Source organism: Phaseolus vulgaris, chromosome 8 (assembly GCF_051622355.1).
Source record: "Phaseolus vulgaris cultivar YP4 chromosome 8, ASM5162235v1, whole genome shotgun sequence".
In the NCBI taxonomy this organism is placed as follows: Eukaryota; Viridiplantae; Streptophyta; class Magnoliopsida; order Fabales; family Fabaceae; genus Phaseolus; species Phaseolus vulgaris.
In genome coordinates, this window is record NC_143505.1 from 31,706,946 (window position 1) to 31,779,034 (window position 72,089).

A 72,089-nucleotide genomic window follows, 5' to 3' on the forward strand; every position below is an offset into this window, starting at 1 on the left:
CACAAGATTTGCAATGAATTTTGTATTCATCATTGCCATGATTGAAAGGAAAGTTCTTTTCTATGTGAAACTATTTGATCATTTTCTAACTGAATACTCGTCCATTTGAGCTTAAATTTGTCGCGTTTCGTCCCAAATTTTGATGAGATTCTTCCATAAGATTTCAACAGGAATTCTTTTTGGAAAATTTTCCTAAAAGTTCTTGCACTCCATGGCGCTCCTCTTTCCAAATTTACAAAATTTTTCCCTAGTTTTTGAAATTTTATAATGAGTTAATATTGCGCTGAAAAGTTAAGAAAACACTTACACAAGTACTTTCATATGTTGTTTGTATCCAGTCAAGGAGGCACGTCCAAAAAGAACACAAAGACAAAGATATATGGAAGAAAATGCAGAACGTTCTATTTCGGAAAACAAGTTTTCTAGTTTTGTTTGCTCTCGGTCTAGGACTTATTACACCTTCTTCCTTGGGTGTTTTGATTTGATATTTTTACCAGACATTCCTTATTGTGTGTATTGAGTTTTGGCTGAGGTGTGAGCCTCAAATTCGTTCCACAAGATTTGCAATAAATTTTTTATTCATCATTGCCACGACTAAAAGGAAGGTTCGTTTCTCTACTAAACTTTTTTATCATTTTATAATTGAATACTCGTCCGTTTGAGCTGAAATTTTTCGCATTTCGTCCCAAATTCTTTTGGGGTTCTTCCATACGATTTAACCAAGAATTCTTTTTGGAAAATGATCTAGAAAATTCTTGCACTCAAAGGCGCTCCTCTTTCCATATTTGCGAAATTTTTTCCCTGGTTTATGCAATTTTATTGTGATTCATATTGCATTGAAAACTTTCGGAAACACTTACACAAGTACTTTCATATGCCGTTTGTATCCAGTCAAGGAAGCACGTCCAAAAAGAAAACACAGAAAAAGATATAAGGAAGAAAAGCAAGGACGTTTTGTTTTCGGAAAAACAAGTTTTCCAGTTTTGTTTGTTATCGGAGCGGGACTTATTATGCCTTATTCCTTGGTGTTTTGATTTGAAATTTTTACCAGACATTCCTTATTGTGTGTATTGAGTTGTGGCTGAGATTTAAGCCTAAAATTCGTTCCACAAAATTTGCAATTAATTTTTTATTCATCATTGCCACGACTGAAAGGAAGATTCGTTTCTGTATGAAACTGTTTGACCATTTTCTCACTGTATAGTCGTCCATTTGAGTTGAAATTTGTTGCGTTTCGTCCCAAATTCTATTGGGATTCTTCCATAAGATTTCAACAAGAAATTCTTTTTGTAAAATGTTCCAGAAATTTTTGCACTCCAAGGCGCTCCTCTTTCCAGATTTGCGAAATTTTCGCCTTGTTTCTGCAATTTTATTCTGAGTTCATATTGTGCTGAAAAGTTTCAAAAACACTTACAAAAGTACTTTCATACTTCGTTTGTATACATTCAAGGAGGTACGTCCAAAATGAAAACACAGAAAAAGATATAAGGAAGAAAAGCCAAGACATTTTGTTTTCTGAAAAATAAGTTTTCCTGTTTTGTTTACTCTCGGTCTGGGACTTATTACGTCTTATTCATTGGGTGTTTTGATTTGAAGTTTTCTCCAAACATTTCGTATTGTGTGTATTGAGTTGTGGTTGACATTTAAGCTTGAAATGCCTTCCACAATATTTGCAATGATTTTTTTATTCATCATCGCCACGACTGAAAGGAAGGTTTGTTTCTGTGTAAAACTTTTTTATCATTTTCTTACTGAATATTCGTCCGATTGAACTGAAACTTGTCGCGTTTCGTTCCAAATTCTTTTGGGAGTCTTCCATAAGATTTCAACAAGAATTTCTTTTTGGAAAATGTTCCTGAAACTTCTTTCACTCCAAGGCTCTTCTCTTTCCAGATTTACAACATTTTTTCGTAGTTTCTGCATTTTTATTCTGAGTTCATATTGCGCTGAAAAGTTCTGACACTTACACAAGTACTTTCATATGTCATTTGTATCATGACAAGGAGGCACGTTCAAAATGAAAACACAGAAAAAAGATATAAGGGGAGAAAAGCCAGAACGTTCTGTTTTCGAAAAAACAAGTTTTCCAGTTTTGTTTGTTATCGGTCTGATTGTTATTACGCCTTATTCCTTGGGTGTTTTGATTTGAATTTTTTACCAGACATTTCTTATTGTGTGTATTGCGTTGTGGCTGAGATTTTAGGCTCACATACGTTCCAAAAGATTTGCCACGAATTTTTTATTCATCATTGCCACGAATGAAAGAAAGTTTCGTTTTTGTGTGAAATTGTTTGATCACTATCTAATTGAATACTCCTTAAATTTGTCGCACTTCGTCCCAAAAATTGTTGGGATTTTTCCATAAGATTTCAAAAAGAAATTCTTTTTGGAAATGTTCTAGAAACTTCTTGCACTCCAAGCCTTTCCTCTTTCCATATTTGCTAAATTTTGCCCTAGTTTCAATAATTTTATTCTTAGTTCATATTGTGCTGAAAAGTTCTGAAAACACTTACACCAGTACTTTCATATGTCGGTTGTATGCAGTCAAGTAGGCATGTTCAAAAAGAAAACACAAAAAAAGATAAAAGGAAGAAAAGCCAGAACGTTATGTTTTCGTCAAAACAAGTTTTCCAGTTTTGTTTCCTATCTGTTCGAGAGTTATTACGCCTAATTCCTTGGGTGTTTGGATTTGAAATTTTTACCAAACATTCCTTATTGTGTGTATTGAGTTGTGGCTCAGATTTTAACCTCAAATTCATTCCACAAGATTTGCCACGAATTTTTTATTCAACATTGCAACGAATCAAAGAAATTTCGTTTTTGTGTGAAACTGTTTGATCACTTTCTAACTGAATACTCGTCATTTTTAGCTGAAATTTGTCGCGCTTTGTCCCAAAATAAGTTGGGATTCTTCCATAAGATTTCAACAAGAAATTCATTTTGGAAATGTTCTATAAACCTCTTGCACTCCAAGCCGTTCCTCTTTCCAGATTTGTGAAATTTTGCCCTAGTTTCAACAATTTTATTCTGAGTTCATATTGCGCTGTAAAGTTCCAAAAACAGTTACACAAGTTCTTTCATATGTCTTTTGTATCCAGTCAAGGAGGCACGTCCAAAAAGAGAACACGGAAAAATATATAAGGAAGAAAAGCCAGGACGTTCTATTTTCGGAAAAACAAGTTTTCCAGTTTTGTTTCCCCTCGGTCCAGGACTTATTACGCGTTATTCCTTTGGTGTTTTGATTTGATATTTTTACCAGACATTCTTTATTGTGTGTATTAAGTTGTGGCTCAGGTTTGAGCCTCAAATTCGTTCCACAAGATTTGCAATGAATTTTGTATTCATCATTGCCATGATCGAAAGGAAGGTTTTTTTCTTGTGAAACTATTTGATCATTTTCTAACTGAATACTCGTCCATTTGAGCTTAAATTTGTCGTGTTTCGTCCCAAATTTTGATGAGATTCTTCCATAAGATTTCAACCAGAATTCTTTTTGGAAAATTTTCCAGAAACTTCTTGCACTCCAAGGCGCACCTCTTTCCAAATTTACAAAAATTTTCCCTAGTTTTGAAATTTTATAAAGAGTTAATATTGCGTTGAAAAGTTAAGAAAACACTTACACAAGTACTTTCATATGTTGTTTGTATCCAGTCAAGGAGGCATGTCCAAAAAGAACACAAAGACAAAGATATATGGAAGAAAATGCAGAACATTCTATTTCGGAAAACAAGTTTTCTAGTTTTGTTTGCTCTCGGTCTGGGACTTATTAAACCTTCTTCCTTGGTGTTTTGATTTGATATTTTTACCAGACATTCCTTATTGTGAGTATTGAGTTGTGGCTGAGGTGTGAGCCTCAAATTCGTTCCACAAGATTTGCAATGAATTTTTTATTCATCATTACCACAACTAAAAGGAAGGTTTGTTTCTCTACTAAACTTTTTTATCATTTTCTAATTGAATACTCGTTCGTTTGAGCTGAAATTTTTCGCGCTTCGTCCCAAATTCTGTTGTGGTTCTTCCATAAGATTTAACCAAGAATAATTTTTGTAAAATGTTCTCGAAACCTCTTGCTCTCAAAGGCGCTCTTCTTTCCATATTTGCGGAATTTTACCCTAGTTTATGCAATTTTATTGTGATTTCATATTGCGCTGAAAAGTTCTGAAAACACTAACTCAAGTACTTTCATATGTCGTTTGTATTCAGTCAAGGAGGCACGTCCAAAAAGAAAACACAGAAAAAGATATAAGGAAGAAAAAGCCAGGACGTTCTGTTTTCGAGAAAACAAGTATTCCAGTTTTGTTTGCTATTGGTCCGAGAGTTATTACGCCTTATTCCTTGGGTGTTTTGATTTGAAATGTTTACCAGACATTCCTTATTGTGTTTATTGAGTTGTGGCTGAGATTTGAGCCTCAAATTCAGTCCACGAGATTTTCAATGAATATTTTATTCATCATTGCCACAACTGAAAGGAAGGTTCGATTCTGTGTGAAACTATTTGATCATTTTCAAACTGAATACATGTAAATTTCTGCTGAAATTTGCCGCGTTTTGTCCCAAATTCTATTCAAATTCTTTCATAAGATTTCAACAAGAAATTATTTTTGGAAAATGAGTTCTTGCACTCCAAGGCATTCCTCTTTCCAGTTGCGAAATTTTGCCCTAGTTTCAACAATTTTATTTTGTGTTCATATTGCGCTGAAAAGTTAAGAAAACAATTACTCAAGTACTTTCTTATGTCGTTTGTATCCAGTCAAGGAGGGACGTCCAAAAAGAAAACACAGAAAAATATATAAGGAAGGAAAGCAAGGATGTTTTGTTATCGAAAAATAAGTTTTCCATTTTTGTTTACTCTTGGTCCGAGACTTATTACGCCTTATTCCTTGGGTGTTTTGATTTGATATTTTTACCAGACATTCCTTATTGTGTGTATTAAGTTGTAGCTGAGGGTTGAGCCTCAAATTTGTTCCACAAGATTTGTAATGAATTTTTTATTCATCATTGCCACGAATGAAAGAAAGTTTTATTTTTGTGTGAAACTATTTGATCATTTTCTAACTGAATACTCGTCCATTTGATCTTAAATTTGTCACGTTTTGTCCTAAATTTTGATAAAATTCTTCCATAAGATTTCAACAAGAATTCTTTTTAGAAAAAGTTCCTAAAACTTCTTGCACTCCAAGGCGCTCCTCTTTCCAAATTTACAAAATTTTATCCTAGTTTCTGAAATTTTATTTTAAGTTCATATTGCGCTGAAAAGTTAAGAAAACACTTACACAAGTACTTTCATATGTTGTTTGTATCCAGTCAAGGAGGCACGTCCAAAAAGAAAACAAAGAAAAATATATATGGAAGAAAATGCAGAACGTTCTATTTCGGAAAACAAGTTTTCTAGTTTTGTTTGGTCTCGGTCTGAGACTTATTACACCTTATTCCTTAGGTGTTTTGATTTGATATTTTTAGAAGACATTCCTTATTGTGTGTATTGAGTTGTGGCTAAGGTGTGAGCCTCAAATTCGTTCCACAAGATTTGCAATGAATTTTTATTCATCATTGCCACGACTAAAAGGAAGGTTCGTTTCTGTGTAATACTTTTTATGAATTTCTAATTGAATATTCGCCCGTTTGAGCTGAAATTTTTCGCGTTTCGTCCCAAATTCTGTTGGGGTTCTTCCATAAGATTTAACCAAGAATTCTTTTTGGAAAATGTTCGATAAACTTCTTGCACTCAAAGGCGCTCCTCTTTCCAGATTTGCAAAATTTTCCCCTAGTTTATGCAATTTTATTGTGATTTCATATTGCGCTGAAAAGTTCCAAAAACACTTACACAAGTACTTTCATATGTCGTTTGTATCCAGTCAAGGAGGCACGTCCAAAAAGAAAACACAGAAAAAGATATAAGGAAGAAAAGCCAGGACATTCTGTTTTCGGAAACTTATTTTGTTTTCTCTTGGAACGGGACTTATTATGCCTTATTCCTTGGTTTTTTTATTTGAAATTTTTACCAGACATTCCTTACTGTGTGTATTGAGTTGTGTTTGAGATTTAAGCCTCAAATTCGTTCCACAAAATTTGCAATGAATTTTTTTTTCATCATTGCCACAACTGAAAGGAAGGTTAGTTTCTGTGTGAATTTGTTTGATCATTTTCTTATTGAATACTCGTCCATTTGAGCTGATTTTTGTCGCGTTTCGTCCCAAATTCTATTGGGATTCTTCCATAAGATTTCAAAAAGAAATTATTTTTGGAAAATGTTCCAGAAACTTCTTGCAGTCCAAGGCGCTCCTCTTTCCAGATTTGCGAAATTTTTGCCATGTTTCTACAATTTTATTCTGAGTTCATATTGTGCTGAAGAGTTTCGAAAACACTTACACAAGTACTTTCACACGTCTTTTGTATCCATTCAAGGAGGTACATCCAAAATGAAAACACAGAATAAGATATAAGGAGGAAAAGCCAGGATGTTTTGTTTTCTGAAAAACAAGTTTTCCAGTTTTGTTTACTCTCTGTCCGAGACTTATTACGCCTTATTCATTGGGTGTTGTGATTTGATGTTTTTACCAGACATTACTTATTGTGTGTATTGAGGTGTGGCTGACATTTGAGCTTGAAATGCCTTCCACAATATTTGCAATGATTTTTTTTATTCATCATTGCCACGACAGAAAGGAAGGTTTGTTTTTGTTTGAAATTTTTTTATCATTTTCTAACTGAATATTTGTCTGATTGAGCTGAAATTTTCCGCGTTTCATCCCAAATTTTGTTGGGAGTCTTCCATAAGATTTCAACAAGAAATTATTTTTGGAAAATGTTCCTGAAACTTCTTGCACTGCAAGGTCTTCTCTTTCCATATTTGCAAAAAAATTTCGTAGTTTCTGCATTTTTATTTTGAGTTCATATTTCGCTGAAAAGTTCTGAAAACACTTACACAAGTACTTTCATATGTCGTTTGTATCCAGACAGGGAGACACGTTCAAAATGAAAACACAGAAAAAGATATAAGGAAGAAAAACTAGAACGTTCTGTTTTCGGAAAAACAAGTTTTCCAATTTTGTTTGCTCTTGGTCTGAGAGTTATTACGCCTTATTCCTTGGGTGTTTTGATTTGAAATTTTTACTAGACATTCCTTATTGTGTTTGTTGAGTTGTGGCTGAGATTTGAGCCTCAAATTCGTTCCACAAGATTTGCAATGAATTTTTTATTCATCATTGCCACGAATGAAAGAAAGTTTTGTTTTTGTGTGAAACTGTTTGATCACTTTCTAACTGAATACTCGTCCGTTTGTGCTAAAATTTGTCGCGCTTCATCCCAAAATCTGTTGGGATTCTTCCATAAGATTTCAACAAGAAATTCTTTTGGAAATTTTCTAGAAACTTCTTACACTTTAAGGCGTTCCTCTTTCCAGATTTATCAAATTTTTCCCTACTTTCAGCAATTTTATTATGAGTTCATATTGTGCTGAAAAGTTCTGAAAACACTTACACAAGTACTTTCATATGTCGTTTGTATCCATTCAAGAAGGCACGTCCAAAAAGAAAACACGAAAAAATATATAAGGAAGAAAAGCCTGGACGTTCTATTTTTGGAAAAACAAGTTTTCCAGTTTTGGTTCCCCTCGGTCCGGGACTTATTACGTCTTATTTGATACGACCCAGATCCATAAAGAGATGACCATGGATTCCATCAATAGGAGGAATGGTCAAGGACCACAACACTTAAAGTTCTTCTTATTAGTGTTCTTAACAAAAGCCCAAGCCTAAACTAAGGCCTAAGCCCAACACATAATTTCATCATCCATCATGCCTTAGAAGATTAGTAAGAGCAAGGGCACAAGCATTAGTAGATGAGCTTCAATTGATATACTCATGCCTAATCAACTCGGCAGAGCTGAATACTACGCGGAGATTGGAGAGGAAATCGCACACCTCTCACTCGCGTCAGGGTAATTCTTCAAGTCCTTTGGGTTTCTTGAGCCCAGGTTTCTGAGTCCAGTACAGTGGAAACCCATCCAAAAGGGTTGGGTCATTTTTTATGGATTTGGGTCTTCTTCTTTGCGGTTTTTTAGTGAATTTGCGGAATGGATTGATGGTGGAATAAGGATCTCACGTAGAGAGCTAGACTCCTTGAAGGTGCATGCTAAGTATGAAGAGTGAGTGGTGAGGCCATCTCACTTGGAAGGTGATGATTGGAAGATTAAGAGCCTAATTCTAAGAGGTTTTAGGCAAAGAGTGAGAATGGCACAAAATTGGCAGCATTTCAATAATGAATTAATCTTTCAAAATGAGAGCCAAGCATCTCAATTTATAGTGTTTAGAGGGATGGAAATTCAAAAGAAAGTGGAGGGAAATTCAAATGAATTCCCTCCCAAAAGTGGAGCCTAAATGAGCACATGGGGAGGGGTGTGTCTAGTTTGTATGCTCGCCCCCTCCATGGGCTTTCTAGACCGGCCTTGGTAAATTTAGAGGTTTTTGGAAACTCTAAGTTTACCTAGGTTGGTGTTTTAGGTGCCAAAATTAATTCTAAGAAAAATTACAAATAAAGTTCCTAAGCTAATTTTGATAAGAAATTAAAGTCTACTCTACACTAGAGTTTATGACATGTAGAATGCATCCTCTTGACTCCTCTTTGACCATAACTCTAGTGGTTGCCTGAATTTGACATTTTGGTGGCCTTTCAATGGATTGGTGTCGGGGCCTCTTCCATCAACTTTTGTTGCAGCAGACCTTGAAGAACTTACCCTTGAAGCCCTTGTACGTTTGCTAGAAGAGGGTCAGCAGTACTCTCCCAACGACCCCATTAAAGCTCACCCACAGCTTTTTACCTGGGCTTTTGGCTTCGAAAAAGTAAAGGGATACATCCACTGACGGAAGTTGGCCGAAGTAATGGCATAAGATGGAGAATGCTCTAACGAATGCCTAACTGTTGGGGTGTAGTTGGGCGAGGGCAACGTTTATCTCGGTAAGGAGGGCTCGTTCGAAGCTGGCGAAGGGTAAGCGAAGGGAGAGTTTTTTTAAGATGGTGGAGTAGATAAAGCAAAATGGTCCCTCCGAGTTCGATGACTCATCACAGCAGACAGGTTCGTCTACCCTACCAGGCACAACCCTCACAAATTTTTCGTGCTCTCTTCCAAAGATACGAGATTTGTGGCAACTCTCACTCTTCCTATATAACACTATGTTCTCGTGGGTGGTGAACTCAGAGGTTTCCTTTAAGAGGTTACTAGGTGATGTGAGTTGATTAAGAGATGAAGCATTAATAGACACTTTCAAGAATTGGATCAAGATTCTACAAGCAATTCAAGAACACAAATCAAGAAACCCATTTCAAGAACATAAATCAAGAAACCCATGGGAAACCCATTTCAAGAACATGAACCGAATAGAACATCAACAAGTAATTCCAACTGATTAAAACAAGAACCAATGACAAAATATTGATTAGAAACATTCAATAGCAACATTTGACCGATTGAAAATAAGAACAAGAAACAAAACATGTTTTAGAGTTTTTAATATAGAATGGGTATGGAAGAAGAAGATGAAGAGTTGAAGAAACTTATGTGGTTGAAGACAATGGGAGTGATCACGCCACTTGGATGGTGGAAGGCTCCAAGATGAGTGAGAGTGTCGCCATTTGAGGATTCCCAAGACCCACAAGATAAGACAAAGAGAAGGAGAGCAAGTCTCACAAAGAAACCACTCAAATTCAAGAGAGTAACTTCACTTTCAATTTCTATATTCAACTTTCAACTTACCATTCAAGGTACCAAACACCCCTATTTATAATGGAGAGGGTCGGTCATTGTACAAGGGTTTAGGGTTTAGGGTTTAGGGTTTAGCGCCAAAGAGAGAAAGGAGTTGGAAGAGTCTTTCTAGTTCCTTCTCTAAAGTAGCGCCTAAGAGCCTTACATGAGAGGTGTTTTTTGGTTTTCCTCTTTGGCACTTTCCTAAGGCTACTCCTATATTATTTACAAAAGATATTAATTGGCTTGGACCTCATCTTTTGAGAAGACTAATAAGAAGAACTTCAAATGCTTTGGGCTTTGTCCATTTCTCCTATTAGTGGGGTCTTTATTTGCTTGTTGAGATAACCCTTCAAGTATAGCATCCTTGGTCATCTTCATGTATTTTTGGTTCATATCACTGGAAGCCTAGTGGTATAGGGATTTGTAGTTAGAGGAGGGATAGTTTGGGGTTGTTTGATCCATCTTATGGAGAAAAGATAAAACAAAAAAGAAGAAAAAAATGCAAAAACTCAGAAGAAGAAATGTGTGCGTTTCAAACAAGAGCAAATAAGCAGAAAGACAGAGAGCAACGATCACAAGTGCGAGAAATGTAAACAGTCTCACCACAGTTACAACCAGATTAATATGAGATAAAAAAAACGTACCTTGAAGTGATTATGTTTCGAGGGGACGAGGTATTTGGGAGAAGAAAACAGAATGTTCGAAGCAGGGATAGGGATGTTTGAAAGATGCACAAGAGAACAGTGAAGGGAGCGTAAGAATCGAAAGGGTTGACGTATAAGGGGAAGCGCAAGCGGCAACGAGCCCCGACCATTTATCTAGCCACATGTACGTTGGGGAGAAAGTGTAGTGAAACGTCACCTCGAGGCATTGTGCACGTCTTGTCACTCATTCGCCACGTAGGTCTCCATAGGCTAGCAGTTAGGCTCTTCGCTGAAACAAGTTCCAGCTCAAGCCTGGGGGCTTGTGTACTAGCCTAGACTTCGGACATCGACATCAGACATCGGCACCTGTGGAGCAGTCGGCTCGGTGGTTTGGTCACGATAGTGGGCCACGTAAGCGGGCCTCCAGAGATTGTATGTGTTGAAACCTATATATAAGAAAGACCTAATTTGAAAGTTTATGCATGTGGTGTGTGTAATACATTCGGGTCTAGCACAAGTAAATATTCCTTGAAGGCGCCAAGGCCCAAGAGCGTTAGGGTTTTCAGGGAAAGCTGCATGCATGGCACGTGGAGAATTAGGGCACCTACAGAACAGATGGACCCCGCAACGTTGGTACATGAGTTGGTACCTTGGCGGCCATACTGTTAGATTCTGCACTACCAAGAGGAAGATTATGTGCGGTTATTAGACTAAGATTGCGCAATAACGTACCAGAAGGTCCTCCTAGTAAACCTAATTTCACTAGAGGTAAGGTTCTGATGAGAAGGGGGTGGGGAGAGTGAGTTAACCTAAAGGCAGTCTATAAAAGGGAGTTGAGATCCCTGGTAAAGGTACGCCATTTCTAAGACTGAAACTACTATCTGATTTACTCATTGTTTCTTAGCCTAGTACTGACTTGATCGTCGGAGTGCAATCAATAGGTAAGGCCCCCTCCGTTTCAACGGAGTCGCTCTCCAACACCCAATAGCAAGCACAGAAACCGTCAGAAAGAGGAGGAGTCATCGCTTGCCTTTGAAGTCACGGTGGCTAGGTCAACCGGCAAGAACATAAAAGTATAAATAGAAGAGGACCCCCATGGTAAAAAGGTAATGACAGTTATAATTCAAACTAGCCAACCTTGCATACATGAGTTGACTTGAGCGTCGGAGTATCACTGCAAGAACCCCCCTGATGAAGATCAAGTAGAAGAGGATTTCACTAATGGAGGAAGAGGCCATCCACCCAAGAATTTAAAGTTCTTCCTTCTAGTCTTCGAAAAAATAAAGAAGAAATTAAATAAAGAGAGGACCAAGCCTAAAAGAAGACTACAAGCATTCAAGAATGGGCTCCAATTAATATCTTTCTTTGTAATTTCTTTTGTATAAATTTGTAAATATTATAGAATATCTTTTGGATGTGCTAAAGAGGGAAACCTAAAAGACACCTCCATTGTATAGCACTTTAGGCGCTAGTATTGGTAGAAAAAGGCTAGAAGAGTGCCTTTTCACACTCTTTCTCTCTTTAGGCGCTAGATTGTCTTGGAAGGAATTAGAAGGTGACCTTTCAAGCTTCCTTCTTTTGTACATTTGTGATCAGCCCTCTCTATTATAAAAGGGGTGCTTGGGTCTTTGAAATAAGAAGTTAAGATTGATTTTTGATAGTAAAGAACCTTTACCAAATTTGTGAGTGAGTGAGAGAGACTTGTGTCTTCTTCTCTTCTAGTCTTATCTTGAGTAAATTCTTGGGCTCTCAAGTGATGGCAACAACACTCATCTTGAAGCCAACCATCCTTCAAGTGGCGTGCACAATTCCAAGAGCTCCAACCACATAAGTTTCCTATTCCTATTCATCTTCTTCTTCCATTTCCATTACAAAACAAACTCTAAAACATGTCTTTGTTGTTTCTTGTTGATTCAATCGGTAGAACTTGTTTAGTTTGTGTTTAGGTTCGGTAGATTGTCTTAGTTTTCTGTTCTTATGGTTTTAATTGTGTTTCTTGAAGTTTTAATCGGTGCATTTGTGTTCTTCTTTGTTTCATTCAGTTCATATGTTCAAAAATGGGTTTCTATATGAGTTTGGCTTGGTTCTTGTGATTTGGTGAGTTCTTGAATGATTAAAAACATTGATCTAATTCTTAAAAAGTGCCTAATCATATTCCAACTCTTATCGAATCCATAACATGTCCATATCATATCCCTATCATGTTAGTGGGTTCACATCATGTGGTATCATGAGTCTTAGGTGTGTTCTTGTGTCTTTTAGTTGATCTTTGGCACTTTTAATTCAAGAACTTTACATTCTTGTCTTTACCTTTCTGTTTTAGGTTTATTTTTGGGTATTTCTTGCTGTTTTCTTGTTCTTAATACATTGTGTTTGCGTCATTTTGATTTTTGAATTTCTATAAGTTTTGTCAAAGTCATGTTTCTCCCAAAAATGTTATCAATTCTATGTAGTCCTTTTGTTGATAATTTTGGTTTCTTCATTTTGTTTTGAGTGCAGTTTTATGTGTTTGTTTTCTTGATCCTTTGGTGCATTTTCTTTTTAGATTTGAGTTCTTGTATTTTAGATCTATACAAGTTCTTGAAACATCAATTCTACTGTGTCTTTTGAAGTTCTCAATTCTGTTTTTCATTCCAATTAGGTTTCCTCTATTTTCTTGAAAATGTGCTGACTGTTTCGATTTATTAAAATTTCTGTGATTACTGGAAATTTCTGAAATTCTGGAATTACGTATTTTGAACTGTTACAAAGAAGTGAAAAAAAGAAGTACATCAAAATTCAATATACAAAAAAAATGATAAATGAAATAGGTACAGTGTGTAAAATTCTGCTTCTGGAAAAACGGTGATTCGGCAGTAATTTTTGGAAATTTATAACAATTAATTGGCTTACTTGTTTTGAGTGATTCCAGTGCCAATTTTTAGATAACATCTTGAATTTCCAGTGGTTAAAATTTCACATTCCAGTTCATCTTCTTCAGTTCCAGATAAATCTGTAAAAGTCACGCACAGTTTACATAAAATTTCAGTAGTTCTGTTTTTTGTTTTCTTCATCTACTCTAGTGTTTTTCTCTAGGTTTCTTTTGTGTCCCATCTTTTAATTGAGTACCTTATTTTTCTTGATTGTCTTTTCTTCACTATTCTTTGAGTTTGTCATATATCTTGTTTTCCTTTTGCTATAGCCTTTCTTGTTTAAACCTTTTCTTGATTGTCTTTTATTGTTCTGTAAGTTTTGTGGTGTATTGGCTTTGAGAAAGAGTGCTTTGCTTTGATATATTTCATTTGAGAGTTACCAAAACCTCAAGAGCAGATTGGTTGAGGGAAGTATTCTTTCTTGGAGTGCTTTGAGTGTCTTTTAATTTTCATTACAGCACTATAATTGTTCCATTTTCTAACCTTGTTTTTCTTGAAATTGTTTGTTCTTTTTTGTTTGTTGTTTTGATTTTGCAATGGATACCTTATCAAGTGCAGCACCTTCTAAATGTCATTCCCCTCCAAAAGCATACTTCATTGATGAATTACAAGAAACTAAAACAATACTTGCACAACAAGATGAGGAATTGAAACAAATAGAGACAAGGATTCAAATCTTAGAAGTAAAACACATGGAGAAAAGATTGTCAAAACTTGCCATGAAGATTGAAAGATCCATTCCTCACGGCCAACATCATCATGGGCATGTTTTAAGGAGTTCCAACAACTATGGGAGCTTTGAGAAAAAGGAAGAATGGAAAATACATAAACTAGAAGATAGACACCAACATGTGGCAATGCCTTTTTCTCAAATTGTAAATCTTCCTACTTTTAGTGGTGTTGATGATGGTTATGTGTATTTTGATTGGGAAGCTAAGGTTGACCATATTTTTCATGTGTATAAGGTCCAAGATGACCAAAAACTTAGGATAGTTTCTTTACACTTTTTGGACTATGCCAAAGAATGGTGGCATCAAACTCTTAGGGACATTGGTTATAACAAGAGGCCTCCCGTGGTCTCTTGGAATGATTTGAAAGAGTGTATGCGCTCGAGGTTTGTTCCTCCTCTTAGGAATCACAACTTGTTGAAGTTCCAAAGGCTTCATCAAGGACATAGGATGGTAGATGACTACTTTAAAGCTTTTGAAACAACCTTGGCTAGAACTCCTATGCAGAAAATGAAGAATCCAAGATAGCTAAGTTTGTAAGTGGTTTAAGAAGAGATATTAGAGATTTTGTAGAATTAAATGAGTACTCTTCTTTAAAGAAAGTGGTTCACCTAGCCATTAAGGTGGAATCATACCTTTTGAAAACAACTTTCAAACATACTCATGATGATGGTTTCTACAAATCTTCAAAGAAGGATGAAAACAAACTTTCGCCTAAACCTTCTCCTTCAAATTTTTCAAACGCTACCTTTTCTAACCAACAAGTTTCTACAAAGAATTCTTCTACATCTCCTAAGTCACCTACCAAAACTTCAAAAATAAAATGTTTTAAATGTTTAGGTTTTGGGCACATAGCTCTTCATTGTTCACAAAAACGAACCTTAATGATAAACAAGGTAAAACAAGACCTAACTCAACCACCTACCAAAAGTGACAATGAAAAAGACAAAGAAGACCGAGTTGACATGGCTCTTATCCTTTCACATCCAAGGTGTTTTCCTTCCTTATCTTTTTCATTACCAAAGGTTCTTACTTCACCATCATCTTTTGTTAAAGAATGTTAGGGATGGTTTTTTCATACCTCCTAATGGTTTTCACCATTAAAGAGGACTTTTTTCCAAAAAATATCATCATTCCCAAACAATTTTTTCCAACTTGGTCTATCTATAGGACCTCCTTTTCTGAACTCCCACTACTTACAAATTCTAAGTCATGTTTTCCTTTCTCTTATTCAACTGTTAATTTTGATAGTACACTGACTTTGTTATATACCGGGATTCAAAATTCGTGGACGAATTATCTCCAACTCGGGGAGTATGATGAAGATCAAGTAGAAAAGGATTTCACTAATGGAGGAAGAGGCCATTCACCCAAGCATTTAAAGTTCTTCCTTCTAGTCTTCGAAAAAATAAAGAAGAAATTAAATAAAGAGAGGACCAAGCCTAAAAGAATACTACAAGCATTCAAGAATGGGCTCCAATTAATATCTTTCTTTGTAATTTCTTTTGTATAAATTTGTAAATAATATAGAATAGCTTTAGGATGTGCTAAAGTGGGAAACCTAAAAGACACCTCCATTGTATAACACTTTAGGCGCTAGTATTGGTAGAAAGAGACTAGAAGAGTGCCTTTTCACACTCCTTCTCTCTTTAGGCGCTAAATTGTCTTAAAAGAAATTAGAAGGTGACCTTTCAAGCTTCCTTCTTTTGTACATTTGTGACCAGCCCTCTCTATTATAAAAGGGGTGCTTAGGTCTTTGAAATAAGAAGTTAAGATTGATTTTTCAGAGTAAAGAACCTTTACCAAATTGGTGAGTGAGAGAGAGAGGCTTGTGTCTTCTTCTCTTCTAGTCTTATCTTGAGTGAATTCTTGGGCTCTCAAGTGGCGACAACAACACTCATCTTGAAGCCAACCATCCTTCAAGTGGCGTGCACAATTCCAAGAGCTCCAACCACATAAGTTTCCTATTCCTATTCATCTTCTTCTTCCATTTCAATTCCAAAACAAACTCTAAAACATGTCTTTGTTGTTTCTTGTTGATTCAATCGGTAGAACTTGTTTAGTTTGTGTTAAGGTTCGGTAGATTGTCTTAGTTTGTTGTTCTTATGGTTTTAATTGTGTTTCTTGAAGTTTTAATCGGTGCATTTGTGTTCTTCTTTGTTTCATTCGGTTCATATGTCCAAAAATGGGTTTCTATATGAGTTTGGCTTGGTTCTTGTGATTTGGTGAGTTCTTGAATGATTAAAAACATTGATCCAATTCTTAAAAAGTGCCTAATCATATTCCAACTCTTATTGAATCCATAACATGTCCATATCATATCCCTATCATGTTAGTGGGTTCACATCACCCCCTCCCCTCTCGGATTGTCTCAGACAGAACATCCATAGAACAGTTGACGTGAAGACAGAAGAGGTGCTCGATAGGGGATATCGGGTCTCGTGAATTGTAAGAATAGTGTACATTTTAACCATCTTTAAAACAAACTGTACATCAATCATATTTGCTTGAATAGAAATAAAGAATTTAAAAGAAAGACTATACTAAAAATAACTTGTCAGATTTTTGAACACAAACTAATTATCAATAAAATAAGTAGAAGAAATTCATCAAGAACATAATGATAACAAAAATGAATATGTTTGGGATAATATCAAACAATTTAATTTTTTTAAGGTGTTAAAATTCGTTAAATTAACAAGAGAGGATGAGATTTTGTAATGTGCTATCGAGTATCGAGATAACGAGGTCTTATAGTATATTATTTGAGTGTTTGAGATGTCGAGATCATGTAGTATAGTACTCAAGTGTCTGAGATACCGAGGTTCAACTCGATATCCCGACATCTCAATGTGTTGCGCCATTCATATCGTAACACACAAAGTCTAACAACACCATTAACAAACTATCACACATTAAACGCCCCACAATTTATGATTGAGAAGTAATTGGGTTGGATTTGGTCCAACTCAATCATCCATACAGTCAAAAGCCCCAAAGATATCACTATAAATATGTGAACACCATGGGACACAAGGTAAGGAAATTTTGACCCTAAATTGATATACTTACTCAGACTCAAACTACTTGAGCATCGGAGCACATTTGCATATACTCCTACTGCGTGGATCCAAAAGGTCGAGAGAACGAGAGATAGAAAAGACCGAGAATGCCAAAGATACCTCGAAGAATCCAAAAAGGAGAAGCTCATCCCTGTAGATCTTATAAGAACAACAAGTTTAAAAGACACACAAAATCTTAACCATTAGTTTTATTAAATATAATGATTGATGTTACTTAAATTCTAACAGATCATTTATGCTTTGTTTGGATTGGGGAGTGGAAAGTTGAGGGTGTGGGGGAGTGGGAGTGTGAAGATTTGAGAAGAAAGTGTGAAGAAAGTTGAGTGTGTTTGGATTGCGGTATGTTAGAGTGGATGTGTGAGAAGTTTATTAAAATACGTAAGTGATGTGATAGTTGTAAAGGTATTTTAAATTATTTTTAATGGTCTAAATTATAAGATTACAAATTTACCCTTATATATAAAAAAAAATAGAAAAATGAAATATTAATTAATTTAAAGCACATTTTAGTTAATTAAATATGAATTACTATAATATATCAATTGAATTCCATTATTTATATTTTTAGAATTTAAATATTTAAATGAATTTTGTATTCTCATTAATAAATCAAAATCTACATTATTATAATATATAATTTAAATATAATAATTTTTATTATTCTAAATATATATATTTTTAGGTATATAGGTATTTTTTTATTAAAAATATATTTAATATTTATATTTTATTTTTATTATGAATATATTAAATATTTCTTGAATATTTACAGTTTATTTGAAATTAAATTAAATGATTTTAATTAATATTTATTATCATTATTTTAAATATATTTGGAATAAAATATATTTAATATTTTTTTATGTTTTATTATATGTGCAGTATAGTTTTAAAAAAATGTGAAATGTGAATAATTTATAATAAATATTGTGAATAGAATGAGGATATATAAGTCATTTTATATATTTATGTATGACTTTCTCTATTCTCCTCCTTATTTCTCTGCAACTTTGAGAAGAAACATTTAGCCCCCTTTTTCACCCTTCTGCGCCCTCCCACCTCCTTTCATCTGCTAATTCGAATAGGGGGTGCACCCTGCAGGAACAGGAATAGTGCACCCCCTGATCCAAACAGACACTTAGAGTGTGTTTAGATGAGATTGAAAGTGAAAAGAGAAAGAAAAAAAGAGAGAAAAAGAGTGGAAAGTGAGATTGTTTGGATTTAGAGAAAATGATTTGAATGTGAGTAGATTTAAATGAAAAAATTGTAGATGATATGATTAATGTGTCTGAAATCAATATTTTAAAATAATTGAATAATTTAAAAATTTACAAAAACAATATTATGTTAAAGTTGTAAAAGTTAATATATTTTTATTTAAAATAAAATATTTATGTGACAATGTTTATATGGTTATAATATTTTTTTAGTTTGGAGTTTGTAATTAAAGAAAAAAATTGACACAAATTTTTGTAGAACCAATAGTATTAATTAAAGGTAATCATATTTGTATACTTTATTTGGACCCTGTCATGAAATTTTGTGTGTGAAAATAGACATTTTGTATTAAGACGAAATTTGCACCAATATAATATGCATATCTTGCATGTTACAATTAATGATTTTAATGTCACCATTAATGCACACATTCTTCAACCATACAATAATAATATGTAAATCACTCTTCACATACCCCACTTTTCACACATTTCTTCTGAATTAGGGGTATGCTACTTTTCTCGTTTCTATCCATTCTTTCCATGCATTTCACTATACATATACACAACAACCAAAAATGTATACACAACAACCAAAAATGAAGAGTACAATCACTTTCTCAACCTCCAAATCTACTTGATAGTACGTATTCTCAACTAAACCCAACAAATTTGAGAAAAAACAAATTGATGTAATATAAACAAGAGTAACAAATTACTAGCTTAGTTATCTAAACCGCCACTATATTTAATAAAATTAACTATTGAAATTTGATATGTACATTTAGACTCATAAGTTGTAAAGATATCTTAATCATTTTTTAAATATCAATAATTTTGAAACTAAATTAAAACACCAATGCATGTCAAGCCCTCAGGGAATCAGACTGGCAACATTATTAAGTCAGAAACATCTTTTTCAAATATATATCGAAATGTGTGTATTAAATATCGAATATAATACTATAAGATAATGTTATTTTCTGAAGAGAGTGTTATTTTGTGCAGACAGTGCTGTTAGATGAGAAGTTTAGTTAGATCCAACGAACGTGTGAATGGCGTGGCTGCAAAATCAGAATTTTTGCACAATGGGGCCTAAAGAAAGAGTTAATTAATTTGCAGTCCGGGGTTAGGTGGGTCGTATGAACTCATGAATGCTACTGTAGTTTTCAGAGCTGGTGACTTCATTTCTCTTTACAAGGTCTATTATTTAATTATTATTTGTTCTGTACAAGAAAATCTGAATAATTATATGATTATTTAATTAGGTTTTAAAGGAATTAGAAGTTCCACGTGCTTTCATCTTTTGGGTTGGTAGATGATGTTTAAAATCTATAACAACCTCTTTTAAGAACTATAATTTTATTTGTTTTAAAAATGTTCATGTAACATAGCAATAATTTAATCTAAAATATAAGGATAATGTGAAAGTTGTTTGGCATTATCCCCTAATTATTATCCTCTTTCTATATGTTATCTTCATTTATTTTTACACGGGAATTAAATAATACAATTAATGTTTTAAATTTCATAAACATTATTAATGCCTTCGACTCAAAAACAGTAATCTTTTGAGATTCTGATACAAAGATTAAGAAATATTTATTAATATTTTTATTACTATTATTATTTAATATTTATGTTGTTAACATGTATAACTCATACCACTCCACCAAAAAAACCTTGATTAACAAACATTTAATTTATACAGATGTAGTAAAATATATTTTAAAAAATTTCAATTATTTTTTAACTCTTCAATATAAGTAGTACTATTTTTTTTGTGTTCATTACTGAGGAGTATCCCTAAACACAATGAGGAATAGCTTTCGAAAGAACAACTAGAAGATAAAATAGTATTGTACTCCCTCTAAACTCAAAAATAAGACAAAAATATATGTAAACTTAAATATAATAAAATTCCAACTACTTCTTCAATCTTCTTTAATATTATTATTTCAAAATATATTTTATATATAAACTTTGTTATTATCTTCAATGTATACGATTACAGAAGTAATTTAAAAATATTTTTATTTTTTATAAAATTAATAATATTAAATGAAGTATCACTCTTAATCAGTATAAATTTAATTAATTAATTATTTTACTAAGCCTAAAAATAATATCAATTACTATTTAATTATGTATTTATTTCTTTAATTTATTTGTCATTTACTTTTATATATATATATGTGTGTGTGTTTGTGTATATGCATGCATGAAGTATTAATAAATGTTAGATTTTGGAAAATATTTATATTTGTTTCTCTTTTAGGATATATTTATTATAAGTGATAATGAGATATAAGTTTAAAAGGTAAAATATGACATCTTTATTAAAATTTAAGATTTTAATTTTAAATAAAATTTTCATTCACAAAATAAAAAAAAATGATCTTAAAATAAGTTTTTCCTAAATTCTTTATAAATTAAGACTTTATGTCTTAATCCTCTAATGAAGATCGATTTCAAAAAAAGTGAATGGAAGGAATATAAAAATTACAACGACAACTTTATTAAATGAGAATGTTAAACAAATGATAGTCATTTATGTTTCAAATAATACTTTTTAATATTTAAGTTCTAGTAACACAATTTTGAGTATGAAATAATTTTAAAGATGTATAATTTATATTAATACTATTTATTTTTATTGGTTCACCGTGTTAAATTTCAAATTATGGTGGATAACCATTAAACTTCTTTTATTAATTTCTTATTTTCTTTAAAAAAATATATCCTTTTTTTACGAAAATGATTGTCATTAATTTTTATATTTGGAATATTATCAATAATTAAAATTATTTTTTATAAATATAAATTATCTTATACAAATCTAAAATATTCTTTATATATTCAAAATTTTTATGATAAATTTTGATTATAATATAACTAATACATTAAAAAATAATTATTTACTAAACTTTTATGTTATATAAAATAACATATATATTATATATGACACAAGTTACAATACTAATCGTATTATAAAACACGGATTGTGTATCAAGTAAGAATAATTATCATTTTAAGAATGAAAAAACTTTAAATTTGGATATTTAAATTATTAAGATTAAAATTTATTTAGTGAATGTTTAACCAACATATTAAAACAATAAATTTATTTTTTACAAGCAAATTTATTTAATGATATAAATAAAATTCAAATTTAATTGCTGGATTAAAAAATAAAAATATTTTAAAAAAAAATTAGTGTTGACATATAAATAAGTAATTTTTGAGTTATATTACACTTTATTGTAACTTTAAAATATACTATTTTGATACATTAAGAAGGTATCTAATATATTATAAAATATTAAAATTAGTATACTTTAAGAGTATAGTAGAAGAATAATATCAAAAATTCAATATGGTAATTTTTTAATAAACATCTTATATTCCCACTTTCATGATTGACTCCTATTGTTTATTTCATCAATTTGAATACTGTTTCTTTCTGTCTTTATCATCGATCCTTATTGAAGATAGGAATGACTTAAATGGTTCTTAATTATATAAAAAAAATTAACTGTATTAACTTTTTTTCAAAAAATACGTGTCATCATATAAAATAAATATAAAATTAAAAAAAAATATGAAAAGCTAAATGAAGCACATGTTAAAAAAAAAATAAAAAATAAAGAATTAAAAAAAATCTAAAAAATTATATTGAGAGTTTAGAAATAAAAGTAAAATAAAATAAAAATAAGAGACAAACAAAATAATATTTTCTTATATATAACTCCCAATCAATTTATTAATTCAATTAATTTATAAATGAATTTTTAATTGTAATAATTTTTTTTTCATTTTTGAATTTATAAACTTAAAAAAATGGATCAAGGTGTGGAGACAGAATCTAAAAGTCACTTGCCTCAAATTGAACTGATATATCTAAACAATTTATATTGTATTTAGACAATTATTTTTTAATTGGATAATTTGATATTTTTAACTTCTGAAAGAATACTATAGTTTTACTTATTTTTATTTATGATTTTTTTTATCTTCTTAGTGATCTGTGGCCCAGCTTTGTCAGAAATGCCTCCTACTGTCCAACGCATTCGTTCTCCCACCTGCACTTATTAAGGATTTTAATAATGTAAATTTGTATTGATGATGTAGTTAATGCATTTGAAAATTACGATGTGAGCACATGAAATAACATTTGTCAATATAAAATATATTAAACAATTTTATATTTTAAAACATAAAGTATTTGTATTTTTTTTTATATTATGAGTATAGTAGGAAATGATTTCTCCATCTTACTTTCCAACTAAGGTCAATCAGTTAATACACTTTCCAATTATTTTTAAGATTAATTTTTGTACATTTATTAAGAGAAAAGTACTTTATGTTTAGAGAGTATAACTTTTAATTTTTAAATTATTTTTATCCTTTTGTACTTGTTCTCTTTTCATAAATTTAATTGTTTTTTTAATTGTTTTTATAAGGATATAATTATTTTCAACAAAAATTAAATTAATTACTTTTTTAGCATTACAATAATTAAATTCAACACTAAATTGTATTAAAAATGAATTTAGTATAAAAATGTATGAAGTGAGAAACAACTTTTAATGATTATTAAAGTGTTTTAAAAGACACAATAATAATATTGATGTGTAATATTTACTTAATGTTGTAGTTTTATTTTATGTGATTCTATTTATAAGATTGTGTGATTCAATTTTTTCAGGTGAAAAGATTTGCTACTAGAGTAAAGTATTTTCTTTAAAATTAGAAAAAAAAATATAAAAAGCCTAAAATTAAGGCTTTTTAAATATAAATTATTGTCTCAAATAATAAATTTATAAAAACTTTTTGAAGAATAACTTTTAAGAATTGTTAAAGGGCGACCAAATAATATATACATTAAAAAAATCAAATTATAAAAGATAAAATATTTTTACAAAAACTAAAATTAATTTATAAAATTGTTCAGAGATATAATAATTTGAATTTGTGTTTTTATTCTTCCAAAACTAATTTCTCGTAAATTTATCCAAAATGATAAATAAAATTTCACTTTAGTTTACCGTTAGTAGATAGTCTTAAACTGTAAAAAAGAAACATAAGTTTAATTTTAGCAAAAATAATTAACACTGCAATCTTGAGAACAATTCACTATGCATTCGTAATGCACTTTATCAGCACGGTCCAAAATAGGGGTCTGAACAGAAAAAATGAAAGTAGGGAGAAAACAAAGAAATAAGTAAAAGACTAATATGCGTCAGCGATGTGGGCTCTGACCTATGAGCTGACATTTGCTACGGAGGTAGTTGGTGAAGAAACCAGCAACTGTTTTGAGTTTTACAACCTTAAAAGACTCTCTTCTCTCTTTCAATTCACTCTCTCTAACTGCACAACCTTATCATCAAGCCACTGTTTCAGCTAACTCTTCATCACTTGGTACTCTCCATCTTGTTCCTTGCATGTGTGTTGAAGAATCACCCTTTTTTTTCATGTTTTTATTAATCTTTCTACATGCAAAATCTCTTCTTTCCTGTTCATTTTTTTGCTTTCAAGGTTAATTCTAAATTCCAATTCTCCACTCTCACTCTGGCAAACTTGTGAAAGCTTTTGTTTTTTATTCTTCTGGATTCTACTTGTCTTTTTCCTTCTGGGTGAATTTCAGAATATGATAGTTTTGTCTTGGTGAATAATATCTGAGATTGGACTGAATAACTGTATGCACCATTTCAAAGGGCATTTATTTGGATTTTTGATTTGTTACTGTATGGATTGGTCATATTTTCTCTGATTGCTCATTTCCATGTTTCGGTGTTATGGGTAATCAGTGTCAGCATCCCTGTTGCTTTCTGAATTCTGGTCGCATATAATTATTCAGTTTATCTTTATCACTAGAATCATTTTTAGATATTAGCATATAATTTCATACCAGATACTAATTAGATCACGCTAATTACCAATTTCTTGCAGTGGTTGTCGTAATCCGGTGCTGCTAGAAGATGGGAACAAGTGAGTGGCACATTGAACGAAGAGCTAGCTTTGGCAGCGAATCCACCTTAGCAAGAGAGCCAGGAAATGTACCTGAAACTGGGTCCCTCTCTGTAGTTGTGCTTGGTGCTTCCGGTGATCTTGCTAAGAAGAAGACATTTCCTGCACTTTTCCACCTATACCGGCAGGTAAAGCAGAATCTTGGTGGACAATGCTTATTAGCGTTTGATAACTGTTGTCCAAGTGAGGAATATTGAGTGATGATGATCATGGAACTGATACTGGAATAAGGGACGCAATGCTTTATGTGTTTCAGAATACCGTGACTCTTTTTTTGTGTGAAAAGATTCTATTCACTCATTGTTCATGCTTCTGGCACTAAAATTAAATGTCTATTACTAGTTCATCATTTCGTGGAAAATTTCCTGGAATATTTTATAAGATTGTTCCCGTAAAGCAACTGTTTCCAACGTTTAGCGTCTTTGTTTGCAGGGATTCTTACCACCTGACGAAGTTCATATTTTTGGCTATGCAAGGACAAAAATCTCTGATGATGAATTGAGAAACCGGTTGCGGAGGTGAGACTTTTTGTCAAACTAAAAGTCTATATCTTTTTCTTGAGATTCTGTAAAGAGTAAATAAACTGTATAGATCACTTACAGCCTGCTACTCCAGAACTGCTGATGTTGTTTGATGCAACTGGATTGTGTTTGCAATTGCCGTTCTGTCCATTAAATTGCCTAAATCGTTAATGCAGCATACTTGATGGATCTTTATTTTCTTTTAGCCAAATAATTTATTGTGAAGTTTTTTCTGTGAACAGTATTCTCATGAATTTTTGTTATCTGCTTCTTTGACCAAGTTATTTTAGTGTATGCTTCATCCTATCCTATTAATTCATGTATTCTCTTGATACATGTTTAAACAATTTCTAAGCCTAGCAAATATGATTTGATGTGCAGCTATCTTGTTCCCGACAAAGGTGCGTCCCCCCAACAGTTGGAGGATTTAGAGAAGTTTTTAAATCTGGTTAGTACTGGGTGTCTTGAACAATTTTACCAATATTTTGTAGGTCTCACTGCATAATACTTTTGATTGATTTAAAATGACTATTCTCTGTCTCCCTGTTTCTTCTTTTTAGATCAAATATGTATGTGGCTCTTATGATTCTGAGGATGGCTTTCGCCTGTTGGATAAAGAGATTTCAGAGCATGAATATTTGAAAAACAGTGTAGAGGGATTATCTCGGAGGCTTTTCTATCTTGCTCTTCCTCCTTCAGTATACCCATCTGTTTGCAAGATGATCAAGACTTGTTGCATGAATAAATGTATGATGCTATCATATAATGTATCATTTTGATAATTACCTTTTTGATTGCAAATGACCCCTTGCTTTTTATTGACGGAGGGTCGGGGATAGGAAAGGGAGAGTGATCCATAGTTCCACAAGTGTTGGGACTAATGCTTGGTCAAACATTAGTCTTCTCCGAACCACAGGATTCACTTTAAGAAGCTCTTATTTTTTACTTTTATTTAAATGTAGGTTACTTGTTTGCTTTCCTGCAAGATCTTTTTCCTGATAATGATGCTAAATAGAGGTATTGCTTAGAGATATAGCTCGTTCTAGTGGTTGGTTTAAGATTTGGGCTTCACAAGATAGTTACAGGTGGCTGTTTATATTTATGGTGTTTAGATAAAAGGAAAGAATCATGAATAAACTTGAAATTTCTGTTAGGCAGCTAAAATTTGCAAAGGGGATTTTAGGCTTCAAGTCATCTTCAGTCTCATTTCTTTTTCAGCACAGACTAAAACCTTATGTGACAAGAAGAGTTGTCTTGAGTATATTTTTTTACATTTTAAGGTTTCTGTTTATTATCCAGAAATCTAATTCTGTTTGTGTTGATATGGCTGCATCTGCTCCTTTTCCTAGCTGATCTTGGTGGATGGACACGTGTTGTTGTTGAGAAACCTTTTGGTAGGGATCTCCAATCTGCTGAGGAACTTAGTACTGAGATCGGAAAGTTGTTTGAGGAACCACAGATTTACCGTATTGATCACTACTTGGGAAAGGAACTAGTGCAGAATTTGGTATTTAATGATTATGCAATGGCTTACTTGTTTATTTCATGAATTTTGTCTGATGATTAATCCATTTTCGTTTAACATACACTGGCAGTTGGTACTTCGCTTTGCAAATCGGTTATTCTTGCCTCTTTGGAACCGTGACAACATTGACAATGTGCAGGTGAGAAATTTTAATTGTTAAAGTTACAATTTTGGGTTAAGAGTTACTTAAACTTCCTTTAGAAAAGGTATTTGTCAAGCTCTGCCAATTCATAGTCTGTCCTATCATATCTATCCACCTTTTTTTCATTCTTCATGTTTTACAACCATCTCAAATATTGGCTTAAAACTGTCTTTTGTTGCCTTATCTAATTCAATTACTGAATTACCAAAGTTGGTAAGCCACAATTTTAAACTTGATTGGCTGTTATTCTATGACAGATAGTTTTCAGAGAGGATTTTGGAACTGAAGGCCGTGGTGGATATTTTGACCAGTACGGGTACGTGCGGAAATTTGTTTAAGCAAAGTTCTCATATGATTATTGATTTCCAATTGTAGATTATGAAATGAAATGCTATTGAAAGAAAACAAGGTTCTGCTTGACAATTTTATTATTTTTGCTGATATTGAAAATTCTAATTTTGTTCCTAAGTAACTTCCATGATTGAAATATTTTGGTGTATTTTTCAATAATTATTAAATAAGTTATAATTATTTATTGCAATTTACTGTGTTTTTATTTTGCAGAATTATTCGAGATATTATTCAAAACCATCTGCTGCAGGTGATGCCCTGATTTCATATACTGACTTTTGCAATTATTATTGTATTCTGAAGTAGGAACTTCTGATGAATGATGAGATACAGCAATAATACTTGAATTCACGTCTCTCGGCGGTTGAAATTTTATTAAGGGTGTGCTTGATAGAATTAAATTTTAGCATAAAATCTTCAGTGCTACAATGTTTTATTAGCTGTGATTGAAACTAAAACTATTAACTATTGGATGTGCACTAAAGGAAACTTTGTCATTTGAAAAGATAAATTAGAGTAAAAATAAAGGAAACTACTCAAACTAGTAATTCAAAGATTGAACTAAGGAAAGCCTTGTGCTGAATGCGTTTGATTTGCTGAATATCTTAAAACTGTCACTTAGTTTAATAATGTACTGAAGAAACACCAAATGAAAAATGCTATCCATTAATTAAATCATCAGAAATTTATCAACCAAATATAATATGTTCATCATTTTTCTACCAACTCAGGTTCTTTGCTTGGTTGCTATGGAAAAACCAGTTTCTCTCAAGCCTGAGCACATTCGGGATGAGAAAGTGAAGGTGTGCCTCTTTCCACTGAATTTTCATGGAATTATTACTCTCTTCTCATTTATTCCTCATATCTAATCCCAACGCTAAGTAATCAATATCAGTACCTGTTGCATAATCAGGACAATTATTCTATAATTAAGTGCAAATTTCATTCTCTAGGACAGATTTATTAGTGATTTTATTTTATTTGTACAGCTTTAATCATCTATTATTTTTTACTTTCGTTACCTATCATTTCTTTCCTTAATTAGGTTGTAAATCGTTTATAAATTAAGACTTTAATCACATTTGTAAATCATCTCAGAAATACAATTCATTGCTCTCTTTTTAAATTTAATTTTACATTCTAGCCCTGCATCAGAGGGATATTTTAATAACTCGGATCCTAAAACTTTCCATGTTGCATTTTTTGGTCACCTAGTTTTTAAGATAAGTCATGGCATGCCTCTATAGATTATAACTCTTTCTAATTGATATGAAAAGTGCAGGTTCTTGAATCAGTGCTCCCTATTAGAGATGACGAGGTTGTTCTGGGACAATATGAAGGCTATACAGATGACCCAACTGTGCCTGACGAGTCAAACACCCCAACATTTGCTACTGTTATTCTGCGAATTCACAATGAAAGATGGGAAGGTCAGATGAAATTTCAGCATTTCTTTCCAAAAAGAAATAGGATACCGGAGATCTCTTAATTTCTTAGACGCTAAATATTTGGAAAATAAAAGTAGTTCATATTCATTCTGGTGCCTAAAAGAAATATAATTTTTTTTTTGCATCAGGTGTTCCTTTCATACTAAAAGCAGGGAAGGCCCTAAATTCTAGAAAGGCTGAGATACGGGTTCAATTCAAGGATGTTCCTGGTGATATTTTCAAGTGTATGTCACTATAACTTTTGACATCTGGGTGTTCTCTCTTTATCATGCTTTTGTTTGTCATGCATCTTCTTTTTGGCTGCACGCTACATCAATCTTGAAGGTGAAAGTGGAGTCAGATATAGTAAAGAATGTCATTACTTTGAAAGATAAGACGATCTCTGCTAAACCAGAGTAGAAATAAAAGGAAAGGTTGTGGATTAAAGATCTATGTGAGCAAAGGGGTGAGATAAAAATGAATATGCATAGGAGATTTATTAAGAATTGAGGGAGGCTTGCATTATGCTTTTATTCTTGTTTTTTCTTTAGATAGTGGCATAGAGTAGGGATGAGAAAACAATCCATTTATTTATCATCTATCCAGTCTATTTACAAGAAAATTCATCTAATCCATCCATTAAAAAATAAAAAACAAAAATGACTAGTACAAATCTATCAATTTATTTTTGTGGATGATTAATGATCCATCCATTATTTTTCAAAACTGAATGGATCCTCCATCAATACTTAATGAATAAACTATAATCCAACCAATTTTTTCAACTAAATATTTCTTAAATTTATGTTTTTAAAATATTTTTTAAAATCATTTTAAAATTTGTTTTATATTTTTAACATTGTTTTAAAAGCATATATTTAATATTTTAAAATATATCATTTTTATTGATGGATTGGATATCCATCCATGAAAAAATTGCAAAAGCATGGATTGAGTTTTTATCGAATGGATCTAATTTTTAATTAAACGTTTTAATGGATCAAAATAGATTAATAAATTTTTTTATTGAATTGATCAGATCCGAAATAAAATTTATGAGATCATTCCAGTTCGCCACCGCAGGGTTACACTCAAATACATAGACAACCAACCATCTTCCCCAACTGTTGATGATATTTTCTACATATACAGAGAATATTTTCTGGGTTTTTCAATAAAATACTGTCTGCCTTTGTTGGCTCCTATGATTCTAGTTTTTTGTGATGAGTCATGACAATCTAGGAGGATGTCTTTAGCACTTTTGGTGTCTTGTCTATTGTTTTGATTGAAAAGATTATCCCTTGTTTCTTCTGTTTGAAGAAGTTGGCAATCATTTTATATTGTTGAGTATTGCACTACTCATAAACATATTTCATACTCTAAACTATATTTCAGTGGAAACTGAAAAATCTTAGATGACTAATTTCATCTCTATATTCCACAATTACAAAGGAGACACCTATTCTTTACGTGTTGGCCCAGTATGAATACACAGACTATTAATATCAATGTTAGCATGCATATATTCTTCATTGTCATCAAAAATATCAGTTTAGATAAATATAATTCTTAATTTTAATATTTTAGGTCAAAGGCAGGGGAGAAATGAGTTTGTTATCCGCCTCCAGCCTTCTGAAGCTATTTACATGAAGCTTACGGTGAGGCTGTCCTTCTAATGTCCCATAATGAGATTGATCATGTCACTTTTTGATCTGATTTAATGTTACAGTTCTCTTGTGTATATGTTGTATTCATTTATTTAGGATCTGAAGTAGCACTGAAATGAATGTTAGTGTACTGAATATCTATATTTCGCAATACACAGTTTAGAATCATTTTTCTACAAACGTAAATAGAATAATATGTTTATTTTTCCTGTTGCTTCGACTAAATCTATTTGCCACACTATTGAAGAAGTTCACCCACTACTAGTTTTTTGTCAAATAATACTTGAAGAAATACTTGATGATTAAATAGAATAAATAAATTACTGAACCGTTCAAAAATAGAGATACTATATTTTATAGAAATGGGACTTGAGTTTTGCAAATTATATGTGTTAGGTTTGTGGCTTGCTAGTTAAAGCTATCTACATAAAATACTAAAATTAATTGACTGACAATAAAGAAAGAGTGGACTGACTAGTTGAATGCCTTATCATGCAGGTCAAGCAACCTGGACTAGAGATGTCTGCAGTTCAAAGTGAACTTGACTTGTCATATGGACAACGGTATCAAGGGATAACCATTCCAGAGGCTTATGAACGCCTAATTCTTGACACGTATGTTCCTTTTCCTTGTTCATAGTTACAGTCTGTCAATGGTTTCTAGGCTAGTACTGATACACAGAAGTCCACCATGCAGTAGTGATAGAACTCAGAAGTGTTAGGATTACTTAGAAATAAGTTCCGTTGTCAGAAACAAATAGATTACCATTAAATAACAATGGAAATTGGAATGTTTTTGGCAGAATTAAAGGTGATCAGCAACACTTTGTTCGCAGAGATGAGTTGAAGGTAAGATGATTGCATGCTTGGTAGAGTATTGGTACAGAGTCTGCTTCACAAACTTAATGGCTTTTATGGTTGTTTCTTATCAGGCATCGTGGGAAATCTTCACCCCACTTTTGCACAGAATTGATGATCGGGAGTTCAAGCCAATCCCTTACAAAGCAGGAAGCAGAGGTCCTGCAGAAGCAGATCAGTTACTTGAACAAGCTGGCTATGTTCAAACACATGGCTACATATGGATCCCCCCTACCTTGTAGAGAGAGTGACCAAATGTAATAACATGAGGAAGTTTCAGTTTCTAATGAATACACAATAAGCTTGAGAGGTTTTCCCTTTGAAGCACTCCTCATGGATGTGCATCAAGCATTTGGATTTATGTTAAGAGTGTTTGACGCAGTTTGTGTAATAGATTTGTCTTTGGATGCAAAATAAATGGAAAATGAAGTCCATTTACTACTAGTATTTGCATTGGCATCAGGTGTTAATTTCTTCAAGACACACAGCATCATTATTATTCTAATTTATTTACCAACCAAAACAATTACCCACTAATCATAAATGTCTTGTAATCTTATTCAAGAGCATGAAATTATAACTGTACCGTCCTGGTAGTCGGAAGTGATGACGTGGCACCAAGCTACAGTGTAGGCGTGTTGACAAGGCGCCAGGTTGACAGAAGGGGAGGAAGTCGGGGGCTCGTGAAGTCGCCAGTTGTTAAGTTGGCGTGTTCCGATCTTCAGCATACCAGGCGATCGCCCAGTAGAAGGTGAAGTCGCCAGATGTAAACTCAGGCGACCAAGCGATTGGAGATCGCCAGAGCAAGCACATCGCCAGAGATGAAAGTGGTGCAGATTATGAAGGCGGCCGGCGAGACCACAGGGAAGGTGTACGAGGGCACCCTAACTCGCCAGTTCCAGTAGAGATCGCGCTCCCAAGTTAGCTATGCACTGGGCAGTACCTTGCATAAATAACTTAGCCAAAAAGAGAGTCAGAAGCAGCGCCCAAGTCAAGGAGGCTCCAGATGATGGCACGTGTACGACTGGATGTGAGCCACGTCCAGGTCTGTAACTGCCAGGAGAGAGAAAGTAACCAGGTATATAAGAGTTCTCAACGAAATTTCTGAGGTACGCACGTTCAGATTACACTCTTTACGCTTGCGAGTTCTAGAGCTTACTGTGAGAGAGAACATTGCACGGTTCCTTGAGTTTTCTTGAGTGTTCTTGCTCTTAGTATTTGGTGGTTCGGTCACTGACTTGGGCGTTGGAGTGCGATCGGCCGCAGCGGCGCCGCTATGTTCTTTTGCAGGTTCTTGAGGTGGATCTCGAAGAAGGACGGAGGTTCGAAGCGGTGCACGAGTCGATCCTTTGACGAGGCAGGTTCCAACGTTCTGGTCAACAGGCAGGATCATCAGGCGCCCACCGTGGGGCCGTGTAAAACCTGTTCCCATCCACAGCGTGAGTTCTTGGAGGTTTTCGTGATTTTCTGTGTGGTTGTGTGCTGGTGCAACCGTAGTTTGCTGTTCGCTCGAGATTTGTTCGGTGTTTTTGCATTTTCCACCGTTCGTTTGGATTTTTGTTCGGTGAAGTGAAGCTTTCTGCTGTTTACGTGCGATCTGTTCGGTGGAATTTGAGTTCCCTCGCTCGTTTGGTTATCTGTGGGAGAAGCGGTGGTTTCTGGTGGAGTTGCAGGTTTGTTTGAAGGTTTGCGGTGTTCTTGCGGAGTTACGCGCAGTTTTCCCGATTGATCGCTGAATCGATCGTAGCTGAAGTAGGTGTTGTTCGCTGCATTCTGTGAGTCGCTAAGTTTCATGAGAAAAATGAGAAGCAATCGTTCAAGTCCGGTTGCGCCCGTCGCTGCTGAAGGCGCCGCCGCCATGACCATGGCGCAGATGGCAGAGATGATGCGTTCATTGCAGGCAACTGTGGAAGCCTCGCGCATAGAACAGGCGAGAATGCATGAGGACCTGGTTGCCTCTCGCGCCAGGAATGAGGAGCTTAGCAAGGTGACTGAGGAGCTGCGTCAAGCTCTTCAGGAGCAGCAAGGGCGTTCTTCTGCTGAAGAGGTTGCTCCGTCGTCGCCACCTCGTGTTTTTCCTATGCCTTTTGTTCAGGCGATTACTGACACGCCTATTCCTGCGAGTGTGGTTCTTGTTAAGGCTGTTTTCACCGGCGTGGAGGATCCTGAGGCTCATCTCACCACGTTCCATACGCAGATGATGCTGTCAGGGGGATCAGACGCCGTGTATTGCAAGATGTTCGTGAGCACGCTCCAGGGAACGGCGCTGGAATGGTTTGTGAGCCTGCCTAACAGTCACATAACCAGTTTTCAACAGTTCTCGAAGATTTTCGTCGAGCAGTACATTGTGAATAAGGCACCGCCCAGGGTGTCTTATGATTTGTTTGATATAAGGCAATATCAGGGAGAGTCCCTCAGAGACTACCTGAATCGCTTTGGGGCGTAGATGGTCAGATCGCCGGCCAAAGATGAAGAAATGCTGGTCTATGCATTCAAGAAGGGCGTGTTGCCGGGACCATTCTGCGAGGCGTTGATCAGGGCGCACCCCGCCACGTTTGCTGAGGTTAGGCGACTTGCGGTGGCCCACATCGCCGACGAGAGCGAGGTCGCCGAGAAGAGAGGAAGCGTGGCTCCCACTAGGCCACGCGCCCAGACCAGGATCCAGCCGCAGAGGGTGCTGGAGACAGCGGCGGCCAGGAGGGATCAGAGGACTCGCCATCCTTATGATCCAAGGAAGAACAAGGGTGGGGGCCAAGGACGCCAGCAACCAGCACGCCGGGAATACAATCGCCCGCTTAAGCACAAGTTTGTCATGGGATTGGCGGATCTGATCGCCATTCCCAACATATCCGCTAGGCTGAAGGCGCCAGAAAAGGTGGGCGACAAGGTGCTGGGACCAAAGCCAGACGCCTGGTGTGAGTTTCACCAAGGCTTTGGACATACAGTGGACTCATGTTTAGCATTAGGATACCAGCTCGACGATCTGGTAAAGAGCGGGTTCCTAAATGATTATTTGCTGGACAGAAGGATGGGGGGCGCGTCGAGCTCCCAACCAGCAGGTGCTGAAGCTCAGCAGCACGAGATGCCCACGCACGGAGAAATTCACACCATCGCAAGGGGTTTCTCAGGCGGTGGATGCACCGCATCACAGAGGAAGAAGTACGCAAGGTCTGTGATGACGGTGGATATGTTTGAAGACCACTCGCCAGAAGTGGATATTACATTCACCAAGCAAGATCTCCGGGATGTTGTGCCTCATGACAACGATCCCATAGTAATTTCGTTGATAACAGTAGGAAGAAAGGTCCACAGGGTGCTGGTGGACTAGGGAAGCTCGGCAGATGTGATGTTCTGGCCGACTTTCACGCAGTTGGAGCTGCCCCTTGACCAGCTGAGGCCCTATGGAGGGTGTTTGTATGGGTTCGCTGGTGACCAAGTGGAGGTCAGGGGGTACATAGAGTTAAGGACAACGTTTACAGACGTGGCGGGTTCAAGAACGGAAAAAATCAAGTATCTGGTTGTAAACGCTCCTTCAGCGTACAACATCCTGTTGGGAAGACCCACGCTCAACAGGATAGGTGCCATACCATCAACCCAGCACATGAAGGTGAAGTTGCCGTCCATGGAGGGGGTGGTCATCACCATCAAATCCGATCAGAAGGAAGCAAAGAAGTGCTATGAGAATAGCCTGAAAAACAAGAGATCGGTGAGTTACGTAACAACCACCCCGCCTCCCGGTGTGAAGCCCAGATCGACGGTAACAGAAGAGACCGCCGGAAGGGACGTGGAGATGGTGGACGCAGAGCTGGGGGAGGGGAATGCTGGTCTGGAGGAGGAAGAGGCAAGGAATCGCCCTGAGGAAGCGAGAGAACTGGGAATCGCCAGGGCGCTGATCGCCAGAGAAACCAGACCAAAACCCGTCGAGCAGTGGCTCGAGAGAGAAATCGGGGGAAAGATCTTCAAGCTGGGAAGATCCCTGGAGGCTGAGCTCCAGGACCAGATCGCCAAGGTGATTGAGCGGCATCTGGACGCGTTTCCATGGTCCGCTTCGGACATGCCCGGGATCGATCCCGACTTCCTGTGCCATCATCTGGCGATGGACAACTTGGTAAGACCAGTGCGGCAAAGAAGAAGAAAGTTCAACGAAGAGAGGAGGCAGGCGATCAGGGACGAAACACAGAAACTCCTCGCTGCAGGCCACATCAGGGAAGTTCAGTACCCTGAATGGTTGGCAAATGTTGTGCTGGTGAAGAAGAGTAACGAGAAAGGGCGCATGTGCGTCGATTTCACTGACCTGAACAAGGCTTGCCCAAAGGATTCGTATCCTTTACCAAGCATAGACGCCCTGGTGGATAGTGCTGCAGGGTGTAAGCTGTTGAGCTTCCTGGATGCCTTCTCAGGGTATAATCAGATTAAGATGCATCCCATGGATGAAGAAAAGACAGCCTTCATGACGGAGAGATCGTGCTACTGCTACAAGGTGATGCCGTTTGGGCTGAAGAACGCGGGGGCCACGTACCAGAGGCTGATGGATCGAGTACTTGCACCGATGCTGGGAAGGAACGTGCAAGCGTACGTCGATGACATGGTCGTGACTTCGCCGGAAAAGAGCAAGCACGTTGCAGACTTGGAAGAATTGTTTACGACGATCGCCAAGTTCAGATTAAAGCTTAATCCAGAGAAATGCATTTTCGGCGTGGAGGCTGGAAAGTTTTTGGGTTTCCTCCTGACTGAAAGAGGCATAGAGGCCAACCCTGATAAGTGTGCCGCCATCCTGGCGATGAGGAGCCCAGCTACGGTGAAGGAGGTTCAACAGCTAACAGGTCGGATGGCAGCCCTGTCTCGCTTTGTGTCAGCTAGCGGAGAAAAGGGCCATCCCTATTTTCAGTGCCCGAGGCGCAATAATAAGTTTGCGTGAACGAAGGAGTGCGAGGAAGCCTTCGTCAAGCTGAAGGAATATCTGGCGAGCCCGCCGGTCTTGTGCAAACCGCTGGTGGGAACCCCTCTCAGGTTGTATTTTGCTGTAACTGAGAGGGCGGTGAGTGCGGTGCTCGCCCAGGATCAAGATCAGGCTCAAAAGCCTATTTATTTTGTGAGTAAGGTGTTGCAGGGCCCCGAAACGAGATATCAGGCCCTGGAAAAGGCTGCGCTGGCTGTGGTATTTTCGGCGAGGAGGTTGCGCCACTATTTCCATAGCTTCACCATTCTGGTGATGACTGACCTGCCCATCCAAAAGGTCTTGAAGAAGCCTGACGTTGCAGGAAGGATGGTGAAATGGGCAGTAGAATTGTCAGAGTTTGATATTAAATATGAGCCTCGAGGCCCGATCAAGGGGCAAATCTTTGCAGATTTCGTGGTTGAGCTCTCATCTGAGGCGACGCGAGTTGAAGGGGACGACTTCCGTTGGGTACTCTCGGTGGATGGGTCGTCGAACCAGCAGGGCAGCGGTGCTGGAGTCATTTTGGAAGGACCCAACGGCGTGCTGATTGAACAATCTTTGAGATTTGCCTTCAAAGCCAGTAACCATCAAGCAGAATATGAGGCGCTGATCGCCGGGATTTTGCTGGCCAAGGAGATGGGAGCCAGGGTGTTAATGGCTAAGAGCGACTCGCTGCTAGTCACAGGGCAAGTAACAGGCGAGTTCCAGGCTAAAGATCCACAAATGGCGGCCTATTTGGAGTATGTGCAGGAATTGAAGACTTCCTTTGCCTCCTTTGAAGTAGTGCATGTGCCCAGGGAGCAGAATGCCCGAGCTGACTTGCTAGCTAAGCTCGCCAGCTCAGGCAAGGGGGGTAGGCAGAGGACGGTGATTCAAGAAACTCTGAAGACGCCGAGAGCATTTGTGGCAGATCACCTGGTTCTTCAGATAAGCAAGTCGACGGAGAAAGCAGCGAGAAGTCATAAGTCCCTGACGCAAGAGACTTTGAGATCACCGAGAATTAGAGCATGTCGAGGAGAGAAGGTGAACATGACGCAGGTCTGCGCGATCCATGAGCCAGACACCTGGATAACGCAGTACAAGCGATGCCTGGCAGATGGCCTTCTCCCACTGGATCTGACAGAGGCTAGGAAGGTAAAGAAAAATTCTAGCAAGTACACATTGATTGATGGCGATCTGTACAGGTTTGGGTTCACTCACCCACTCCTGGAATGCGTACATGGCGAGAAGTGCACGAGAATCATGGCAGAGCTCCACGAATGTATATGCGGAAGCCACGTCGGGGGTCGAGCTCTGGCCGCAAGAACTCTCCGTGCAGGGTACTACTGGCCATCGATGAGAAAAGACTGCAAGAAGTATGCCCAATGTTGCAAACAATGCCAACAGCACGCCGATTGGCACAAGGCGCCTCCCGAAGAGTTGAAGTCGATCTACAGCCCTTGGCCGTTTCATACGTGGGGAATCGACATCCTGGGACCTTTCCCGCTGGCGATCAGGCAGATGAAGTACTTGGTGGTGGCGATTGAGTATTTCACCAAGTGGATCGAAGCAGAGCCAGTGGCCCAGATCACCGCACACAAGATCGAAGGTTTCGTGTGGAAGAATATTGTGTGCCGGTTTGGAGTGCCCAAGCGCCTGGTGTCAGACAATGGGACTCAGTTCGCAAGCCACTTGTTGAAGAAGCTGTGCGAAGGAGTGGGAATCCAACAAGTGTTTGCATCCGTCGAGCACCCTCAGATGAATGGCCAGGTGGAGTCAGCTAATCGGGTGTTGCTGAGAGGTTTGAAGAGAAGGCTAGAGAAAGCCAAAGGAAGCTGGGCTGAGGAGGTACCCCGTATAGTCTGGGCGTACCACACCACCGAGCAGTCAGGAACCCATGAGACCCCATTCAGCTTGGTCTATGGGTGTGATGCAATGATTCCAGTAGAGATCCAGGAGAGCTCGCCGAGATTCCAGAACTTTGTAGAGGAAGACTCGAATGAAGAGAGAAGGCTGAACCTGGATCTACTGGATGAGGTCAGGGAAGAGGCGAGATTGAAGGCTGAAGCAGTGAAGAGAAGGGTTGAACGAAGATACAACTCGAAGGTGATGCCAAGACAGTTTAGAGAAGGCGACCTGGTGATGAGGAAAGCCCACCAGTACGAGATGGAGAATAAACTGTCGCCCAAGTGGACAGGGCCGTTCAGAATAACCGAGGCGCTCGGGAACGGCGCCTACCGCTTAGAGACATTGGAAGGAGGGGCGATTCCTCGCACTTGGAACGCCACGCACCTGAAGTTGTATTACAGTTAAGAAGCCTTGTAAGTAAAGACAAACGCGAAGTTATATTACAATGTCTCTGTTAAAACAGTTTGAAGGGGGCACTCTTTTTTCCCTAAGGAGGGTTTTTAATGAGGCCACCCAATAAAGAGAAGTTTTCGAAGTACAAGTTGTTTTAGATTGCGTGCCTGTTGTTTTCAGAAAGTTTTGAAGAAAGACCTTGTCACTTGTATGTGGCTTAAGGCAAGTTAAAGATATGTTGCATGCTTTCTAAAAAGTTTTAAGTCCTCATCGTCTTTCGGCGATCGGAGGCACCAGTTAAAAGTTTTAAGCCCTCATCGTCTTTCGACGATTGGAGGGACCAGTTAAAAGTTTTAAGTCCTCATCGTCTTTCGGCGATCGGAGGCACCAGTTGAAAGTTTTAAGTCCTCATCGTCTTTCGGCGATTGGAGGCACAAGTTAAAGTTAAAGTCCTCATCGTCTTTCGGCGATCGGAGGCACCAGCTAAAAGACCTCAACGCCCTCGCGCGTCCTGAGGCGAGTTAAAGACCTCCTCGCCGTCGAGCGAGTGCAGGCGAGGAAGAGCGAAAAGTCCTCAGTGTTTCTGGGGGCGAGGAGATGTAACCCCTGGGGCAATGTAGAGGCACCAGTGAAAAGTCCTCAGTGTTTCTGGGGGCGAGAAGATGTAACCCCCGGGGCAATGTAGAGGCAAGTAAAAGACCTTCTCGCCTATGAGCGAGTTCAGGCAAGATAAAATCCTTCTCATCTCGAACGAGTTCAGGTACGGTGTTAAGGGTGGACGAAGTTTGGAAGGTGGCTAAGGTAGGTTCGAAGAGAACGCCTAGCCACCCGGTCTTTTATTCTGAAGTTCAGGAGGGTAGAGAAGGATCCGAAAGGCGCCTCTACCCCCAGATAAAAGAACAATGGCCAAGGCATGAAGCCAGAAAGAAGCTGATATCGCCAAGAGTCTTTGGCGACCAGGAAAAGTTCAAGCAGCGGCGAGAAAGTTAAAAACCCATGCTGATGGAGCAGATCGGGTGAAGAAACGTTTTAAGCCAGTGGTTGAGTTGAAGTTCGTTGCTTGAAGAGTGATTTTACGTTAAGGTTAATTGCCTTAAGATTACGAGCTGTGAAAGTGATTATTATTGCTTGAAGTTGAAATGGTTCGAAACAGTTAAGTGCAAGATCGGGCCTACAAAATCACTAAGTTTTTTTTGCTGAAGTAAAATTGCGCAAGGAAAGTTGAAGCAGGCAAAGAAATTGCAAAAAGAAATACAAAGGCAATTTCATTAAAGTAAATAACAGTTCAAAGCACATGTATAGAAAAAGAAGAAAGTTCATTACAACTGCATACAAAGAAAAAAGCATGAAGGTGATGGATGAGGGGAAATTGATCAGTCTTCGACGGGAACCACCTTCCCATCCACCACCTCGTTGTTTAAAGACACCATGCTGAGATCCAGATCGGGGAATAGGCATGCAAACTGTTCCCGTGCAGCAGCGAATCCAGCAGCCAGAATCTGGGCAGAACTCATTTTAAGATCTTCAATCTGCTTCTGGAGTCCTTCAGTTTGTTCCTTCAGCCCCTTATTCTGCTGCTCCAGCTCTTCGACTTGCTTCTTGAGTTTCTCGTTGATCTCTTGAGCCTGGAGAAGGTCTTCAGCAACCTTCTTGGATTCCGCTTGCACTTGGCCCAGTTCAGCAGTGATCTTCCCTCTCTCTTTGTTGGCCTCGGCAAGCTCAGCAATGGCGTCGTCCCTCGCCTTCTCCACCTTACCAAGGAAGATCTCCCGATCAGCAGACCTCTGCTCCAGTTTCTTCACCTTGGCGGCGTCAGTTTTTATCGAAGCTTCCAAGTCAGCCACCTTAACGCGATAAGGCACAATTTTGCTCTCTAGTTCGATCTTTTCTTGAGCCAGTTGTTGTACCTTATGGCGGAGTTCAGTGGCCTCCTTGCGCGCCAATCGGAGCTCGGTGCTCATCGCATCTTCTACTCGGGAGTGTTCAATCTCCGCGAGCGTCAGATTGAAGGACAACTTCTCCACCTCAACCTTCATGGTGCTGTTCTCAGTTTTAAGGTTGAAGAGGTCGCCCTGGAGCTTCCTGGTGGAGCTCTGCACAACTCTAGTTATGATGGCGGGGATGTCTTCTGCTATCGTCTTCAGCTTAGCAGATAAAGGCTCCCACATCCTCGTGACCTCAAGAGGGAGGTTTGGAGCTTGGAGAGGCGCTGGGTGGGCCTGTTGTTGGTTTTCTTCGCCACCTTCTTTAGTTGGTTCTTCAGTAGGCGCTTCTGGGCGTGGTGGCGACGTCGGGGATTCGGTAATCAAGATTGGAGAGGTATGGGCAACCTCATCCCCGATCGAAGCAATGTCTGCGGCTGAAGTGTTTGAATGAGGACCCCCTCCAGCTGATACATACGGTGTGGAGGCGCTCGGGGGGTCCTCCAAGAAATTGTCTTCGGCGGCCTCAACCGCGGGTGGTGCAGTTGCCAATGGAATGGCTTGGACTGGGGAAGCAGGAGCTGGTGGAGATGGCATTGTTGGAGGTGGAGCAGGCGTGGATGGCGGCGTTGAGGTGGGAAGAGGGGGTGGTGCAGGTGGTGAAGAAGGTGCCACCCTCTTCCTCTTCGTGACAAGGCCATCTTCAGTGGCCTCGTCGTCTTCTTCCTCCTCCTCGTGGACTACCTGGGGAGCTTTCCTCTTGGGCCTTTTGAGGACAAGTTTTTTGCGCGGGGCAGCGGGTTGGACGTCGAAGGGAGTTGGGCCCTTAGGTGGCGATCGGCCCTGTGCGGCGGCGATCTCCACCACGGAGTTTGGCACTGTTTGAGAACCCGTTGCCAACCCATGGAGTCGGGCGAGCGTCCTCAATTCAGCAAGCTTGTCCTGGCCCAACATGTTATCTGCATAAGAGCAAAAATGCATGGGTTAGTTCGGAGAGAAGATAAATGCATAAGGCAGTATGCATCAACAAAGCAGACAAATAGTGCAGAAATATAAAACCAAAGTCTTGCGCACAACGCACAAGACGCCCAGAAACAGTTAACAGAAGCAAGTATTAAAACAAGAAGCTCGAATGTTCTAACCTATTCGAATTTCGAGTTGGTCCTCAAAGAATTCGAAGCAGATCAGGGTGGTGGTGAGGAAGGTGATGTTGGCATCCGCCACACTCTTCCAAAAGAAGCAGAGATCCCTGTCCAATGCACCCATGCTATCAGGACTTCTGGGTCTCCTGAAGCAGCTCTTGGACTCTTTGCTCCCCTTGTTTACCCAGTACAAGGGGAAGCCGTCGAGTAGGGAAGTGTCCTTGTCGTTGGGGCGCACTTGGACGAACTTTCCCTTCCAGTCTTTATAGGACTGCTGGAAGATGGAGAGGATCGACCTCCCAGCAATCCCATTCAAGCTCACCCACAGGCGGTCTCCTGGGTGCTTGGCTTCAAAAAGGAACAAGAATACGTCTACGGATGCTGGCAACCCCAGATGGTCGCACATCACTTGGAATGCTCGCACAAACGCCCAGCTGTTGGGGTGGAGCTGGGCGGCGGCAATGTTGAGCTCGGTGAGGAGCTCCCTCTCGAAACGTGTAAAGGGAAACCTTAGTTTCACCTTCTTGAATAGCGTTGTGTAGACGAAGCAGAAGGGCCCGTCATTGCTCGCCTTATCGTCGGCACAAACGGGCAAATCGGGGGGGCAAGGTAGCACTGTCATCTTCTCATCGTGCTCCTTGTAGAATGATTGATGAAGTTCATCCCCCTTCTTCAACCGCAAAACTGCCCCCGCAGTGTTCACAGAAGATGTTTCCCTCAGCAGGGTCGAGTTGGCCCAGGGATACAATTTTTTGAAGTCTGGTGTGGGGACGGAGGCTCCTCCGGTGACTGGCGGAGTAGCCTGGGCCAGGTTGGGGCAGGAAGGTGCAGGCCTCTCATCCTGGGAAGATGAAGCACCGCGTGCTCGCGGTGGGTTGAGTGCTTGAGAAGAAGGGTTTCGCGATGAAGGAGGAGGATTCGGGGTGATCTTGGTGCGAGTCATGATGGAAGCTGCAAAGGAAGAAGAAAAGGAAAAAATGATCAGGGGTCACAGAGGCTGACTCGATCATGGAAGAAAGGTGAAAAACGAACGAACGTAGGTTCGTTGCAACGATTGACGAAGCCCTAAGTTACGAAGAAGGAGAAATGGCAAAAGCAACCCACAACGTATGCACCAGGCAGTTACAGGATGATGCGAATCGGTTAAAATGCAGGGAAAACCAGCAGAAGAAGAAAAGGAAGTACCTTTTTATGATCAGAAAGGCGATGAAGAATGTTGGTGATTCAGAGAGTTGAAGAACGTCGAGAGCTTTTTCGCAGAAGAAGGTTAGAGCGTTTGTGAATACGAAGAAAAGTGATGGAACAGTATGGAGTGAAAATGGGTTTAAGGGTTCTTCGAAATGGGTTTGGGAAGTGCAAACGGTAACTGAAGGTAACCGTTGATAAAGCCACGTGTCGAGCGATGGGTGAGGGGTTTGGTGGAGCGTCAGAGAAGCAGAAAGTACAACCGCTTGGAATTCTGCGTCAGTGCCACGTAGGTCGGTGTTGACGTGACTCTTTCAGTCTTTTCGCTGGACAAGTCTTCGCTTAAGACTGGGGGGCTTGTGTACCGTCCTGGTAGTCGGAAGTGATGACGTGGCACCAAGCTACAGTGTAGGCGTGTTGACAAGGCGCCAGGTTGACAGAAGGGGAGGAAGTCGGGGGCTCGTGAAGTCGCCAGTTGTTAAGTTGGCGTGTTCCGATCTTCAGCATACCAGGCGATCGCCCAGTAGAAGGTGAAGTCGCCAGATGTAAACTCAGGCGACCAAGCGATTGGAGATCGCCAGAGCAAGCACATCGCCAGAGATGAAAGTGGTGCAGATTATGAAGGCGGCCGGCGAGACCACAGGGAAGGTGTACGAGGGCACCCTAACTCGCCAGTTCCAGTAGAGATCGCGCTCCCAAGTTAGCTATGCACTGGGCAGTACCTTGCATAAATAACTTAGCCAAAAAGAGAGTCAGAAGCAGCGCCCAAGTCAAGGAGGCTCCAGATGATGGCACGTGTACGACTGGATGTGAGCCACGTGTCCAGGTCTGTAACTGCCAGGAGAGAGAAAGTAACCAGGTATATAAGAGTTCTCAACGAAATTTCTGAGGTACGCACGTTCAGATTACACTCTTTACGCTTGCGAGATCTAGAGCTTACTGTGAGAGAGAACATTGCACGGTTCCTTGAGTTTTCTTGAGTGTTCTTGCTCTTAGTATTTGGTGGTTCGGTCACTAACTTGGGCGTTGGAGTGCGATCGGCCGCAGCGGCGCCGCTCTGTTCTTTTGCAGGTTCTTGAGGTGGATCTCGAAGAAGGACGGAGGTTCGAAGCGGTGCACGAGTCGATCCTTTGACGAGGCAGGTTCCAACGTTCTGGTCAACAGGCAGGATCAATAACTATGACTAACTTTTTGCACTTTCCTTTTACAATAACAAAAAATAATATTTTAAAGAAAAATCTATCAAGAATGTATTAAAAATCTCCGATTATACATTCCAGAGACGTTTTAGAAAAAATAAACTCCACAATTAATAATACAGAATATTTTTTAAGAGGATTATTGTAGAGACATAAGTATTACATTCTTGATAGAATTTTATGGAGTGAATGTAATGCATAATAATTATGGAGTGAATCGTCATCGTAATTATATGAGCACTTTGATGACATATGGTATTACTTAAACTACTATGGTTTCTACCATTTTTTTAATATTTTTTTTATGACTATAACAATTTATAAAATATTTGGTTTAACACAATTTGGAATCAATATATGAAAATAACTTAAGCATAATCAAAGTAATTCATAATTGAAGTTTATTAAAGGTCATTCATAACTTGAGGTCATTCACAATTCAATGTCATTTACAACTCAAAATTCATGGTAAACTAAAACAAAAAATTATTGGAAATTGATGAATTAATAAAGTGTGAAATCAAGTGTTTATGATATAATCAAGCGCTTTAGAGTCTAATGATTGCGTTTCCCTTAAAAACTAATATAACAAGTAGGCATTAGTCTATATATGATAAATAATTAATTTTCTAATGAATTATTCAAATATAATGAATTACCTAGTCCCAACCTAATGCAGGTTTTTCTTGAATATTGTAGGATTTATCAACTCAAAAAAGGCTTTAAAGCAAAACAATATACATGGATTTGATAGTAACTTTTCGATCAAAATTCAAAACAAACCAAAACAAGTTACAAAAAAGAAAGAACAAAATGGACCACGTTAAGGAAGTGGAAGAACATTCCATCTTATTTGAAGAATCAATGCTAATTGCATTAAAGATTCACTTGAAGAAAAGGATAAGAACTATAAAAAAACAAGAAAATCATGAGAAGGAATGGTTGAATTGAAATTTAATTAATTATAAATAATTATCGCTAATATCATTTGATTAAAGATGCAAAGAAGATGATATTGTTTGTATAACAATTAGACTAAAACTCTTTCATCTGATGTGTAATGTCAAACATATTTTGTCAACTCCTCTGGATAATTTGTTTGTGATATTTTTTATGGGAAAAATGCACGCGGAAGCAACACAAACAATCACGAATCAATTGCAGAAAATAAACAACATAGGATTTAACATGGTTCGATCGCCAACTACAACTTACTTCCACACGGGCAACTATTAGGTTTTCATTTTGTCCTGTTGCACTCCAATTACAAGTATAATGATCTCTTTAAATAGAAATTATAAAAGGGACAGAATGATTGAGCCCACTCACTAAAGATGGTGTCTAGTCAGCCTAACCCAATTGGTCCTGGCTTCATACCCAACAATCTACCACTTGAAGCCACGGAACAATGTTCACCTGCGCTTCAACTGTGTACATGTACTTCTGTAATCTGTCGACGAAACTCAATGTTCCACCTCTGGTTGCCACCAGCCTTCTTAATCATTTTGAAGACTTCGTTAAAACTTCCCTGAGTTTCAACACATCAGTCATGACTGAAACTGCCACTGACCCGTTCTTTGTTCCTACCGGCTCCCACTTGCAAGAATTGCCGGATCCTGGAACAACCTGAGAACAAACACTCTCAATATTCAACAAGAAATTTTCTGGAGAAGTTTCAACAACTGGAATACTAATTCTCCTCACCCACTGTCGTCTAGGGACCTCAGCTGAAACACGACTCGTGCTCTCACTGCCATAACTACCTCTGACTGGTCTACCTGAACCTTTCCATGCTCGTTCATGCTAAATCTGACCCGTGGCTTTGAGTTTCTCTCTTGTAAAGACAACCCTCTTCTTCCCACGAGATTCTATGAACCGGAATTTGTTTATCTTTTGAACTGGGATGGTCACTCCTTCTTTTGTTCTTGCTCTCACTATCTCTGATATTTTTCTTACCTCTGATGACATATAGCGATTCACTAGATAATTCCCCAGAACTCCTTCTTCGGATATCCTCACCAAGAATGAGATCACGAATCTTCTCAAAAGTGAATCCATCGGATCCCATTGAACTGGTAACTGATGTAATTGTTAGGCAAAGACAATAGCAACAGTAAAGCTTGAACTTCATCATCGAACTTAATGCCCACTGACGTAAGTCTGGCTAAGATCGAATATTGATGTGCTCAGTAACTGAAATGTCATAACTTTCTGCCGCAACGAAAAACATCCACACCCCGCTTCAAGCACCGCACCGTCACTACTGCATCAACAAAAAAATGCACGCGTTACCCTGCGTCTTCCGTCACTGCCATCGCATTGCACCTCTGTGCTGTCTTGCTCACTGCAAGCACCTGCACCTGTTCGTCGCGAAACTTGATCTGCCGTCGCACTGGCGCACTCCGCCGCACTGCATGGACACGATCCTACTGCGAGCAAGCCACCTGCACAACGTCGCGAGCATCCACCACCACTGCATGTCGCACCGCCTACTACGCGCGCCTGCCGTGAGTCATAGGTCTGGGTTGTCGCGAATCCTGGGCTATCATGAAACCTGTTCCGTCTGGATGACCTGGGACGTCTTCGTGCGACCTCAACCGTCAGCTAGGGACTCCTTCCCACTGGCTACCTGTGAATTCCTGTAAGGAAGGAAAAAAGGGGCGCCCTAGCGGTCGTTTGCACTCCGACGCTCAAGTCAGCCAGCAAGAAACACAAAAAACTGTGCACCTCCGTATCGGAGCACCGCGTATGGCACTCTGAAGGTGGTCAAAAGGAAACTGTGTCTAGTGTATATTTCTCCTTCTAGCAAAAATCTTTCCCTAGTCCCTTGTGCGTAACCTCAAGGCTCGAGCAAGCAACTAGAGAGTTTCTAGGAAATTTGCCAAAAGTTCGAACCCTGTTTCCAACATTCTCCGCGCTATTTAAACTGCCCAAGCATTTAAAGCGCCTTAAAGCGCTTTTAATCATAAAACATAACGCACTTAATTAACGCGTCTAATTAGAAAACGTAGCGCATTTAAGACGTTGAAACGCTTGGGAGCCTTCATAGTACCTGAAACGCTCGAAACAGAAACTGTATTGAATGACTTTAATTACCTGGTACCTGACTAAAGGGTGTTTCTATTCTGACCTGGCTGTCGTACACGTGGAGGGCCTCACAATGCCATGACCCCATCTGGGGACGTTTCTGCCCATCGGGGACGTTTCTACGTGTGAGTCCTCCTGCTTGGGAGTGCTACTGCACAAGGGGTGACTTTTTGGGGTGCCAACTCATGCCCCAATCATCTAGTCACTCACTTTGAGAGCGTATCTGCCTTCCTCTCGTACCCTGCACCTGGCTACCCTGGGCGTGACCCTCCCCTTGAGTCGTATCTGTCCCAAAGGCGTCTCTGGGGCGGCAGGGGTACTTCACGAGTCGGGCTGCCCTACACTAGTGCTGTCACTATGGCCTTGAAGCCACCTTTTCCTTCTCTTTATCACTATTCCCTGGTTATCAGGGGTTCGAGGCCTCCCCACGGTGTCGCCCCCTCCATGGTCTTTCCTACCCATGGGTGTCGGGGAGTGGCGCTGTGGTCACCTTGCTTTTGTGTCATTCCACCTTGGCGACACCCTGCTAGGCGACGCCTTATCTTGGCGATGCTTCCTCTTGGCGACGCTTCCTCTTGGCGACGCCTGCGCTTGGCGTCACCCCCACCTGGGCGACGCCTTACGTTGACTTTGACCTCGACGCTGACTTTGACCTTGACTTCGTCAACGCCCGGGTACGGGACGGTACACAAGCCCCCCAGTCTTAAGCTGATGACTTGTCTTCAGCGAAAAGACTAAGGCCTCGCCCACGCCATCTACGTGGCACCCGGTGATGTGTCATTCTTTCTGACGTGGCAACCTTGAAAACATTGACGTGACACTATCTGAACCCTTGGGGTGCTCTTAATGGCTGATTGGATATCCTCTGAAACGGGGAAACAACACTTTTTGGGCCACGCTTAATCGCGTGCCACATGGTTTATCACGCGGTCATCCCTAAGAGCCTCTTGCGCTCCCCTTGAGCGCCCAATCCCTTGACACACGGCGCAATCAAACGGTCCCCAATTAACGCCCCTTGAGTTGCAGGTGTAACGTTTAAGTTACCCAAACCCCGCGCTTGAAACCACTGTTACATCCACTTTCTCTGCCTTTCCTCACTGTTCATCTTCTTCGAATTTCTTCTCTCGCGACCCTTGCTCTTTCGTGCTTCCGCTCTCCACATCCTTCGACCCCCAAAGGTATGGTTTTTCCTCTCCTTGATGATTCCCTTTACTGCATGAACTGCCTGAGACTGTTTATGTTACTGCATTTTTTGGATGTCGTTTTTGTGCTTCTTCGTTCCTCTCGTTCCTTTCGATCATACATGTAACTTTGACTCCACTGTGCCATGCTTGATTTCTTTAACGCTGTTTTACATTTGCACACGCTTCATACACTGCGCGTTTTTCCTCTGTCACCTTTCTTGGCGGCGCTCTGCGCTTCTTGGCGACGCTTTCTCTTGGCGGCGCCTTCTTTCTTGGCGACGCCTTCTTTCTTGGCGACGCATATGCTTGGCGATGCCTGTCGTCACTTCGAAAGGGAAAAAGATAAAGACTGAAACCAAGACAAAGGTTTTTCCTCGAACTTCTTTTCCTTTTTTATTTGGGTGACCTCGTTAAAAAACCCCCGAGAGGGAAAAAGAGTGTCCCCTTCAACTAAATTGTTACATGGCTGCTTACATAAGTCAACTAAAATAAAATTTTAAGTTGGCTGCATTCCAACTGCGTGGGATGGGACCCCCCCTCCAATGTCTCTAGGTTGTACGAACCGTTGCCCTTAGCCTCGGTAATTCTGAAGGGCCCGATCCACTTGGGAGACAACTTATTCTCCAGCTCGTATGGATGAGCCTTCCTCATAACTAGGTCGCCAATCTGAAACTGTCGTGGCTTTACCTTAGAGCTATATTGTCGCTCTACCCTTCTCTTTACGGCTTCGGCCTTTATTCTGGCCTCCTCTCTGGCTTCGTCCAGTAGGTCCAGGTTCACCCTCCTTTCTTCATTGGATTCTTCCGCCACGAAATTTTGGAAACGTGGTGAGCTTTCGTGAATCTCAACTGGGATCATCGCGTCCGACCCATACACTAAGCTGAAAGGCGTCTCCATGGTGGAAGATTGGGGCGTGGTGTGGTATGCCCACACGATCCTTGGCACTTCCTCCGCCCACGCTCCTTTGGCCTTTTCTAGCCTTCTCTTTAGCCCCCTCAGCAAAACTCTGTTTGCTGACTCTACCTGCCCATTAGTCTGGGGGTGTTCAACTGATGCGAACACCTGCTTGATGCCTACCTCAGCACACAGGTTTCTCAACTGCTGACTGGCGAACTGGGTTCCGTTATCGGATATCAGCCGCCTAGGTACGCCGAAACGGCACACAATATTCTTCCACATAAAGTGTTGGACTTTGTGCGCAGTGATCTAGGCCACAGGCTCCGCCTCTATCCACTTGGTGAAGTACTCGATGGCGACGATCAAGTACTTCATCTGCCTTATCGCCAGCGGAAACGGACCTAGGATGTCGATCCCCCAGGTATGGAAAGGCCATGGGCTGTATATGGATCGCAGCTCCTCTGGCGGCGCCTTGTGCCAGTCTGCGTGTTTTTGGCATTGCTTACAACGCTGGGCGTGTCGCACGCAATCTTCCTTTACTGTTGGCCTATAAAAACCTGCGCGCACTACCTTAGAAGCTAAGGACCTTCCGCCTACATGGCTCCCACAAATGCCTTCATGGAGCTCCGCCATTATTCTGGTACACTCGTCGCCGCTTACGCATGTTAAGATAGGGTGAGTGAAACCGTGCCTGAATAACACTCCGTCTACTAGGGTGTACCTTGCAGCATTTCTCTTAACTTTCTTACCCGCTTCAGGCTCCACTGGGAGAACCCCATCCGCTAGGTACCGCCTGTATGGCGTCATCCAGGTGGCTCCTTCGGCTAAAACATGTATCTGCGCTCGCCTCCCTCCTTCGGGCGTGTCCGCGTATACGCTAATGTGAGGCGCCTTCAACGTATCCTAAGTCAAGGAACGATGACTCCTTGGCCTTCCTCTCGCAGTGCTTATATGAAGGACATCCACCCTGTTATCCTCTATGAATTTCCTCGGAGCCTTAAGCGTCTCTTGGATTACAGTCCTCTGCCTGCCCCCCTTGCCTGAGCTGGCCAGCTTGGCGAGCAGGTCAGCTCTGGCATTCTGCTCCCTTGGGACATGCACCAGCTCAAGAGCACTAAAGGCTCCCTTTAGCGATTCGACGTACCGTAAATATGCCGCCATCTGCGGGTCTTTCGCCTGGAACTCACCCAACACTTGCCCCGTAACCAGTTGAGAGTCACTCTTCACTAATAGGTTCCGCGCGCCCATTTCTTTGGCTAAAAGCATTCCTGCAATCAGGGCTTCATACTCAGCCTGATTATTACTGGCTTTGAAGGCGAAGCGCAGGGCCTGCTCGATCAGTACACCGTCTGGTCCTTCCAAGACTATTCCCGCACCGCTTCCTTGCTGGTTGGAGGAGCCATCCACTGAGAGCGATCACTGTGAGCCTGCCTCCACCTCCTGTTCGCCTCCAGGCGGGAGTTCTGCCACGAAATCTGCGTATACCTGCCCTTTGATGGACCCTCTGGGCTCATACTAGATGTCGAATTCTGAAAGCTCCACCGCCCAGCGCACCATCCTTCCTGCCACGTCAGGCTTCTGCAGCACCTTCTGTATAGGGAGGATTGTCATCACTACCACCGTAAAGCTGTGGAAGTAATGACGGAGCCTCCTAGCTGAAAACACCACTGCTAACACTGCCTTCTCCAACGCCTGGTATCTCGTCTCAGTGCCTTGTAATGCCTTGCTCACGAAATAGATGGGCTTTGACTCTGGTCTTGCTCCTGGACTAACACAGAGCTAATAGCCCGCTCCGTTACCGTGAAATATAGCCGGAGGGGCACACCTGTTACTGGTTTGCAGAGGACCGGTGGCGTCGTCAGGTACTCTTTTAACTTAATGAAAGCCGCTTCGCATTCGTCAGTCCATGCAAAGCGACTATTTCTCTTGAGGCACTGGAAATACGGGTGCCCCTTCTCTCCCCCGGAGGAAACAAACCTTGAGAGTGCCGCCATCCGCCCTGTCAGCTGCTGCACTTCCTTTACCGACGTCGGGCTTCGCATGGCGATAATCGCTGCGCATTTGTCGGGGTTCGCTTCTATCCCCCTCTCTGTGAGCATAAAACCCAAGAACTTACCGGCCTCTACCCCGAAGACACTTTTCAGAGTTTAGCTTGAGGCGGTACTTGGATATTGTGACGAACAACTCCTCCAGGTCTGCCATGTGCTGTGCCCTATCCTGCGACGCCACCACCATGTCATCCACGTAGGCGTACACATTCCTCCCTAGCATGGGCGCCAGGACCTTGTCCATTAGCCTTTGGTATGTGGCGCCCGCATTCTTTAAGCCGAAAGGCATCACCTTGTAACAGTAACTGCTAGTTTCCGTCATGAATGCGGTTTTGCTTTCATCTCTCGGGTGCATTTTAATCTGGTTGTACCTCGAGAACGCATCCAGGAAACTTAGCACCTTGCAGCCGGAGGCGCTATCTACCAACGCGTCAATGCTGGGCAGCGGGTACGAGTCCTTCGGGCACGCCTTGTTTAGGTCAGTGAAGTCCACGCACATCCTCCACTTCCCATTCGCCTTCTTTACCAGGACGACGTTGGCTAACCACTCGGGGTATTGGATTTCCCTGATGTGGCCAGCCCTCAGCAGCTTCTGTGTTTCTTCGTGTACCACCAGCTGCCTCTCTTCATTGAATTTTCTCCTCCTTTGGCGCACGGGGCGAACCGTGGCGTCCATGCTGAGGTGATGACATAAGAAATCAGGGTCGATGCCGGGCATGTCTGAGGCAGACCACGTGAAGGCGTCCAAATGGCGTGAGATCACCTCTGCCACCGCCTCCTGCTCTTCTTAGCTCAGCAGACGCCCTAGTTTAAACGTCTTGTCGCCAATGCTCCTATCCACCACGTTAGTCGCTTGTTGGTCCCTGCTGTTATCCTGAATGGGCGTCGCCTCTTCCGCTGGCGCCGTGTGGTCGGGACCCTCCCTCATGAGTGTGTCTGCTTCGGGCGTCGCCCCCACAGGCGTGGCCTCAACAGGCGTTGACCCGGAGGGCGTCGCCTCTATCATTGTCACGTCGACGCTTGGCGGGCGCTCAAACACCATGAACACGCTTTTCCTCGATTTTAGGCTGTTTTCGTAACACTTCCACGTTTCCTCCTGATCCGACTTGATAACTATTACCCTGTCGCTGAGATCTGGCAGCTTCATCTTCATATGACGCGTGGAGGATACCGCGTTGAGCCTATTCAGCGCCGGTCTCCCCAACAAGATGTTGTAGGCGGAAATGGCGTTTACGACCAGTATCGTATGCTTTCGGTGCGCGAGGCTTCTCCATCTGTGAATGTCGTCCTCAGCTCCAAGTAGCCTCGGACTTCCACTTGGTTGTCTGCGAACCCATATAGGCAGCCTATGTAGGGCCTCAGAAGGTCAGGGGACAAACGCAGCTTGTTGAACGTTGACAAAAACATGACGTCTGCAGAGCTCCCTTGGTCGACAAGGACCCTGTCTACCTTACGACCCGCTGTGACGACTGAGATGACTACAGGGTCGTTGTCGTGGGGTACAACGTCTCGGAGATCCCCTCTCGTGAACACGAGGTCCGACTCCCATGGCTCACCCGAGATTCTCTCTTCAATTGAGTTGACCCCCCTCGCGTATTTCTTCCACTGGGAGGCGGTGGGTCCGCCACCAGATGGTATGGACCTCGCCGAGCACGGGCATCTCGGTGGGTTCTGCAACATATTATCTCTTTAAATAGAAATTATAAAGGGGACACAATGATTGATCCCACTCACTAAACATGGTGTCTAGTCAACCCAACCCAATTGGTCATGGCTTCATACCCAACAATTTTCTTATTTATTTAAACTAAAGATCATACTATGATTATTTCATCTAGCATGCAAACACCTGATGTAGAACTGATAATTTTTCAATAGGTTTTGTCTGATGAAGTATAAAACCATTTTCTTAACGAAAACTTATAACAAAAATTATCATAATGTTTAAATGTTTATTTTATTCTTAGCTTTTTCATTCCAAAAGGTCATGTTAGACGTAAACTTTGCAACTCAGCTAAATCACTTGATTAACATATTTCCATGTTTGTTTCAACAAGTGATTAGCTCATACTTATAACATCTAACCAACCAACCAACACAAATGTAAAACAAATAATTAGTTTTAAAAACATTTTATTAAAATCTTTTTAGTATGTGATAATAGTCATTTTGCAGTCAAATTAAAATTATATTTAGCATAGACTATCTAACGTAGTGCTAGACCATTTAAAACTAAAGAGATGATAATATAGATGTGGTCAGAATTATCCCAAGTCATCTTCCAACAAATCTAATAATGAATTTAGTCAAACAGTGTTCAAAATCTATCTACAACCAATAAGATTAAAAATAACAGCAAAATAAAAAGATATTGAGATTGTTATGCAGAAAAATAAAACAGATGACTGAAAAATAGTAAAATACACAGGTTGACTCTCAAGTTCATTCAACAAAGAATTCTTCACTATTTATCTTAAGATTTTCACTCTTTTAATTCTCACACTGATGTCAAACTTAATCAAACAAGTGTAAATCAAATTCAATATAATCTTATTAACAAAATAAATGTCTACTAGTGTATTAAGTATTTTACTCATTTTCAAGTGTCTACTCATGAGATGTTTATCTTTTATGCTTTGAACTAAGCGAACAAAAGATTAATTAGAACTAAGTGAACTAACCAAAAAAATATTATTAAAGAAAAAAAACTTGTCAAAAAATGTTCAAATATAATTCCTTAACAAAAACCAGGATTCAAAAAGATCAAAACTTTCAACACAAATTGCTACAGGGAATTTAAGAATAAAAATTTATTGAATAGAAACCTCAAAATTTATTGTGAAATCACAAGAGAATCAATTTAAAGGAGTTTAAGATTCCATGTGGAGGTAAACCAAAAAGATTATAAAGAAGAAAATATGAAAACTAAGAAAACGCTAATGTTCTACTTTTCAAACGTTGATATGAAAGATGATGTTTTCCTTCGAAGCTTGTATCTTTTTGTAGGTTTTTTTTTCTCTAAAGATCTCATAAATATATTTTGTGTCAGATATTGTTCATAATTTCTCACTTTCCAAAATTCTTCAAATTTTATTTTCAATTTAATTGTGATCTTTATTTCTTCGTATCTCCGCAGATGATTTGTGATGGATATCCACTAGGAGAGGATTTTATTAATGAAGGAAGAGGATTTTCACCTACACATTTGAAGTTCTTCCTTCTAGTCTTCTCACAAATTAAAAGAAGTCAAAGAGAAGATCAAGCCTAAAGATAAAGAAGTCTACAAACTCTCAAATAATAGGCTTCATATTAAATATCTCTCTTTATAGTTTCTTTTAAATTGTAAATAATATAGAATAATGTTTAGAAAGGTGCTTAGAGGGAAACATGAGACACCTCTTTTGTAAAAGCATCTTTAGGCTTTAGTTTAGCAAATTCTAGAAGCTTGGGGAGTGAGCTTAGTAAGGGGGGTGTGATCTTAGGAGCTTTTTGGGTAGCTTAGGGAATAAGCTATGTAAATGACCAGCCCTTACTCCTATAAAAGGAGGGCTTAGGTCCTTCACAATTCAGATTGGAATTTTATAGTAGAGAGACTATACTCAAATTTGGAGAGAAATTGTGAGTCTTGGGTCTTCTTCTTCCTTTGCCTTATCTTGTGAGCAATGGTGAGCTTCAAGTGGCGGCACTCCATCACTTATCTTGGTTCAAGGTTCCAAGTGGCGTGAATGGCTTCTTCCAATTCTCAAAATCCAGCAAGCATCTTCCTATAAGTGTTCTTCTTCCTTTTTCTTCAATTTTTCCATTCGGTAGTTTTTGATTCCTAGAGTTTTACTTCATTTTCTACCGTTTAATTTTGTGTTTCCAGCATTGTTTCCTTGATTCTGTTTGGTGCAGTAGCTTAGCTTTTCAATTCTGTCCAGTTTTCAATTTGTGTTTTTCCTTTCTTGTTGTTTGATTCCATTTGACAATATATGGACTTCCATATGAGTTTTGGTTGATGCAAAGTCTTGGTGAGTTCTTGAATTAGAACATTGATCCAATTCTAAGTAAAGTGCCACTATGACCAGCTCAAGTTGCTCCTAAGAATGTCAAAGAATCATGTATTCTTGTTGTCACATTCATATCAATTTGTTTCCAATTTTGTTTTTGAGATATTATAGATTTTATTCTCTAATTCTAAACTCAGATTTCATTTCCCAATTCAATTCAGAGAAGCAACTTGGACTTTCATGTTACTTGACCCACTCGTAGTGGTAGAAACTTCCTTCAGACCGTCTAACAAACAATCTAGTCTTCGTTATTTTCATTAAATTCTTTTTACATCTTTCTCTTTATTTCATTTGAGGTGTTTTCTTCAATTGAGTCTTGGCAGATAGGTCGTTGGATTGTTTACTTCATGTAATCACTAGACTGTCTAGTCAGACTGCCTACTTTGTGAAATAAAAGGAAATAGTTTAATGTGTTTGAAACATAAGATTAGAATAGATAATAATCAAGACTCAAATAAACCCATTTAGATGAATCATATTTAAAAAAATGAATTTATTCACGATTACAGTCCAAGAATCTATTATTAAAGCTAATAAGTGTGTGTAAAATTATGACCATCAATATGTATTAACACATTAGCTCTCCTTCTAGGGTTATAGTACAAACGATGATAACATGCAACATAAATGAGATAAAGGAGAGAGAAATTACACACAATAATTTATAATTCATTTGTCACAAAAGATTACATCTAGTTCTTGACCAACCAGTTAAGTGCAACTGTCCACTTTGGTAGGATTTACAAAGTTTACTAGAGGTGTAGTAGCTTTACCCACTTAATGCTATAATTTTTATATGTCTCTTAAATTGTATGAAAATATTTGCTCCAATTATCACATTTACACATGTTTATCAAGCTCTGTGAACCATTCATGACAACCAATACTACCTACAATTATATCTTCCTAAAAGATTACTTGCAACAATGAAGTACATACATTTAGGTTGAATACAAGATTAAACTCGTGTAGTGTAAACGGTATGAGGAAATTTCCCAAAAAAATATTTTGAGGTATATAGGACAAGAGAGGTGAAATATAAAATTCCAGGTATAAACATAGAATATGGATGGGTTTTGCAAGTTCTAAAGTATGTATATGCCACCTTAAAACCTTTTGCAAGTTACCCCTTGAGTATTCTTGAAAAAAGCTACTCCTAACTCAATTAAGTATTCTTGACACAAGTCACTCCTAACTTAACCAAATATTTTTTACTCAAACAACTTTTGACTGACATCGAGTATTCTTTACTCAAGCTACTCTTTACTAACATCGACTATTATTTGACAAGTAGCCGCTCTTGGTTAAAATATGAAGGTAGGGTGTTTCAATGAACTTGATAGAAGACCTCTAAGAAAATGATCAACTATTATAGTTGTGGCTAGCAAAATACAAGAAGGGTGGGATTCAATTGAGCTCCGCATGACCAAACTTTTGATCATCTTGGGTTACATCTCAAATTACAACCCAATATAATATAATCCTTAAAGCAATGAGAGACTGAATCCATGATTATATGGCCCTTATCAAATTATCATAAAGATGGGACATGTTGCTTATCAACTACAATTACCTAAAGAAAGTAGAACCTACTACTTTTTCATGTATCATTTGTACCCATTGATATTATCATAGGTTCTTGAGCTACAAGTTGAAACCATAGAATAAGTGATGGCAGTCGTCCAACCACACACAACCAGATGACAAGAAGAATGAAGATCTAAACTCTATTTATAAACTTACTTTCAAATATGGGCCTAATTAGGATTTATAGGAAAACTCTAGGATGAAGGAATATACAAAGCATATCCAAGAAGATCTCTAAGTCATCAAAACATTAACTAGAGTTTGGTCAGAAGAACACAAGAAGACAGAGTTTCGGCTGACTTCAGAAGAGATTAGTCAACCTTATTTTTGGGAAAAACTTTAGCTTAAATAATTGTATAAAGTTGTTTAGGATTTCATGGGCCATGTATTTTTCATAGTAGCATAAAATAATTGGGCCAAGTATCATAGATTTATGGGCTTGTACTTGGACTAATAGTAGAATAGGTATAGTTAACCTTATAAGTGACTAGTTAAGCTCAAAGAAGCCCAATTGTAACCCTAGATCATCTAGGGTACAATATAGGATGAAAATTACCTTGGTAAGAAGCACATGAACGTCCAATTGTGATGTGAGTTATTTTAGGATTGCACATTTTATGGGTTACGCTTTTGTTTATGAGTTTTGAGATTAGCAATTATGGTGAGAAACCAAAAGAAGATTCCCATTGAACACGAACTTAACCTACTAGTTAAGTAAGTGTGAAGGATCACTTCTAGAGAGAAAAGAGAAAAATACAAATATGGTGAGGATGATAATGATGACTTGCAAAAATAAATGAACAAAAGATGAAGAATAGAAAGTGAAAACCAAAATAAAAAGAATAGCATGATAACATAAAAGAGGAATGGAAGGTGGCACAAAAAGAAGCAAAAAGAGAAAGGGATGAAGGAAGCTTATGGAAAAGAAGTGTTGTCATGGCACTTGGAGAAGGAGATACTCCGAGATAAGTGGTGCAGAGTCGCCACTTGAAGTGAATAACACTCAAGATAAGACCCAAGGTTAATAGGAGACTCAACTCACTAAACACTTTGACAGAGTTTCTTTACTTTCAAAATTAAAGGTGTCAAATACATGAGGCAAGACACTCTATTTATAAGAGAGTGTCTTGGAGAACAAGATAGAGGGGTAGGGGTGTCATTTATGAGAAGCCTTCTAGAACGTAGGTAAAAGAAACCCTAAACCTAGAAGCACTTGTCATGAAAAATGGGCTTGGCATAAGCCCAATTTATGCTTAGTGAACCCTACTTTAGCTTATTATTCTATTTGGTCCCCCAAAATGAGCCCAATTTACTTGCATAAACTTGTCTTTTAAAAAGACCAAAAGAAAGAACATTTGATTGTCTGGCCTATGTGCAGTTATTCTTCTGTTGAAGTCCTTCTGAAGTTTGGTGGGGCATTGTTTGGATAGTAAGATGACTGACTTAATTGTGAAGTGTTTGTTGTGTCCTTGGTTATCTCCTTGTCTAATTGGGTTGTATTAACATGGCAACCTAGGAGTGGAGAGTATTTATCTTGGAAGGTGTGAGCTACACATGGAAAGCATGGGTCCACATGGCACCTTCTAATTAGAGAGTTTTATTTTTAATTTTTCAAATTTTGGCTCCAAAATGTTTTGCCACTTCCAGTTATTTTCCTTTATTTTTATTTTAGTAGATTAAGGCGTATTTAGCATAAATTGAACTATGCCAAAACCCACCTTAACCTATGATATAACCCAAGTAGCTACGAAGATGACCAAGGAAGCAAAAGACAAAGCACATGGAGAACAGTCATCTCAACGAACAATTCAATACCCCACCAAGGATCACATGGACCTCACCAAAGGAGCTGGGCATAAACCAGCACACCAACTATTCTTTCTTTTGGTCTTCTTATAAGATACAAATATGTTGTAAATAATTTGGGCTCTCTTGAGGGGTCCAAATAGTAGAATAAGCTGGAATAGGTGCCTATAGCACAATAGGGGGATTAAGTTATCATTTTAACTTGTTTCTAGCCCTTTATGAAGGAAATTTGACCTAGTTCCTAGAAGAACAAGCCTTGGGTGCGGTTTTGACTTCGTCAAACCCTAAAGGCAACCCCTCACACATTTACCACTCTACCCTTGCTCTTCTTGCCCACCAAGGCACCCATTCCTATAAATAGGGTGCCTTACTCCATGTATTTTCAAGTTGAATTTGAATGAAGTAAACAAACTCTACACAAATTGTGTGAGCTCTTAGTGAGGCTTATGTCCTCTTAGGTTTGAGGTCTTATCTTGAGTGATTTGGGAAGCTCTCAAGTGGCGGCCAACACACTCATCTTGGAGCACATCACACTCCAAGTGGCGTGACATTTCTCACCCACCATCATAAGTTTTCTCATTCCATTTTCTCATTTCTCACCACCATTATACAAACCAAGTAGCTATGAAGATGACCAAGGAAGCAAAAGACAAAGCACATGGTGAGTAGTCATCTCAGCAAACAATTCAAGACCCCATCAAGGATCTCATGGACCCAACCAGAGGAGATAGGTATAAACCAAAGCACCAACTGTTCTTCCTTCTGGTCTTCTTCAAAGATAGAATATGTTGTAAATAATTTGGGCTCACTTGAGGCGTCCAAATAGTAAAATAAGCTAAAGTAGTTATCAAATTGGGCCTATGAGAAGTTCTTTAGGGTAGGAAGCTTAACCTACCTTCTAGAATGTAGGATGATGGTGCGACATTGACTAAAATCAATACCCTAGCCGCACCATATTTCTCCTTTTCCCATCATACCCCTATTCTTGTTCTCCAAGGCTCCTTCACTTATAAATAGGAGGTCTCTCTCATTGTATTCACAAGTTGAATTTGAATGAAGTAAAAAAACTCTGCACAAATTGTGTGAGCTCTTAGTGAGGCTTATGTCCTCTTAGGTTTGAGGTCTTATCTTGAGTGATTTGGGAAGCTCTCAAGTGGCAGCCAACACACTCATCTTGGAGCACATCACACTCCAAGTGGCGTGACATTTCTCACCCACCATCATAAGTTTTCTCATTCCATTTTCCTTCCATTTCTTCATTCCATTTATGTTTTTGTCTCTTAGTTCTCTTATTTGTTGCTCTTGGGTTTAACTCATAATTATGAGTATGGTGCATCATTTGGGAGGCCATGACCACCATTGATGTTTACCTTGTGCCCATTTCAATTCCGCAATTGCATCTCATTCTCACTATATCTTGTTTTTCATCTTTGCCTCTGTGAAGTGAACCTTCACACTTACTTAACCAATTGGTTAAGTTCGTGTCCAGTGGGAATCTTCCTTAGGTCCTCCCCATTAATTGTTAAAACCCCAATCTTAAGTAAAAGTGTCACCATAAATGAAAATATCTAAAAATCAACTCACATCATGTTTTATTCAGAGCTTTCGTTTTTGAGCTTATCTTGTTTAGAGTTGATTGGCACTTTAATTTCTTGCATCTTTAATTTCTTGTCTTTACATTCAAGCACCTTTAAATTCTTGTCTTTACTTTCAAGCACTTTTAATTTCAGCCCTTTACTTTCTTGATTTTAAATTCGGCATTTACCTTATTCAATAACATTGTTTCGCTTTTTGAATGTTCCTTTATGTCTTTTATTGTTCTTGCTTATTTGCCTTGAGTCATATGTTCTTTAGTGTTCTAGGAGTCCTTATATTTTTGCCTCTACTTACTTGCTTTTAATTGTGAAAATTTATAAGTAATTAGAAACTTGTTTTAGTAGAAGTAGATTTAAGTTCCAAACAAAAAATTTCAATTGATCAATTATTTTGAATCCTAAACTTTTGTGAAATTGAAGTTATATATATGCATGGATAAAAATATGGACATTTCATTCCCACAATCCAAGAACAAGTATAAAAAAAAGGGAAAAAAGGGAATTTGCACCAAAAAAAATAAATTGTGTTCCAATCTTTCAAAGAGCAACATTTTCAAAATTTTGGGTTCATCTTGATTGGCAAATTGATTTCCACATTGTGGAACTTTTATCCTTTTGCATTGACAAATTTCTAAAGAAAGTTTCATTGTTAAAAGTTTAGTAAGTATCTTAGAGTCTTTTTGTGTGCATTTTTCTTGTTTGTCTCCTTTTCAAGTTTTGTCTTAATCTCTTTTCCCAAAATTTGTTTAGCTTTCTTGTTTTGAGCTTTTCTTGATTGTCTTTTCAAATTCCCTAAGTTTTGTTGTGGTTCTTTGAGATCAAGTGTTTTTTGGCTTTGTCTTCTTTCACTTGAGAATATTTTCAACACCAAGATAAACCTTTTGTTGAGAGGATAAAATTCTTTTGAGTGATTTGAGTGTTCTCCTCTTGTTTTTTTTTTAGCTAAAGTGACGCAAACTTGAGAGAGTGTATTCTAATCTTTCTTCAGGGGAGTCATCAAAACCACAATCTCCCTAAAAGGCATTCCTTATGGGTGAATTGGCGGCTGCTAGGAGATCCCTTACCTAAAAAGAAGAGGAAATGAGGCAAATGGAGGAGAGGCTCCAAAGGCTTGAAACCCCTCAAGTAAGACAACCAAGGAGGTGGGAGCATAGGAAGGCTACAAGGAGTTTCACTCCATATGGCAACCATGAGGAAGATGAAGAATGGAGATTGAACCAATTTGATGAGAGGCGCCAACATCAACACCATACTCATAAAATTTCTTTTCCTTATGTAAAACTTCCTAGTTTTAGTGGGGAAGGTGACCCCAACATTTACCTAGGATGGGAGACTAAAGTTGAACAAATTTTTAATGTACATGAGGTCCAAGAAGACGAAAAAGTCAAGTTAGCCTCCTTAGAGTTTTTAGACTATGCCATGCAGTGATGGCAAAACACTGTAATGGACATTGGACTTAACAAGAGGCCAATTGTGGTCTCTTGGGAGGATTTAAAGTTATGCATGCACACTAGATTTGTTCCTCCTCACTATGAGAAGGAACTCGTTTTGAAGCTCCAACGACTTCAACAAGGAAAAAAAAGTGTAGATGATTATTTTAAAGAGTTTGAAACCACTTTAACTAAAATTGACATGCATGAAAGTGAGGAGTCTAAAATGGCTAGATTTGTAAGTGGATCGAGAAGGGAAATCCTAGATGTGGTAGAACTTTATGAGTATTCATCTTTAGAAAAAATGGTTCACCTTGCCATCAAGGTTGAATCTCAACTTTCAAAGAAAACTCATTTCAAAAACTCTCATAATAATGACTACTACCACTCATCTTGGAAAAACAAGAACAAATCTTCTTCAAAAACTTTTCCCTCAAATTTTGTGAAAGATTCCTCTTACAATCCTAGGGATTCTAAACCCTCCACTTCAACACCTAAGTCCCCTACCAAAACCTCAAGTCAAAAGTGTTTTAAATGTTTAGGTTTTGGACACATTGCAACAAATTGCCCTTCTAAAAGATATATGATGGTTAAAGAAGGGGTTGTCATGAGTGACCATAACTATCAATGGTCTAAGTCCCCTACCTCTACAAAAAGCCAAAGTGAGGAAGAGTATGAAGTTCCATGTGAGGGAGACTTGTTAGTAGTGAGGTGCATGCTAGGTCAAGTTTTAAAGCCTTTTGATGAAAGTCAAAGGGAAAACATTTTTTAGACTAGGTTACTCATTAATGACAAGTTGTGTTCCTTAATTATGGATGGGGGTAGTTGTACAAATATGGCAAGCACAAGAGTGGTAGAAAAGCTTGGGTTGCCTACCATCTCTCATGCCAAACCCTACAAGCTCCAATGGCTTAGTAAGGAGGGTGAAATCATGGTTAATACACAAGTCCTCATAACTTTTGCTATAGGAAAGTATAAAGATGAGATTTTATGTGATGTTGTGCCAATGGAAGCAACACATATTCTATTGGGAAGGCCTTGGATAAATGATAGACAAGTTCTACATGATGACCTAACCAACAAATTGAATTTTACCTTCCAAGGGCACAAGGTTACTTTAAAACCCCTCTCTCCCAAAGAGGTTCATGAGGACCAATTAAAAATGAAAACAAAAAGAGAAAATGAAACAGGTGAGGAAAATATAAAGGATTTCATCTTGTTAGCCCACGTAAATATAAATGCGCCTTCAAGATATACTTCTTCCTTCCCCAAAGGTTTCTACCTACTCACCATCTTTGTTAAAGAATTTTAGGAATGATTTTCAAACACCTCCTAAAGGTTTCCACCTTTTAAGAGGATTTTCATAAAAAAAAGTTGTCATTCCCAAACATTCTTTCCAAACATGGTTTGCTATAAAACCCCATCTTTTGAACTCACCAAGCTTAAGGAACATAGGTCAAGTTCACATCCCACTCCTTGCACTATCTTATATGTAAGCAAGCTGACTATGTTATCTACAGGAGTTCTAAATTCGAGGTCGAATTCTCTCGAACATTGGGGGGGGGGGGGGGGGGGGGATGATACAAACCAAGTAGTTATGAAGATGACGAAGGAAGCAAAAGACAAAGCACATGGTGAGTAGTCATCTCAGCAAACAATTCAAGACCCCACCAAGGATCTCATGGACCCAACCAGAGGAGATGGGCATAAACTAGAGCACCAACTATTCTTCCTTTTGGTCTTCTTCAAAGATAGAATATCTTGTAAATAATTTGGGCTCATTTGAGGGGTCCAAATAGTATAATAAGCTAGAGTAGGTCCATATAGCATAAATAGGAGGTGTAGTTCTCAAATTGGGCCTATGAGAAGTCCTTTAGAGTAGGAAGCTAACTTACCTTCTAGAATGTAGGATGATGGTGTGGCACTGACCAAGGTCAATACCCTAGTCGCACCATATTTCTCCTTTTCCCGTCATACCCCCCTTCTTGTTTTCTAGTAGCAATCTTCATTAAGTCTCACCATATCATTGCTAATCAAAATCATAATCCTAGTGGAAATCCTAAAAACATGTGCAATTCTAAAATCAACTCACATCACCTTGTTTGATCTCTATCTCATTTTCTCCATGTGATTAGGCCTAACATATAACTCTCCACACACCTCACGACACTCCAAGGCTCTAAGAGTTCTTTGTAGCTCCCAGTTTACCTCTATACTTCATTGTTTCTGCCAATCCATTATACATTTGAAGAACCAAGTCATTCCATGGAGGTTTCAAGCTATCAAGAAGTCATATCAGTTAGTAACAAGTCTGTAAAAGAGGTTGAAGTTGTAGTCAAATGGAAAATCTACCTAACTTTGAGGCTACTTATGAATCGATTGATACTATAATAAAACAATTTCCACACTTTATTCTTGAGGACAAGGTGAAACTTTCTGTGGGAAGTATGTAAAAAGAGGTAGGAAGAAAAGGGATTTGGACCCAAAAAGCCCACAATCCAATAATGAGTAAAGTCAATTGTATAAAGGAATATGGATGATGAGAATATGGGGGAAAGGAAGGGAGAGGAGATTAATATTTTCGGGACATTATTATGGCATTGCAACATTCGTTGGAACATTACTTTGCACGTGCAAATTCCAAATGGAGAAAAGGATTGCATATTTTTATGGGTTACTCTTTTGTTTATGATTTTTTAGATTAACAATTACGGTGAGAAACCCAAAGAAGATTCCCACTGGACACAAACTTAACCGAGTGGCTAAGTAAGTGTGAAGGTTCACTTTTAGAGGAAAAAGAAGAAAACACAACTACGGTGAAGATGATAACAAGGTAAAGACCAAATTAAAAGAAAAGCATGAGAATATAGAAAGAGGAATGAAAGGTGGCACAATAAGAAGAAAACAAATGAGTAAAGATGAAGGGATAAAGAAAGCTTATGGAGAAGGGGCAAGGAATCACGCCACTTGGAGGATGGGTTACTCCAAGATAAGTGGTTAAGAGCCACCACTTGAAGTGCACACACACTTAAAATAAGACCCACAATGGAGAACACTCAAGTCTCACTAAACATTCCTGCAAAGTTTCTTTTCTATTTCAAAATTCAATGTGTCAATACACGGGGGAAGACACCCTTTATATAGGGAGGAGTGACTTGGAGAGCAAGATGAAGGGGGTAGAAAAGGTAAGGGTGAGGGATAACCATAGGGTTTGACCAATGTCAATGCCACCCCCTAGACCTAGTTTCTAGAAGTTAAGGTTGCCCTTCCTAAACCTAGGTGCTCATAAAGAGAAAATTGGCTTGGCACAATCCTAAGTTGCTAAGCACACTCCTATTTATGCTATATGAAACCTAATCTATTGAAATATAAAACAAAGAAACTAGCTTGTGCTTAGCTTCCATCACTTGGGCTCTGCTTCTAGTGGTCCTCTGTAGAATGATAGGCTCTAAGGCACTAGCTAGTGGATGGTCCTGACCTAGCCCTAAATCATATGTCATGCTCTAGGTCATCCTTTGGGAAGGTTGGGCTAGTTCAAGGAATGTTTTATCTCTCATGTCTTCATCATGCTCTCCTGGTGGGAAGGAATTCGTCCACGAATTTGCAACACCTGTAGAGAAAGGAGTTAGATCACTAACATTAAAACAATTACTCCTTGAATGCGTGTTAGGTAAATCTAACTGATAAGCATTATCATTTATCCTTTTAATGATTTGGAAGGGACCATTACCACGAGGCAGAAGTTTTCATTTCCTTTGAGTAGGGAAGTGATCCTTCCTCAATTGAAGTCAAACCCATTCTCTAGGTCCAAAGATCAATGCTTTGTGCCCCTTATTCTTTGTGTGAATCTAGAACAAAAATCAGGTTAGCCAAGAACAAAAGCAATACAATAGCAAAGCAACAAAAAAACAATCGGTTGTTTCTTCGAAACAATTGGTTGTTTATACTAGTAAAGCTTAAAACATAATTTAAATGAGTTTGAGGGTAAGAGAGAGATACACCAACAATTTATACTGGTTCACTTTTAAGTCAAGAGCTACATCCAATCCCAGAAAACCACTGGGTAATCCACTAAGTAATCAAACCAGATTACAACACACAAACCACCAAAGTAATGACCTTGAACCCTTCAAGAAACACACTCCCTTTGGCAAATCACACATCAAGAGTATTGATCTTGACCACCTCAAGAGCACATAACACCAAAAATACAGTAGGTTGAGAAGGGATTACACTTGTTTACAAAACAATATGAAATCAGTACAATTGCAATCCTATTCCATCTCTTTGAAAACCCAAAGCTTGATGTGAATGTTTGAATCTTGAAATCAACTTTTTTTCAACTGAAAAACTCAAATCTATTTCTCTACTTTGTTTGAAAACATAAACAAACTATTTATATTTTCCAAAGATTGGTCAAAGCATTTAATGAAGAAGTGTATTCAGTTGGAAATCATTTAAAACACATTCAACCACCAAAACATAATTTTGTTAGGATTTTCAAAGAAACAATCAGTTGAAACCACGATACAACCGATTGTTTGGTTTGGCAGTTAAGTCAACCAAACTTAAACAATTTTCAACCTTTTCAAAAACTCCTAAGAGTAAAACAACCAGTTTATTCGACAAAACAACAGGTTGTTTTTCACTTAGTTGGAAAAACACTTTTTTTTCTAAAAGGTTTTAAATCACATCAGTTTTAGATTCAACAAAGGAGTGGATCACATTCTATTCTACCTAGATCCCTCCCAAAAGACAGCAATAACACAACCTTGCATCAAACACATAGGATTTGGATTCTTCAAAGCACTTGATCACTCTTGATCAACAATCTCCCCCTATTTGATGAAGACAAATCCCTGGTTGCTTGTGTTGATCTTGATTGAATCTGAAATTGTACCTGCAAAACAAAAACTATGTAATTCAGAGCATCTTTCATAGCAGGTTATGATCATACATCTACTAGTTTTCTGCAGAAACGTAAGAGCAAAAAAACCAACAAAAAACATAGCAAAAACAACTTCATACAAACCAATAATGCAGCAGAATTAAAAACTGAATAAAAGCAGAGTTATAGCAGTTTGTAAGACAGCACAAACACCATATTCTCCCCCTATTTGTCTTCACAAATAGACTATATGAAGAGATTTAAGCAAAAGTTCAAAATAAAGCAATACAAAGATAGAAAGAACAACAAAGCCTTGTTAGTCAAGCTTAACAATCAGTTGTTTCGACAGATCAACCGATTGTTTTTCTTCAGTCTTCCTTTCCATACTACAACTCAAAAATTTGATTCTGAACAGCTTCAATCTGTTCATCAAGCATTTGAAACCGTGTATCCATGCTTTGGAATCTATTGTCAAAGTTCTGAAAGTTTGAAACACAGATCATGAAGATTCCTTTGATTTTCCGCAAAGCCATCTAGCCTATTCACCATGTAGCTCTCAAAGGGAGACATTGAAGGAGTCCCATCTCGTTGATGTCCAACACTTGTCCCGACACCAAAATCAGTAGCAGGTTATTCTGTATTTGGAAGGTCCATATCAGCACCTTCATTATCTTCTTGATCTTCTTCACCATGTTCAGCATGAAGGTCACTTGAGGAACCACCTTGTCCACCATCCTTACTCACCCATTTTCCATTGATATTGATAAAACCCATCTTGCTTAGTGAATCATTGTTCACTTCAAATGTTGACTTCACCAACTCAGATGTTTCACCATCAAGATTCACTTCAAAATAATGTAAGAATTTAGAAATCAAGATAGCATAAGGGTAATGATAATCACTTAACCTCGTAGACTTTTGCATATGCTCCTTGATGATGTGTATCCAATTAATCTTGACTTTGTTCATTATGCAGTAGATGTAGACAAGATCTTCCTCAGTTAGGATAAAATGGTTGCTTCCTCTTGGTGTTAGAATCCAAGTGACAAAGAGAGCCAACAATAATTCAGCCCTTCAATCGAACAAGTTCTAACTTGAGTATGGGGATTCTTCAAACAACTTTTGTAATATTGAATCTTGTTGAAGTTTTCCACTACACCAATGTTCCCTTTGTTGACTCTCAGCCCAGCATACTTTAGACTAGCCACAACAGCCCACACCTCATGAGTGATCTCCATATCCACACCTTTGACATGATAAATAAGATTGTTACCTTCAAATTTGAAGTTGGTGTAGAAGACCCGAATGAGATCTGGATAGATGTTTCCTTTCATCTCCAAGAACCTCTTTAACACTTGTTCTTTGAGAAGCCTCCTAACATCATCCAGCTTTTGGCTCTTCAACCAATCAAAAGAGACAACTTTTGGGTTGTTTATCACTTTTCTACTTGTTTCAAAGCGATATCTTTCAATCAATTCATTATATGCTAAAAACCAACCCTCAAGACGTCTTCCTGATCTCACAACCCTAGTTTTAATTCTTTTTTATGTAGGAAGAGTGGAATCCATGAAAACAGAATGAGAAAAAGGCACACACACAAGTAGAGAAAGAGATGTAGCAAGAGATGGGCCAATGGGTTGTTTTTGTGAAGGAAAACAGTTGCAGAGGGTTTTATAGCAAAACAGAATCCCTCTTTGAACCTTTGGTTGAAGTGGGTTTTAGTCTTCAAGGAAGAAATCTGGTCCAACTTTTGCACAGAAAAAAATGCCAGCATAGAGCAGAAAAACACATGGTCAGCACATGTGACTTTGACTAGACATAAAGTCATTTGAATTTCCAAGATATGGAGTATATTCCTTTATGACAAGAAGTAACTTCCTTCAGAACCAAATCAGGCTTTCATGACTGCTTTATTGACTTAAAGACTCTTTAAGATTTGAATCTGCAAAAGATAGAATGCATAAAGAAATTAATTCTATTTATGCAATGTTGTTAGAGAAGAAACAATCGGTTGTTTCGAGAAAACAATCGGTTGTTTTTCTGCAGCAACAACAGTGTTTGAATTTTAAACAGAAACTGAGAAGAGTTTAAAATAGATGCAATTTCTCTTATGTAGATAAAGAATTTAATATGAATTTATAATTGAAAAGCAGAGAGATAGGGAAGGTTTTATCCTTTTGTTATGAAGTTCCTTCAATGAGTCATTGTTTGTGATCAAGAATGCTTCTTTTGGCTTTCAAGACATCTTGAACTGGTACATACCCTTAATTCAGTTCCAGTCACACTTATTTTCTTCTAAAGGCTTGATCAGATAACTCAAGACTTCATGTTTCTCTTAGTATCCCTCCATCATAATGAATTCAAGCAATAAGATTTGGTCCCCTTACAAATGTGGGTCCTTTTGATTCATCTTTAGCATTTGAAACCTTACAACCTTTGGGAATTCATTTCAAGATACCTTTAGGAACAAAATATTTCCTAATTTTACAGACTCTAACAGAGTGGCCTCTTTTCATGCAATAAAAGTGTGTAACAACCGGTTGTTTCGATCTTTCAATCGGTTGTTTTTCTAGCACTTTTGAAAAAGGCTTCGAAATCCCATTTTTCTTGTTTTGAGGATAAAACCCCAAACCAGATTTTCCAAAAACACATTTTTAGGATGCCAAGACATTTTCAAAGTTGGATTTACCCATTGAAAGTTTATCCACAGTTCTTACAAGACAATGGATCTTACTCTCAAGAGTTTTACAATTTTTACAAAACTTGGAGTCACTCAAGTGAGAGGAATTTTTGCAATGCATTTTAATTTTTCAAAATCAATTTTTGACTTTTGCAATTCTTCTTCAAGAGTCTTGACCCTGTTTTCAAGCCAGTTATTCATCCCTTTCAATCGGTTGTTAGAGAGAGCCAATCGGTTAGCTTCTTCATGAGTTTCTTTAAAAGCTTGAAGAAATTGGCTATAATTTTCAGCACTTAAGGAAGCACAAGAACTTACACTGCTTGAGCTGCTTGAATCATCATCTCTTTTTTCCATTAAACAAAGATTGGCTTTTTCATCTTCACTTGATGAGGAGCTTGATGAAGAGACTTCATTTTCATCCCAAGCAATATATGTTCTTTTTTATTTCCCTCTCTTTTCCTTATTGCTTGACTTCTTTTCATTGCCTTCTTTATTTGGGCAATAAGCTTTTATATGCCCTTGTTCAGCACAACCGAAGCAAGTATAATTATTAGAATTGAAATCACTAGTTTTCTTGTTTCCATACCTTTCTTTGTTGGATTCTTTGTTGCGATTTCTCTTCAAGAATTTGCTAAACTTTTTGGACAACAAGCTAAGGTTTTCTGTTGAATCAAGTTTGTTCAAGCTTTGAAGAATCCAAACCCTTTGAAGGTTGATGGAAGGTTGGATGTGCTTGTTGTTGCTGAGCTATCTTTAGATAGGATCTGGGGTAGATTATCTGTGTTAAATCTACTCTTGATTGAATCCAAAGCTTAAGCATTCTCAAACCTTTTAATTGAAAAGTGTTTTTCAAACTAAGTGAAAAACAACCTGTTGTTTTGTCTAAACAACCGATTGTTTTATACTTAGGTGTTTTTAGAAAGGTTGAAAACTGTTTTTGATGGTTGACTTGCTGTCAAACCAAAACAACCGATTGATTCGAGCATTCAACCGATTGTTTGTTTAGGGACCATAACAGAAAACTGTTTTGTGCTTTGACTGAGCTTTAAATGATTTTATAACTGAATACGCTTCAGTTTTAAATGCTTTGACCAATCTTTGAATGCAATAAATAGTTTGTTCAGATTATGTAACAAACAACAACTAAGACTTAATCAAAGAAAAACAGATTTGAGTTTTTCACTGATTTTGCTTTTGAAGAGTTGGAGATTGCTTTGAGATTGCTTTGATCAAAGAGAGTGTAATATAGGATTTTCATCTTGTATTGATTTCAAATCTTTTCTGTAACAAGTGTAATCCTTTTGTACTTTGAAGAAACTCTGTGTGTTGTGTGTTCTTGAGGTTCTCAAGATCAGCATTCTTAGTGGTGCTTGTGCTGAGCCAAAGGAAGTGTGTGTCTTGAAGGGATCAAGGTCACTTCTTTGGTGGTGTTATAAGTAATCTAGGGTTGATTGCTTAGTGGATTCCCCAGTGGTTTCTGGGAAGACTGGATGTAGCTCTTGGTTAAGAGTGAACCAGTATAAACCTCTGTGTGCATTTTCTATATCCTTTGAACTCTTTAAATTCATTTTATATTTGTGAACTGGTATAAACTACCGGTTGTTTATGCGAAACAACCGATTGTTTTTCTGGTGCTGTGCTAAATTGCTTTGTGTTTTTGGCAAACTGAATTCTTAATCAAGTTTTCTCAAAGTAATTTTATTCTAGACTTAAAAGTTTACGAAAACCCTCTTTAAACCATTCACCCCTCCCCTTTAGTTTAAAGCCATACATTCTAACAATTGGCATCAAGAGCTTGGTTCTTGAAATTTATTCATGTGTGATCCTAAAACTATTTTTAAATGGCTGATAGATTACCTTTCGGGGAAGGTGCTTCAATCAACAGACCACCTCTGTTTTGTGGTTTGAACTACCAATTTTGGAAAGTCAGAATGAAAATCTTTGTGGAATCACTTGACAAAGGTATTAGGGATGCAATTGAAAATGACCCCTTTGTTCCAAAATTTAAAAAAAGATGGATCTTCCATTGAAAAACCTTGGTCTCAATGGACTGATTCTGAAAGCAAGAAGGCCAAATTTGATTGCATTGCTAAAAACATAATAACTTCTGCCTTGAATTCAGATGAATTTTTCAGGGTCTCTCAATGCAAATCAGCAAAGGAAATGTGGGACACCTTGGAGGTAACTCATGCAGGTACCCATGAGGTGAAAAGAGCCAGAAAGCATACTCTAATCCAAGAGTATGAAATGTTCAGAATGCTCAAGGATGAGACAATTGCTGAAGTTCAGAAAAGGTTCACGCATATCATCAATCACCTCATGAGTCTTGAGAAAACCTTTGAAAAAGAAGAGCTAAACATCAAGATCCTCAAATGCTATATCTGAATTCACAACCTAAGGTAACTGCTATATCTGAATCAAAAGACCTAACATCATTGAGTATGACTTCTTTGTTTGGCAAGCTTAGGGAACATGTGTTAGAAATGAATCGACTCAATGTTCAAGAAAGTGAAGACAAGCATGTAAGGAGTATTGCCTGAAAACCTATCAAGCACAAAAGCAAGCAAGAATCCAATGATGAAAGTGATGAAGAGAACCTTAGTTTGCTATCTAGAAAGTTTAGCAAATTCTTGAAAAAGAATCGCAACAAAGACACCAACAAAGAAAGGTATGGAAACAAAAAATCCAATGATTTTAATTCCAATAACTATACTTGTTTTGGTTGTGGTGAGCAATGGCACATAAAGGCAAATTGCCGAAATAAAGAAAGCAAGGAGAAGAAGACAAGCTACAAAGAAAAGAAGGGAAAGTAAAAAAGGGCCTACATAGCTTGGGATGAGAATGAAGTATCCTCATCAAGCTCATCATTAAGTGAAGAAGAAAGGGCAAACATATGCTTGATTGCTGAAGGAGATGATGAGTCAAGCAGCTCAAGTGAAGTAAGTTCATGTGCTTCTTTAAATGCAGAAAATTATAGAGAATTGCTTGAAGCTTTTCAAGAAACACATGATGAAGCTAATCGATTGGTTGTTTCAAACAACCGATTGAAAGATCTTAACAGCTGGCTTGAAAAGAGAGTTAAGGCACTTGAAGAAGAGCTGGAAAAATCAAAAAGGGATTTTGCAAATCTTGAAACACATTGCAAACACTCTTCTTGAAAGTGTGACACTCTCATTTGTGAAAATTGTGAAAATCTTGAAAGGAAAGTGCATTATCTTGTAAGTACTGTGGATAAGCTTTCAAAAGGAAAATGCAGCTTTGAGAATGTCTTGGCATCTCAAAACTGTGTTTTTGGAAGAGCTAGATTAGGTTTTAATCCACAAAA

At 38.4% G+C, this 72,089-nt stretch overlaps 1 protein-coding gene across 1 annotated transcript; it reads left to right on the top strand.

Moving 5' to 3' along the window:
• The first annotated feature begins 23,523 nt into the window (after positions 1-23,523).
• On the top strand, positions 23,524-31,290 carry LOC137827086 (glucose-6-phosphate 1-dehydrogenase, cytoplasmic isoform). Its single transcript, XM_068633298.1, has 16 exons — positions 23,524-23,747; positions 24,279-24,484; positions 24,789-24,874; positions 25,259-25,325; positions 25,438-25,624; positions 26,227-26,384; positions 26,473-26,541; positions 26,802-26,860; positions 27,109-27,145; positions 27,627-27,698; positions 28,178-28,325; positions 28,472-28,567; positions 29,910-29,980; positions 30,488-30,603; positions 30,792-30,837; positions 30,921-31,290. The coding sequence occupies exons 2-16, from the start codon at positions 24,308-24,310 to the stop codon at positions 31,086-31,088; spliced, it is 1,557 nt and encodes a 518-aa protein (XP_068489399.1). The 5' UTR covers positions 23,524-23,747; positions 24,279-24,307; the 3' UTR covers positions 31,089-31,290.
• The last annotated feature ends 40,799 nt before the right edge of the window (positions 31,291-72,089 follow it).

What these genes read in the sequence shown, in the direction of transcription:
- LOC137827086 (XM_068633298.1), top strand. Translation starts at nt 24,308, where the DNA reads ATGGGAACAAGTGAGTGGCACATTGAACGAAGAGCTAGCTTTGGCAGC. An exon ending in ACAACATTGACAATGTGCAG is followed by an intron (nt 26,542 to 26,801) that starts GTGAGAAATTTT and finishes ATTCTATGACAG; the next exon opens with ATAGTTTTCAGAGAGGATTT. An exon ending in GGATATTTTGACCAGTACGG is followed by an intron (nt 26,861 to 27,108) that starts GTACGTGCGGAA and finishes TTTATTTTGCAG; the next exon opens with AATTATTCGAGATATTATTC.